Genomic DNA, 70,726 nt, shown 5'->3' on the forward strand with positions numbered 1-70,726 from the left:
GTCCGAGAGAAAATGCATAATGGTAGTTTGGGAGCTGGAGCATTTGGCAGCAACAACATCCACGGATCAAAACAGCTTTTAAGGGCCGACCTCAAGGGGATTGCATTTCTATAAAAGGAAAGAGATGTTTTTCCTTTATGCTGCAGAAAATGCAGAATCAGAGCCCATTGGAAACACAGCTAGCTCTGTCATTATTTGCAAAGGACAAGGAGAAAAATGATGGTTTAACTTTATTAGTGATGGGCAAAAATCTCTCCAAGTTTTCTGGAATTCATTTGGGCAAATCTCAGGAAGCAGGAGGAAAAAAAAGAAACTTTAAGGTAAAACCTTGTTGAAAATGAGTTTTGGGGGAGTTATCTCCATAATAATGGAATGTAATGAGAACCTTTACATTTGAGCCCCATTTCCCCTTCTTCCAATGCACCCAGGCCAGCAATGTGGAGTGGTGTTTGCCTGGAAAGGCATTTTGGAAGAAGAAACTGGGGTGTGAGTGGTCTCGAGCCACAGGGTACTACTGGGCAGCTCTCCACAGAACATCCCCAGGACTGCCGAGGTCAGCAAGTGCTCCAAGAGCCTCAGTTTTGAGTAAGAGGTCCCAAAGCCCACCCTGGGTCTTACCTTGGGCTAACCATAATCACTCAGTTAATCCTGTGATGGGGACTCAAAGGAAGGCTCAGAGAGGAAACCCATGAATACTATACAGTGCACTTTCCCTTTACATTAAAGTACTTACCTTCTCATCCACTGACTTACTTTAGAACCACTCTGATTTCTCAGCAATATTCAATGTTACACTTTTCTCCAATAATTTCTTCAGTTCTTAAATATTTTTTTTAAAGATTTTATTTATTTATTCATGATAGTTACACAGAGAGAGACAGAGAGGCAGATACACAGGCAGAGGGAGAAGCAGGCTCCATGCAGGGAGCCCGACGTGGGATTCGATCCCAGGCCTCCAGGATCGTGCCCCGAGCCAAAGGCAGGCGCCAAACCGCTGCGCCACCCAGGGATCCCAGTTCTTAAATATTTAAATGCTTGCCACGGGCAAGAGGAGGAAGCCGACCAAGAAACAGTGTGATTGGAGCTAAGCTCTCCTGGTCTTTCAGGGAAGGAAACTCGAGTACACCTAACACGGGAGTTAGCCCACCTTGACTCTTCTGCTTCCCAACGAATCCCAGTCAGAGAGTGGACAGGTGTTCCCAGCTTAGGAAATGATAGTTCCCTGGTGGGAAGGAATGTAAAGCCAGGTGCAGGGAGCAAAAGATACCCTCACACATGGCAAAGGGTGAGATACTGACTCTTAGTCCCCAGGATTATTGCCCAGGACCCCTGGAACTCACCTAGCTGACTTCTGAGGAGTAGTTTAGTTATTAGCATGAGTATTAAATGTTCACATTTTCTAACAAATCTTGAGCCTTATTGGTATCTTGGAATCATTTCAATAAAGGCTTTCAACAAATAAGAGTTCTTTTGTATGTTTGGAAATACTTGGAAGACCAGCATTATAAACATTGAATGTGTGGATATAAATAATTATGAGATGACTATATCATTCACTCTTTCCACCAAATCCTCTTCGTAATAAGGGACTGCACCTGACTGGAATAGCTTAAACCTTGTCCTTATCTCTCCTACAAGCAACTTCAGACTGTTGGCTTAATTAGAACAAAATCGATGCTTTGAACAGGTATTCCATCCTACATTAACTTACTGGATATAAGACCATTAACATATAATCCATTATAATAATTTATAATCATTATAAAAACATAACACATATATAACATATATATTTTTAATCCTCATATATTAGAGATATATATTTTATATTATAGTATATATTATGTCATAAATTACGGATATATATATATATATATATACACATATCTCTATAATAGTAGGGTTGAAAAAAATTATACCCCAAGTCACATCATTTGGATTTTAAAATCCATTGCAAGGATGAGAAAAATCCATTTATTATACTGAACTCTATCTATTGTACTGAAAGCAAATGCCTTTTTAGTAACCAAAGAATGTACACCTTTGGAGAAAGTAAATTGCAGCCCATTTCCTACTCAGGTAATTACCTTCTCTGCTGGTTTAAATCTCCTCCCAAGGTTCTGTGCCCCACGCAAGGCTCTCACTGCTCTGACTTTGAACCTCTGGACTCTGGAGTCCATTGGAGCATCATCCCCACTTTCTCTGAGCAGCCCCAGCCCCAGTCCTGAACAGAATTATTCTTCTGATGGGGTTTTCTATTTATTCATGTGTCTGCCACCCAGAGCTGAGAGCATCTTCCTGGGGAGGCTCTACTTAAGAGCGGTCACAGCTTATTACCTGTCCATCTGCGGTACAAGCCTGAATGGCTTTTAATTTTTTGATGCTTAATGTAGAGAAAATAGAATTGCTTTTGATTGATCCTTCCAAACTCCACGGTGCATGCACTTTTTTTTTTATTGTTCAGTGGGTCACAGGAAGCTAGCAGAACAGGACTCTATCGAGAGGGGCCAGTGCAGTGCAAGACTATGCAAGGGGCCACATTCCAATCTTTGGCAACTGGCCCTGTTACTGTGTAGTTAACCTTAACCAAGTTACCTAAGGTCTCTGAGTCTCAGTTTCCTCATTCTTCAGAACGTGCTGAACACATGGTCGTTGTAAAGAGCAAGAGAAACTACGCATGTCCCATCACCTAGGTACACAAGGCAAGCATTATGATTATTGACAAAATACAAAACCATTCTTATAAAGATGTGTAATATGTACACTGTGCATCACACTCACCACTGGAGCATCACTCTACTACCATTACGCAGAAGATGATATACTATAAAAGAGGAGTTTATGCTAGTTACCTTATAGAAAGTGTATTAATAGAACTATAGTGAAACCTTTAACAAACGTACAAAGTCTTAAGAAATTGCAAGACCACATTCACTTTTCCAAATTTTGGCCTATGTTAAATTGTCAGTGAAGGCTGAGCTGGTCTCCTACAGATGCCTGAGCCTGGAAGAAGCACAATTATATTTTCATTGACAAACAACTCCACTCCCTCTATAAATCAACATCATTTCCTCTCGATCTCTCCAAGATTCAGCAGCTGTCATAAGGTTGCCAGGTAAAGTAATGATTCAGGACCCACAGACCACACTGTCTTATTGAACTGTTCCAAAGCTCACTGGCTCTGGGACCAATAAATCATTGCTTTACAAGTCATCTGGAACGCAAGGTGCAGCCCAGAGTCAAGAGTCAAGTTTCCACAGTACTGTTAGGAAATATTTGTTAAAGGGTGGGGGGGAGGGTTGTTTTTTTTTTTTTTTTGTCACACAATAACCTTTCTCCTAATTCTTTGAGTGATTTCCTATCTGCATGTTTTTCATCCTCTGAATATTTTCCCACATCAGTGTTCAGATATCACTGTGGGTTTTTTCTCTTGATTTTGAAGCTCTTCCAGAGCCCCTGCCTTTTTTTTTTAAATATAGAACTCAGGATTCTTTCTGGAGTGGCTCCCATATCATTTTATCCCACTTCCCATGGAGATTACACACTCCGTAAAGAGTCGGCCTGTTTTCAGTGTCCTGAGCAGATGGAGACTAAGTTATTCTCCACTTTTGTTCCAAGAAACAAGGCAAAGTTATGTTGCCAAGTTTTTGCTTTTTTTGTATTGAGCGATTGGAATCATAATAATAATACCAATCGTTCCTCTTTGTCGGAGCTTTCCTATTTATAAAGCTCCTGGCCCTCCATTCTCTCACCACCCTGGTCTCTCTTGGGAGAATTGACTACGTAATAGGCTTCACAATGCCACAGAGAGCATGGGTGAGGGATAAGGACTTAGTGCATGGAGCAACATCTAAGATTCCAGAAGTTATGAGATTCACTGATGAAACTGAAAACACAACCTTCCCTGTGATGTGTTGATTTCCATCTAAGTATTTAATCACCCCACTTTGTTCATGGCACTCTTCTGATTTTTTTCACTCTCTTGTCTTAATTTTCATTAAAAAAAAAAGTCTGAGCTGAAAACTGAGACTTGACCTTATAAAATTAAGGGCTATGATTTGACTTCAAAGTTAGGGTAAGAAAAAGAGAAAAAGCAAAGCCCCCAAGCCCCTCATTCTCATGCCTCTAAGATGAATACTCTGCCGCAGGAACAATGCTTTCAGTTATTTTATGAGCAAGAATTTGCATTCTTTGTACAAAATTGAATCCATGGACACCATAATAATAATTGCTCTAGGGGAGACGAGATCCCTGATGAATGCTAAAATTAGTGGATGAAATTTTACGTAGAAACAGAATAGTAGCATAGACTCAAAATATCTCCTCTGAAACAAATTGTGGTGGTGGTTTTAACATGTGTCCACAAATTATTTGATTATTCTGCCTCCAGGAGATGGAACTTCATTCCCCTTCTCTTCAATGTGAGCTCACCTTAGTGACTTGCCTCCAGCAAATAGATATGGAAAGGGAAAAATCGTAACTCTCCACGGCAAAGTGTGGCAGACATCACCTTAGCTAAGTGATCAAGGTTAATATCATTGTAATAACATATATCAACATTTAGTATCCCCTAACACAATAGAATAAGAAGGGCACATTACTTCTGTAGTATACTTGCCCCAAAAGCATAACTCCAGAAATCATGAAGAAACATCAGATAAACCCGAATTGAGGGACATCCCACAAAACAGCCAACCACTGCTTATCAATAGTGTCAAGGCCATGAAAGGCAAAGAAAGAAAAAAGAGGAAAAAAGTCATGACTTGGAAGAGACCAAGAAGACCTAGTAATTAAAAGTAGCATGGACTGGATCCTGAACAGAAAGAAGACATTAAAGGAAAAGCTCATTAAATCTGAATAAAGTCCGTATTTTGCTGACGAGCATCAATGTTAATTTCTTAGTTTCAATACATGTCTTATGGTTCTGTAAAGTGTCAACACTACAGAAAATGGGGTGAAGGAGTTGCAATATCTCTCTACTCTCCTTGCAGTTCTTTTGTGAACCAAAACTTTTTTAAGATAAAAAAAATTTAAATAACTTGCACATTTATGGGCATGTTTAATGTAAGCTAGGGTAGATCTAATATTCATTCTTTCATTCAGTTCATTGTCTGCACATTTCTTGAGGGTTTGCTCTGTCCTAGGTGCTAGGGGAACCAGTGCTGGAGATGATTGGGGCTCCCACACTCAGGGCACTTAAGTCTAACAGGTATTACAATCATAATGAGTAATACAAGGAGCAGGAGGCTACATGCGCATGTCACACGGTACCTGGCCTGTTCTGAGGGTTAGAGAAGGCTTCCCGCAAGCAGAGGGTGTTTTAGCTTGAAACTAGAGATGTAGTGGTCATTGGGGATGAGGACGGTTTGGGCAGAGAGGGGACACTTCCAGGCAGAAGGAGCAGCATGACAAGGACCTAAAGCAAGGAAAGAGTCATGAGAAAGAAAGCCGATAAGTGGGGTTAAAGGGTGGAGTGAGGAATGTAAGCCAGGCAAGGCAGGGGCTAGATCCTTCAAAGTCTTTTAGGTCAGGGAAAAAGATTAGGATTTTGTTCTAAAGTAGTGAGAAAGCCTTAGAGAGTTTTTAGGTAAATTATATAATGTTTTAAAAAGATTTTGTTCATTTATTCATGAGAGACACAGAAAGGGGGGGCAGGGACACAGGCAGAGGGAGAAGCAGGCTCCATGCAGGGAGCCCAATGTGGGACTCAATCCCAGGTCTCCAGGATCACGCCCTGGGCTGAAGGCAGGTGCCAAACCGCTGAGCCACCCAGGGATCCCCATAAATTATATAATTATGTTGCAACTTCTTTCTCTTAATTTGACTAGTTCATAATTTCCTAAATCAGTATTGTTCGTGTTTAAGATTGGATTAAATTTCTTAATTCTCAGTGACTTTTCCTAAGAAACATACCATTTACATTTCATCCTGACCCCATCTCCACCTTCAGTTCTTATTTTGAGGGTGAGGACAGAAAGGACATTTAGCTAATTGCAGCAGGACCTGATAACCCAGGAAACAAAGCAACCAACACTGACTTGAGCCAAGGTCTCAAGTCAAGCCTTTGTTATTCAAAGGCTCTTTCCAGTAGGGAAAAAATGGCAAAAGGAGGTTTTCCATGGGCACTTTGGCTGGTACAGGGAAATGGCTGTTTGTCCCCCACGCTTTTGCCTTCAGGGAGTGAGCTGAGTTGAAATTTCCTTTTTTGACTGAGTCGATTGTGGGTGAGGAGTCTCTGAGCAAGTGAAGGTATTAGCTAATTGGCTCCCCAGCTCTCCAGCAGCCTTTCTTTCCATTTGCAAATCCTCTCCCGTCCTCAGAGCTTTGGTAGGAGGCAGAGCCCTACATCTCACTACAAATGCACCTGACTTAGGCTCTATCTGGGTGTCCTCACCCAGATCTTTGAGACACAAGGCTATCTAGAATTCTTCCTGGGTATGGAACAGTCGCCACCAGGTCTGGTGCTTTGGTGGCAGCAGTACATACAGAGGTGTCCAGAAACCAGGCAGGTCCTGTGGCATGATGTGTGCTGTGGTTTTCCGGCCTCCCTTGGCTCCTCCCCATTTGTTGATCTTAATTTTCTGTGGGAGATCCAGTATCTTCTCAATAATTTCTTTATTTATACATCTTTTTTTGACATTGGTGACAAAATACGTTGACAGGTAAAAATAATAATTCACATTTATGTAGTACTCAGGATCTGCCAAGCGCTATTCTAAGCACTTTGCTATACCTATTAATGCCTTTAATATTAATAAAATAGAGAAGTAGGGGATCCCTGGATAGTTCAGTGGTTTAGCGCCTACCTTTGGCCCAGGGCGTGATCTTGGAGTCCTGGGATCGAGTCCCACATCAGGCTCCCTGCATGGAGCCTGCTTCTCTCTCTGCCTGTGTCTCTGCCTCTCTCTCTCTCTGTCTCTCATAAATAAATAAATAAAATCTTTTAAAAAAAATAAATAAAATAAAGTAAAATAAAATGGAGAAATAGAGTTCTCTGTTGACAGAGGAAAGCCATGTGGCTGATAATTTACTTTAGTAAGAAATGACTATGGATGGAAGTCTATTTTCAGGTCCAGAGGTCAAAAAGACACTTTAATATCAAGAAATGGGAAGCTACCTGAGATGTCTGAGAATGGGGGGAAATAACAAGACAAATTATAGTATAATCACTCCAGGGACTAGTATGCAGCCCTTAAAACGATAGTTAGCAAAACTGAGATGTAAAACAAGAAAAGTTTATGATTGCAATGGTATAAAAATATGAAAGCAAATGGTCAAGGAGTAGGAAAAATTATGTAAACAATTAGAACTGTTTTTGCTAGGGTGGTGATGATAGGTGGGGCTTTCCCTCTGTTTCTAAACTCTCTCTAAGGTTATTACATTATGTCTATAATTTTTAAAGAATGTTATATCTATGGTTTTAAAAAGAAATGTTCTTCCCCTCACTGCATATTTATCCCAGTGTTCCAGGATGACTCTTCTCCACACGTTGGGAAATCCCTATAATCAACCCTGAAGCAACCATTTAAGATGATGAACTTCAGGGCCACTTTAACGTCTATGCTGGTAGAGCAAACACTGACCATGTGTTGAACTGAAATTTTCAGTATTCAAATGGACCCAATCATTCCTGCTGCGTGACAGTTTTCTACTTTACGCAGGAAACTAAAATGTCATCTTCAGTTCATGAAAATTTATAGAAATTTGAGACATCAGTCCTTTGATTCACACTTTTACCTTTTAGGCGGGCTCATACCCTGGGGCATTCTATACCCTTGATTTGTAATGCTCGTGTCCACTTTCCTGATTCTCACTCTTGTCTCTCCACTCTCCAGGATCAAAACCCACCTCCCCCAAGAAATCCTCCCCAGTTGCCTAAGGAGTTCTCCCTAAGATACCAAACAAACAAACAGAATGTTAGTTCAACCACTAGTGAAGCGAAAATGAAAATTGCAAGGGGAAAAATGGTCTAACATCTACAATTACACATGGTTCAGCCTAATTAATAGCGGGCAGCACCACCTGCAGTGTACAACATTGGCAGCCCTTGTAGGTCACACTTCAAAGCCACCAAGGTCACTTACTGTTGCCCATCAGAATCTGCAGTACTCTGTGAGTCTGCTTTTGACAGTTGGGCCCCATATCTCCAAGTGTGATACCTTGATCGTGCATCCCAGAGATTTACAGTTTGCACCTAGTTGAGACATTTTCAGAAGGAAATTCTGAGGTCCCTTCAGACAAATTAGACACTACTAATTTATTTAGCTAGATGATCTTATTAAATAAGAACTACTAAATAGTATTACTTAATCAAACAGCTTGATTATCTTTCAAAATTAAAAAAATGCATGAACCCTGTGAACTAGCAATTCCACTTCTTGGTAACTTGTCCAACAAATCTACCCATACTCGTGCAAGATGATGTGTATTTAAGAACACTTATTGTAACTTTAGTTTGTAATAGCAAAAGACTATAACTATTTAAATAAATTTAGCACTTCAATACGGAGGATTAGAATAATACATCTCCAAGATACAGAATTAAGTGAGAAAAGAGACAAAGAGACGGCGTAATGGGGAAGTGGTGAGGAACTGGGTGCAGAGAGGATGTGTGTGTACATGCACAGTGCATGAATAGACTATCTCAACAGTGATACGCAAGACAATAATAGTTGCCTCTTTGGAGAGGAATTGGGTGATACAGGAAAGGGGAAGAGAAGAATCTTTCTGAGTATGCTATTTGGCACATTGTAAATTTTTCTACCATGTGTGTGGATTACTTATTAAAAAATAAAAGTAACGATTTTTAAATATTTAAAAAGATTTTTGTTTATTTATTCATGAGAGACACACAGAGAGAGGCAGAGACACAGGCAGAGGGAGAAGCAGGCTCCATGGAGAGAACCTGATGTGTGACTCGATCCTGGTACTCCAGGATCAGGCCCTGAGCTGAAGGCAGATGTGCTTAACTGCTTAGCCACCCAGGCATCCCAAAAGGAACTTTTTTTTTTTTAGGAACCATTTTTTAAAACGAAGTTTACCCTTATATGAATAAGATTGAGAATTAAGAGCATAATCTTGCTTTGATATTGACAGAAGTAGGAGTCTCTATTGTTGACTTTAATATAATTATATTCATCTGGCTCATTCCAACCCTCCTGAGAAGAGGTTGAAGTAGTTATGCAAAATATCATACCTCTCCTTGACATGAAACTCCCAGACTACTCCCAAGTGTCCTTGGTTTGCTCCTTCAAGGCTGGAGAAGGCTTGGGAGGTGATCTCACAGGGGAAGGGGCCATATCAAGCAAGCTAAGCATAGCTATAGATACAAAATACACAGATCTAAATCTTCTTGTCAAGAGCTAAGAACACGGACCTATGATAAACGTCACCCCAAATGTATACGACATTTATTTGCTTCTAGAAAATTAAATTGTTAAGATTCTTGAAAGTAAAGCATTCTTTTGGGTAGGAAACATACTCCCCCTATAATTTTGAAAGCAATTTGAGTCCAAATGAATACAGATTTCCTATTCAACCACTACTATCTGTAAAGTACTATAAATCAAGCACACCAAAATCTAGGATAATGTTTTTCAAGGTTATTCTATTTTTGGTTTGGTTCCTTGCTTTTAACTTTTAATTGTCAAGTAAAGCTAAATCTAGGTCAATCTCTTATGTAATGGACCACACATTTGATCTTTGGGCAGATTTTAGACATGAAGACTTTTGAGGCGGGGTGGGGGGTGGGGGAGAAACCAAATGATAATAAAAGGTAATCCATCCAATTATGTTTCTGTCTCTGTGGCCGTGGTGCTATGACCACCTGAAGTCTCCCTCAAAACAACCTTCGTTGTAAGCAACCTGAGCAATTAACACAACTTTGGGAGAAACAAGGAAAACTAAATTTATGTTGTACTCAGATGTTTCCAACTGGTTTTTCTTTCCTCTGCCTTTGGGAAATGCTTAAACAAATAGTGTTAGAATATCTTCAAAACCTCCAGCAGAGTAACTGCCAAGCAGAACTTTCTGTATCCTCAGTCAAGGGTGCCTTCTGTCCCACTTTGCCACCCCCCCCAAACTGCTTTCCAACAGACCTCTCAGTATCATTAGGATACATGTATCAATTCCCTTTTAAAAATGAATTTTGGGGGTGCCTGGCTGGTTCAGTCAACAGAGCATGTGACTTGATCCTGGGGTTGTACGTTAGAGCCCTACTTAAAGAGGAGCGTTTTTTTTTTTTCCTTCATATTTCATTTATTTACTTGAGAGAGGGAGAGAGTAACTCAGAGAGAGAGCATGAGCAGAGAGCAGAGGGAGAGAAAGAAGCAGGCTCCCGGCTGAGTGTGGCCTGGATCCCGGGACCCTGAGATCATGACCCTAGATGAAGTCAGCAGCTTAACCGACTGAGTCACCCAGGCACCCCTAAATAAATAAACTCTTTTTCAAAAGTACAAATTCCCTCAATCCACTAGTTTTACTTTCTGGAATCTGTTATATGAAAATGCATAAAGATATATGCAAAGTTAGCTGGTCATTGCACTGTTTGATTTTTATTTTATTATTATTTTTTTACTATAAATGTGTCAACTTCACAAAACAAAAATGCTCTTCCTTAAAAAATAATGTAAGGGAATAAGTGAATCTCCTTTAAAAAGCATCTACTGTATGTATGAAAGGATTCATTTTCCTTGGGTCTTTTTACTACCCATTAAAATGAATTGCACATTATTTTTACAGCTTGAAGTCCTCTGAAAAAAATGTGTAGATGTTCTCCTCCAAAGACTCAGCCTGGAAAGATTAATCTTTGGTTCTGATTTAAGAAATGAAGTCCATTAAGTGGTCTTAAAAACAAAAGTGGGCATCGTTGTTCATGCAAATTATTGGTGCTTTAAAAGTCTTGGGCTTTGTGAGCACTGGCTTTCTCTTCCTTTGCACTGTATTTTAAATCAGGGGAAACAGCAATAGGAAGGGAGCCCTGTAATGGAAGCATCCACCTGTCCTACATATTTGGAATGAAGGCCAATAGACCTTCTAAAGTTTGAAGCCTGTATGAGCCTTTGAGATGACAGTGGAGCTTTGATTTTCTGATTACAATTAAAGATCAAGGTGAACACCCAGTGCCCGAAGACTTTCCTTGATGGAAATGAATAAACACTTGGTCCTAATACCTATACACAGCTAGAATACAAATAGAGCATATTATCTGCCATCAGAGCGTGTTGTCCCTGAGTCGCAGTGGACTGAGGAGCAGACTTTGAATCAAAATGGAGAGTGCCCCAGTGCCCCTCATCAACCATTCCTCAGCTGGGCTCCCCATGGAGCCAAGAGGGAGGGCCTCCCTTTAGGCAGCCAGATCAGCAGAATGAGCCCTGGGATTCAGCAAAGTGTCAGGTGAATTCATTGTACACAGATTCTCATTTGCCTCTTCTGCTGTCTGACAGATTGCTTCTTTGCAGACCTCCAGAAGGAAGCAAATTGCTGGGAAGGGTATGAGGAAAGAGGTACACTTAAGCACTACTTGTGGGAGTGCAGATTGGTACATGATTTGGGGAGAGGACAGTTTGGGAGTGTCTACCAAATTTTAAAGTACACACACAGTGTGGCATAGCAACTTCATTTCTAGGAGTCTAGATTCCAAAATTCTAGCACAAGCTTATATGTGCAGGGAAGCATACTGCAGCAATGCTTACAAGGGAATAAGTTCCAAACAACCTAAATGTCCATTACTATGGCACCATTAAATAAAGTATGTCATATCCATACAATGGAATACTGTGTGACCATTAAAAATGAAATGGGCCTTGACTTAGAAAGATTATCTCTGTTAAATGATTCCCCTTGAGGGAGGGGTATAAATCCTTTATTTCCTTAAAAGAGTATAGATACATATGTATGTAAATATTAAATTAGCACTGAAAAGAATTTGAAAGTTTTCTATATCTATAGTTAATAAGGATACTTCTAAAAAAGGATGTAGTTAGGCTTAAAGAAGGGAAAACTCATCTCCTACTTCAACTTCTGTAATTTTTTCTGTGTTTTTTTTTTAAATATATTTTTGAATATATTTTTTAAAGTAATCTCTACATCCAATTTTTTTAAAATTATTTATTTATTTACTTTTTTTTATTCATGAGAGACACAGAGGGAGAGAGGCAGAAACACAGGCAGAGGGAGAAGCAGACTCCATGCAGGGAGCCCGACATGGGACTCAATCCAGGGTCTCCAGGATCATACCCTGGGCTGAAGGCAGGCACCAAACCACTGAGCCACCAAGGCTGCCCCTCTACATCCAATTTGGGACTTGAATTCACAACCCCAAGATCAAGAGTTGGATGCTCTACTGACTGAGCCAGCCAGGCACCCCTCCCCAATTTCTGTATTGTTTAATTAACTTTTGTCCTTATTATGCTTACTGCTATTTCTTTTTTTAAAGATTTATTTTTAAATTTTTTTTTATTTGAGAAATAGTGGGGAGAGCAGCAGAGGGAGAGGGAGAGAGAATCTCAAGCAGACTCCCCACTGAGCACAGAACCTGATGTGGGGCTAATCCCACATCCCTGAGAATAGGACCTGAGCAAAAACCAAGAGTCAGATATTATCTGACTGTGCCACACAGGTGCTCCTGTTTACTGTTATTTCTTTTCTTTTCTTTTTTTTAAGATTTTATTTATTTATTCATGAGACACAGAGAGAGGGAGGCAGAGACACGGGCAGAGGGAGAAGCAGGCTCCATGCAGGGAGCCTGTCATGGGACTCGATCCCAATCCCGATCCCGATCCTGGGTCTCCAAGATCACACTCTAGGCTGAAGGCGGTGCTAAACCACTCAGCCACCCAGGCTGCCCCTACTGTTATTTCTTAAATGATCTTTTTTAAAGGAACCAAACCTGTGTCTGTGCATTTAGTAGCATGCCTAGGTTTTGTTCTAGGGAAACTCTGTGACCGCTTAGCTCCTCCTGATCCAGAGGACATGAGTGCTGAGGAGAAATGAAGGTTATGCCTCAGGGCTCTGATGGTCAAACTGAGTTTTGAGGCAGGGTATTCACCACGATGTGGCAAGGTAAATGGCTGCTAGCTCCTTACCCTACATATGAGGTCAGAGCAAGATCACAGCTGAGCTATGAACCCTGGATCTCAGTAGCATGCTTTCTCTGCCTCTGAGCCTAATTGGTCCCCAAGGCTGGGGTGGGGCTGAGCCCACGCTTGAGGGCCAAACGGACTGTGAGACAGGGATGGAGGTACCTGACTAGAAGGCAGGAAAGGCATTGCCTCAGGAACCTGGATCTTCATTCAAGCTCCAGCCCTCTTCAGAGCCTGGAGAAAATTTCTCAATACAATTGATTCTAACAATGTCTTCAGCTTAAAAGAGGCAGTCAGAGACAGGGGAAGGAAGGCTAAATGTGGTGCTAGAAGGTTCTGGAACCAGTTCTCTCATCTACCTTCTGGTGGCCTTGAGAAAAATCACTACAATCCTCTCAGTGCTGTCACTCTTGTTTTCCTCAGCTATAAAAACAACCCCCAAATGACATCCTATCTATTTGAACAATATATTTTATAAAGATGTCCTCAAAGTCCATTCTAAGTTTAATATTCAATTATTATGGTCTGTATAAACAAAGACTGATAAGCCCACAGCCAGAAACTCTCTCCAGGTAGGGAATTACGGGTGACCTTTGGCTGACAACTCAGTGAGTGACAGGCTATACCAAGGCACCTGGGGACATGTTTATGAAGTCAGGAGATAATTATGGGGGGAGTCACCCCCTGGTTGGATAGCATCGTACCCCTCCATTGACCTTTTCTGAAGCCTGTCCTCTTCCTATAATTTCTTGAAAAACACGAGTATACTTTCTGCTTCTTTGATATGCCTTGCTGGAGCTTCCTCCCGTGGCCTCCTCTACTAAGTGCTGAACGTTCTAGACCCAATTAGGCCATTGGTTTTATTTATAAGGCTCTCCTTAGAGAGTGTTGTTCTCCCCTCTTCCAGTTCTGTCAGTGTGACTAGAACAAGAGTGTCCAGGAACACAATGGCAAGAGAGGAGGCAGCAAAGCCACAGTTCATGCTCAGGGACGCCTCTCCCTATTTCTACCAAGTGCTAACAGCTGATGGAGTCACTTGTCATTTTTCCCCTTTGTCTCTTTCTGTTATTTCACACCCTAGTTTTGAAGTAAGAAATTAGAACAAAAGGGGGGAAGGAGAGAGGAAGAAAGGAAGGAAGAAAGGCAGGGAGTGAGAGCAAGGAGGCAGGAAGGAAATAGGAGAGTAAATGGAAAACCTGGAAGATGGATGAGAGATGGCAGGAAGGACAGAGAAGAACTTGAGGACAGAGAGCAGGGTCCCATAGAAGCAAGAGAGGAGGTACTCAGAGAGAACTCTTACCTACCATTTTATTGAGAAAATGAGAAAAGAACAAGCTCCATCACCGCTACATTCACCCAACTGTCTCTGAGCCCATCAACACTTTCCCCCATTATTGTTGACAGACCATTCCTGCTACCAACTAGATCCAGCCTCCATGTATGCACTGTATCCTCTTCCTTCTTGCCTTCTTATGGACTCTGATGAGACAGTTCTCCTCTCTGTCCTCTGCATCATCGATCTTTCCCAATGCAAGGTTTCCCATCAAACATGTCTTCACTTCTATTACCTCATTTTCCTGCTTCCCTTTGCAACAGAAATCACAGGAATAGTTATGTGCATTTGTACTGCCTCAAATTTCTCTCCTCTCATGTTTCAATCTCACTCCAACAAGATTTTGTTAGCTTCGCCCAATAGTGCATGACAAGGTCCCTAATGACCTCCACACTGACAACCCAGACAGCCAATTCTCAGATTTTACCCAACATGACCTATTTATAGCATTTGATGCTGTCCTTGGTTACCAGTTCTTTACTCTCGCTTCCCTAAAATGCTTTCTCCCCTTGGCCTCCTGTACCACTCTCTCTTGGGTCTCCTCCTGCTTAGCTGGCTGCTCCATGGGTCGCCTTTCCTGATTTTTCCTCAATTCTCAGACCCTTAAACATGAACGTGCCCCAGAGCTTAATCCTCAGACCAATTCTCACCTCACTGACTACCCCACTGATTTCATTCAGTCTCATAGTTTTAAAAATGATCTCTTTGTTAACGATTCCCAAATTCACCCAACTGGACAGCTCCCCTGAACTCCAGACTCATGGAGTTCAACTCTTATCTGACATTTCCACTTAGATTTCCAATAGGCATCTCAAACTCAGTACACCCAATACCAAATTCCTCATTTTTCTCCAAAATCCTCCCCACACAGTCTCCCTCATCTCTTTAAATGGCAAATCCAGTTTTCCAGTTTCTCCAGCCAAAATCTTGACTCCTTTTTTCTCTCACAACCCTACCTACCCCATTAGGGAAAAAAATCAATACATCCAGAATCTAACCATTTCTCACAACTTTCACTACTCTTGTCATTAGCTCTTTACCTGGAGTATTGTAACAGCCTGCCGACTGCATTATCCTTCATTGTGGATATGGCTGGTTGTCCATTATCTTTTGACACATTTCCCACTTCTACTTGCTGTTGGCTGCGAATGTGTGGCTAAATTCTGGACAAAGGAATGCAAGAAGGGATGTGTGCTACTTCCAAGGTAGACTTAAGGACTATGGGCATGCTTCCTGCATTCTCTTTTCACTCCCCAGGAGGGAGAATTTGAAGTCAACTGTGAGCCATGTAGACAAGACGATAGAGAAGTCTAGATGTCTGAATAATCATATAAAGCAGAGCTGTCTGCCACACTGAAACACACACCTCAGGCTGTTAGGTGGGAGAAAAATGAATCACCATCTCATTTAGTCCACTGAATTACAGAAGCTTAGGCTTATGCTATTTAACATGAGAAGCTCAGGTAGAGAACCTAAAACATACAAGCCATTTCAAGAAAGGGTTTGATGGGGAGCCTGGGTGGCTTATGCATCCAACTGTTGATTTCAATTCAGGTCATGATCTCAAGGTCCTGAGATTGTGTTCTGGATGGTGGGGCTCAGGCTCTACACTGGGCGTGGAACCTGCTTGAGATTCTCTCTTTCCCTCTCCCTCTGCCCCTCTACTGCTCATGTGCTCTCTCTCTCTCTTTCTCTCTCTCTCTCTCTCTCACACACACACACACACACACAAAGGGTTTGAGATGTTTCAAGCCTGCATCCTTTCCCCCTCAAAAATGAATAGTTCCAAAATATGAAAAACAAACTGTAGATTCAGCGTTAATAAACATTTACATAATGTCAACACACCAGCTGCAATCTAAATATGTTATATATAAATATAATAAAGTTTAAATCATAAAAACAAAGTGAACAATTCATTCCTAGCAAAATTCAAAACTCTTTCAAAAAAAGTTTACAGCACATAATTATACAGACCTGCAGGTACATTTTATTATTTGATATGATGTGGCACAGGGCCTCAAAGTAAAAGTGCCTAGGTCCTGGGGTAGCCTTAAAGGCTACCTGTATTTGCCATTTACTAGCTGAGTTACCTTGTTTGAGTCCTTTAAACTCTAAGACTTAGTTTCCACGTCCTATAAAATGAGAAAAGAACCAGAAAAACATATTTATTTCACAGAGTTGCAAAGAGAATCAACAAGTACACTGGTTTTGAAAATACTTTGAATACATTATGGGAATGTATGGAATGAATACTATTACATTACAGGTTTCCATAGAATCTTAAGTGATGGAAGGGAGTCTAGAAGTCAGTTTAGCCTATAGTGCTCAACCCTACAGAATTATCTGGAAAGTTTTTTTTAAAAAGGGATTTTATTTATTTATTAGAGAGAGAGAGAGAGAGCATGAGCAAGGGGAGGAGCAGAGGAAGAAGCAGGCTCCTCGCTGAGTGAGGAGCCCAATGCGGGGCTCCATCTCAAGACTCCAGGATCACAACCGGAGCTGAAGGCAGATGTTTAACCGACTGAGTCACGCAGGTGCCTCTGGAAAGCTTTTTAAAACACAGATGGCAAGACCCATCTCTTCAAAGAGGTACATTAAGTAGGCCTTAGATTCTGTGGTTTAAGTCCCCTATACACAAGAAACTGGTAATATTGGTTGCTCTAAGAACTGAGTGGGCTGATGACAGGGTAGGAAGGAGAATTTTCACAACTTCTTTTTTAATTTTTAAAATTAAGTCACGTGAGTAATTATATTCAAAACAATCAGATTAAAAGTCTTTAATACATTATCCAATAGATAAATACATGTTCTTGGAAAAATGGAAAGATCCTGATGAAGCTGGCCCTGAACAGGAGTTCGGGATATAGGTCAATTTTCTCAGCCACCCCTTCGTGCAGACTTAGCCAAATTCTACTTGAACATTTCCAAGGTCTCCACTCACACTTACCTTACAAAGCAGCCCATCCAGTTGTCAGACAGCTATAATTGTGAGAATATTGTTTTTGCAAGTCTGTGTCACAGTGAGGGATGCTATAAACATCACCATGGAGGTGGGGGCATGATCTGACCCACAGCATAACTGAATTCATCGATGACAGTGAGGTACTTGATGACAGGGTTTACTGGATAAGATTCTGGTGGGTCTCTGTCTGTCACCAAGACAGAAAACTGACATTGATTTTATCTTCAGATTTTTGCTTGACCTACTGATGTGATTGTGGCTCTGGTTATCAGGGAGCTCTCAAAGTGGAATATGAGTCTTTGTTTAATCAGCATTGTGTCTGTCTTGTCCCTGATTCTTATTATCTAATGCAAATGGGCTTCCTTATTACCTAACATAGTAGCTTCAAGCAGAGAAAGCCAGGCAAACTAAAGCTACAAAATTCAAGCAACTCAGCATTGTTTTGTCCTAGGGACAATGTAAGATTTCTTGGTAAATAAACGTGCCAGTGCTCCAATCCAAATGCTCTACAAGAGAGAAGAACTCACTCTGAAAGAAATGAGTGGGAATTTGTAAATTTTGTACTTGGTTCCACGATTTTGGAATACAAACCAATCTTTTCACTCCAAAGGAGTATACCAATTGTCCCTACTTTATCCCCACCTCCACTACCAAATTCCTATTATTTATTCTCCTTTGAATGGTCTGAAACTGTCAAGTAACAGGAAGGTTGTTATCAATACTGCATCAGCCCCAGATGGATTAAAGGGAAGATGATGTTTGTGGCTCTCCGTAATCCCTCCTTCGATACTGGGATTCTGAACTTCTCTAGGGAATGCAGCAAAGCCACAGGAAGTCCCCAAAGGCAAGATATTGCAGGCTGCTCTCTGGTTCAGCTGCCAAACACAGAAAAAGTAATGTAGGCAAGAAAATGAGAGGAAACTCTTCCTTGCCTGCAACTCAAAGGCAGATGAGAGTATGGGTTATTTTATTGCTCCTAAGCTCCACCATAGCTTGTCAGTCTGTAAGTAACACAAACTTCCATGTATGTCTTCTGTTTCCAAAATGAACCCCAAAGCCACCTGCTTTAAGTAGCCTCATACGGAGTCAGAGATGTGCACTGATGTTGCCTCCAGCCCAGTTCTGTTTCCAAATCCAAAAATAGATTTAAGGGAGACTTTGAACAAAATCTCTATATTCTCTGTGCTAGAGTTCCTTTAAATTGAATGAGACTTGCCAGTCACTTTCATATAGAAGTGAGGGGAAATAGCTGCAATAGGATTCATTAAAAAAATTTTTTTTGAAGTAAATTGTAAAGAGAGAACAATGAGCCATTTACTCTTTTAAGAGTAATTTCTATTTATTAAAATTCGTGGTGCACACATAAGCTGTGGGAAGACAGGGCATAAGTGAGTATTCTAATAGAAACATAGAATAAAATAACAGAATAATATTAGCTTAAACACTCATATTCCCTACACACACACACACACACACACACACACTCACACACTAGGATCATAACTAATATTATGTGCAGTTCTAAGAACATTTTCTTTGTTCTACCTTGAAACTTTTTTGTGAGCATAGTATGGGACTGTTTTAAATTTTCAGTATTATACTTTATTTCAGTAAAATGAATTTTCTACAAACAAAATAAAAATGATCAGCCTTACTTGTCACAAACATGGAGTATTTGATTTTAAAAAGGACTTAAGGATGCTCAAAATATTTTCTGTAAAAATATTAATTACACTACAGGAGAATGGGATAAAGAAATAAGCACATTATAGGCGGTTTTGCTAGAGTATCCAGGGTTTAAAGTGGCCACAACTGACATTAACAGTGAAAGTATTTTAAGATCAAGAATAACATTAGTGCTACCTTAATAACTACAAGACCAGAATTGAAATCAATGTTTTTATACCATGACTGTGTTTAGAAATATTTTCAGACTATGAAGTCACAGGTGTATCAATATTGGGGAATGTTTGCTATACATATATGTGTGTGTATGTATGTGTGTGTATATATATATGTATATATATATGTATTTTAATATATGTATATAAAATACACATTCAGTGCTGTGTTGTGCCTCCTGGCAAGTTTTGCTTCAGTTTGGAGAGAAAAAAAAAAAAAAAAGCACATTGCCTTATTTGCCTTATGTACAGAACCTAGAGAAACCTTAGCATCCTTTTCCTCCTTATTTTGGTTTTTCTGAACTTTGCATTCTGTTTCAACGTATCTGCTTTGTATTAAATACTAAAGCAGGAAAAGAAAATTCCTACTTCACATGCACAGAAGAGCTAAACAGGGTTTTAATTTGGAAAATTTTTGAATTTTTCAAAAAAGATTTCCCCTTTGGCAAAAAAATAAAAATAAAAATAAAATCTCTACCTCGGGTCCATGCCCCACAGGAGGAAAGACAGAAGAGCTAAGAGTGAAGCATGGTGAAATCTGATTTTGCCCCAAGCCCAGCAACACGCCTCTTAGATTGATTTTCCTTCCCCTCAAACAATTAGAAAGCAGCAGCAACAGAAAGAGTCCTTAAAACTTGGACAATCGCTAAGGAATACTTCATTATACAAACAGGGAGTTGAGGGGTCACCACTTAGTTCTATGGGTTCCCCCGGCAAGACAAACTCTAACATTCAAGTTTTAAAACGATGAACTACAGTATTGCACCGATGACTGTGCCTGGGGTTTAAAAGGCCCCTGCAGAGGTCTAGTCAAAATATTTACATTCCTCTCTGAAACTGTACCGCCAAGGAAAAAGAGAGACATAGTGAGAGGACGAATCAAAAGGAAAACTTTCCTTCCCCGGGAGCAAGAGAAGGTGTCAGGCCGCTGGGTCTTCTCCAACGACAGTCCTGCTGGCTTGGCTCACACCAGGCGTGGATGACACACCTTTCCGGAGAACGTTCCTCTATGGCAGGTGCATTAGCAGAATCGTGGGTCGAAATGAGGGTCGTATCGACTTTTGAGAGCCTGTGGGTAAAGGAGGCCGTGAGTGGGCGAGCGGAGCTGTCCAGCGCCTTCCCCGGGGGCGCTCGCTGCGCCCGCGCGGGCAGGACCGGGAGGAGCGTCGGGCACCGAGGTACGTGCCCTAGGGCGCAGCCTCGGGGCTCCGGGGCAGTCGGGGTGGGGGCTGGGGGGCGAGGACGGCGCTCAGCCAAGGAAACGACCCAACTCGCTCGCTTCTGTTTGCACAGCCTGCGTCACGCTTCTGTGCGCCCCGAGCCCGCGGACACCGGGGCACGGGTCCCGCGGGCGGTCGCCTTCCCGGCCCGGGGCCTCGCGCTCCGACCACACCTGCCGGGGTCCCCGCCCCCCCCCCCGGGAGGAGCCGCAGTGGGGCCTCGGCCTGCCTGGCGCGCCCCTCGACGTGCGAGCGGAGCCCAAGCCGCCCCCGAGCCGGGCCTGGACTCTCCACGGCGGCGGGGAGCGGAGGGGAGGGAGGGGACCCCGGGCGCGGGCCACCGCCGCGCAGCTCGCGCCGCCCGCATCCCCGGCAGAAAAGCACCTTCTGACCATTAGTAGTAAGACTCCATTATTCCTGTTGGAACAAGTTAATGTTAGGGTTGGGCTGCGAGGCCCCCGGGCGGGGTCACGTGCGCCCCCGTCACTCCGGCTCCCCTCGCCTCTCCGGTTCGAGTTATGCCATCAAGCTAATATATTGTGACTGCTCTTCTCTCCTGTGACAAAGGCTTGCAGCTGCCTCCAAATCAATAGACGTCAAAGAAATATGAAAACAATCATGACACAAAACTTAAATCCTGGCTGGAGCCTACATAATCAGAACTGGGCTTCTGTTCTCCAAGCCGCCGATTAATTTATCCCAAAGTTTAGTCGAATTTTTATTCCGGTACCTTTTTCCCAGCAGATCCCGCTACATCTGTCGGGTTTGTAATGTAATTTGTAATTACTGCCCTTCATGTGGTCCGGTGCCTTGAACCATCTTTAATTAAAAGCATAATTAAGGGAAGATCTAAAGAAAGACAATTACCAGATGGTCTTTTTTTTCTTTTTTCTTTCTTTTTTTTTTTTTTTAAGAGGCGGTAGTTTCCTGGAGAGGGGCGCAGGGTCTGTCCCCGGGACCCCCGCTCCTGGGTAAGGGGGCGGCGGGCCCGAGTGGCGCTTGCGCACTGCGTAAGTCTAGGCCCAATGCCCATCCCCCCGCCCCTCTCCGCCCCTCCCCCGGCTCAGAGCCCAGAGGCCGCGCCCCAAGGTGAGCACCAGCGTCCCAGTGGTGCCAAAATACCCTGGCTTCCTTCCCTCTTTCGCTGGGGTTTCGGGGTGTAGGGTGGCAGCAGGGGAGGCTGGGGCAAGTTCAAGGCCGGGGCCACTTCCAGATCCGGGAGGGTGCTCGGGAGTCGGCCCCACCCTCCACCCTGCCTTGAGCGCTCGCCTGGAAGGAAGCTCAGGAGCAGAAGGACGCGAGGGCTCCGAGGAAGGGAAAAAAGAAGAGAGAAGGGCGGCTGTCCCCGGGAGGGCGACCTGGCGAGGGTGCCCCAGCCCGGGCCGCCTAGGGTGGGAGCTGGGGGACGGTCCCCTGCGAGTCCGAGAGCCCCCGGGGACACGGAGACCGCAGCGCCCCGCAGCCCCGTCGGGCAAAGTGGCCCTTTGACAGCGATCGTCTCTGCTGTGGGCCCCGCCGCGTCCGCTGCTCCCTGGAATTTGCAGAACAAGTTTCGGAGGAGGAGGGAACAAGCCCGTTCCCCACCCCGATCCCACCCCCGCGGCCCCGAGATGAATCACGTAGTCGGGAGCCAAGATTTCTGCATCAGCGCCGCGTTGCCCCGGCGGCTGGCGCGAGGATCCCGAAGTCGGATAATGGAAATTAAACTGTTGTTGGATGGCGGGGATGTCATTATGTGACTGTTCATATTCAAAGTCAGGCAGCAATGAATTGTAATCATTTCAATTATCTTCAATACACTTTCTTTAGGACACAAGTTGTCAAAGATTAAAAAAAAAAAAAAAAAAAAAAAAGGACATTCTTGCGGCTCCGTGGGTCCATTTTCCAGACGGTTTGTTGCTCTTGCTGCCTGATTTGGTTTCGGCTTTTATTCCCCAGCCTCAGAGTCTCTTGCAGAGACTGCGAGCGCGCGAGCGAGCCCGGGCGGCCGTCGCCGCTGCTGGGGCGCTGCGCGCCTGCTGCCCGAGCTCGGGATGGGCCTCCGTGCGCCTGGCGCGCGTATTTTGGTTGCTTTCAGGTTTAATTAACTTTGAACAACAAATACGCCTGGAGATGTAGATCTGGTGTCGCCTTGGGGAAGGGGGCCGTCGTGTTCTTTTCTGCAGCCTCCCCAGCCTGGGAGGGTGGGCTGGCTGCAGCAACCTGCGTCCCCGGAGGCCGGCGCGCTGCGCCCGAAAGGCACGTGCTGGACGGTGCCCGCGCCCCCGAGATGCTGGGGCAGCCCCGGTGCGTCCTCTCCCAGCCCGGGAGGAGGCGGGGACGAGCTGGGGCCCGCGGAGCCTGCTCTCCTTTGTCGACACCAGCCCCGCACCCGTGCTCGCTCCCCGTTGTCCCTGAACGTGAGGCAGTGGCGAGTCGGCTGCGGCGTCCTCGCGGGATGGCAAAGCGCCCTCCGCCCCCAGCCCAGGCGGAGAGAGTAGGGGTCGCCTTTGAAGCGCACGTCCACCGCGCCTATTAGGGCTAATCCCGATCTTTACAACTAATATCGCCTCTCGGGTTTTTATTATACTCATTTGGGAGGAAATGAGCTCTTGCCAGGCAAATAGCACCCCGCACCCCACTTTTCATAGCTGTGCAGGGCCGAGGCCTGAACAACCCCGCGGGCAATCCCCGAGCTGCCGATATTATATTTGTGAAATGTCCTTTTGTTGAAGCTTTTAACACCTTCTTATAACGAATCATTTGTTCTTTTCTCTTTAATTTTGATAGACAATTAGCCATCAGAGATACACCAGTTGACTGTAACCGAGCATTAAACTCGCCTTTATGTAACGCTAATTTAGCATAGCTGCTTTGTTTAACTTTGCTATATAAGAACCAGGTTTTGTAGCAAAAAAAAAAAAAAAAAATAGGTGTAATTTTATGTGGGGCTTCATTTCTTTTGGCCCTGTACGCAGCAAGCCCTCTCCTCTTTGTGAGGCGTTCTGCTGGGGCCTGACGCCGTCTCCCGTGCCCAGCACCTGCAGGCTGGGGGGGCGAGGGGGTGGGGGGGAATTAGCATTGATATAGATTTAGTTGAAATGTAATCTCTTAAATCTGTCCAAGATTCGGGGAGATAATTACACTTTCACTGAATTGCCAGGGGTCAGCGTCTCAGAGGACCTGAGGAGTCGATTTACTAACAATAGTGTTACATAAAAAATGGCGTTTGAGATTATAATGTTAATGGCTGCGGTCACTGGGGAATGCGGCTGCTTCCAGCTAATTCCATGTAACTTGTGTTTTGCCTCCCTCCCCTTCTTCTCCAGCTCCGTCTTAGGGAAGATCCGGAGCTTCGCGGGGTTGGAGTCGGTGGCCGGCCCGGAAGGTTAGGACGCTGGAGCCTGGGGTGGACGCGCCTTTCCGCGCAGAGCATTTGCGGTGACCGGTTGTGGCCTCGACCTGCAGGCCGGGCTCCTCCTCCCAGGGCCCAGGACAGGGGCGCACGGAGACCCGGGCGGGCGCGGAGCCGGCAGCGAAGGCGACCAGGCTGGGGGCAACGGCGCTGCGCCTTCCCGGCCCGCCTGAACCTGGCCCTGGCCCCGGCCCGCTTCCCGCGGCCTCGAGTCCTTGCACTGGACGAGGCCGAGGCCCCGTTCTGACCCCATCGCCCCCCCAGGCCTCACTTCCAGCCCAGCAGCCCCCCACCTGGGGACGCTCCACTTTCCCAAGTTCCAAGTGGAGTTTGGTGGGAGGCCTGGCCGTCGGTGCGCAGAGGGACCCGGAGCGCCCAGACACACCGCCAGGTCCGGCTGCTAGCTCGCGGGTGGGGGCAAGCTTTGAAACTAAGAGGTCAGCCTCCTTTGGGGTGGAGACCTTTATAAGGGGTTCACACTCGCTTGTCCAAGCGCTCATCAAACTTGACCCACATTGGTCCCCACCCGCCCGAGCCTGGACTCGCTCAGAACTCCCACGACCACCCCTAACTTGAAGCCCCCGGGCCTTGGCCCGCAGGATACTGCTGGTGGGCTCGTCCGCACCCATGGGCCAACCGGGAACCCCTGACACCGGCGCACAAACGTCAAGGGATGAAGAGGGGGAAAGCAGCGCCTCTTCCTGGGTCCCACCGAAAAGAGCTGGATTCGTGACCTCGTCCAGGGCCGCTCTGGGCCCGGCAGTCAGAGGCGGCGTCCAGGGCCTGGGAGCGTCCTCAGGCCCTACCGGGGGTCATCGGCCTGGGCCTGGACCCAGGACGCGCCCATTGCTGGTATCCCGAGTCCAGGAGCTCAGGCTTTCTCCCGAGGCCGAGGCTTTGGAGTGTGAAAGGGGGACGCCTCTGCCCTGTACCCCTTACTCCTTGCGGGCGACTTGGGCAGGCGGGGAGCCCGAGGCTGTCCTGCCAGACTTGGGCGCAGGCCTGGCCCGGCTCTCCCTTGGGCTGGGAATTCTGCTTCCGTGAAGAAAGGGGTGTTGGAGTCGCGACTTGCGTGTCCCAGAAAAGAAAGAACCGCCTCCCTCGGCCTCAAACGCCCTCAGTCACCTTACCTAGTCCCCCGGCGCCCGCGGGCTGGCCCGGCACCCATGGCCCGCAGGGGTGCTCCGGCTGTCACCCGAGAATGCAGACGGAGAGGCCTGGGCGCCCAAGCCCTTGGCCCTGGGGGAGTGGGGGTGGGTGGGGGATGTCTCCCTCCGCACCACGCATGTTTACGTGTGCGCCCCCTTATCTTATATGTAACAGCAATATATATGTTAATTGAAAACTTCTGAATTTAAAAAGGTTGTGACAAGTTATAATTTGTCCTGTCAATGCCTGGAATCCTTATTTATCTCTTTAGCTTGCCTCCCGCTCGCGCCTGTCAGCTAACAGCTTGCCTAACTCGTTGACTTCCTCACTCATGGCACGGAAATGACAAATGTGCTGTTTTATCCGTACAATTTATTTCATTATTGTTGCCAGCACGACGCATCACAATCAATCATAAGGAAGTCCAGTTGGCAGGTGTCAATCTTGGTGTGTTTTTGTACGTTTCAGTCTATATTTAATCCAATTATAAGGGTCACGGAGTAAGTGCCAATCCTCTTGTTACAACTCACATCTTATTTAAGATTTAAAGTAAAAAAAAAGTCAACTCCATCACATGGACCTTTTGGGGGAAAGGAGGGGATGCCTTTGAAACCACCCCCCCCCCCATCTCTCTCTGCTTCTGCCTTCTCACCTTCAGTTTAAATTACGCAGTCATCCCTTTTTATTAAAGAGTTGCAGGGAATCCGAGTTTTATGAGCATTTGTGTGCAAATGAAGGCTCTCGTTATTTTGCTAAAGTAGAAGCAGACTTAATGATGAGAGATCTTTCCGCTCATTGCCCATTCAAATACAATTGTAGATCGAAGGCGGCCTTGTCACGTTGAGAAAAAGTGAATTTCTAACATCCAGGACGTGCCTGTCTACTTTCAGCGAATTGCATCCAATCACCCCCAGGGAATTCAGCTAATGTCTCAGTCTCCACCCCGACAAGGGAGAGAAAGAAATCAAACATGGTGCCATAGACTAACTTAACATGAAAACATTTAGAAGGAGAGGAAAAGCAGAGTTTTCTTGAATTGATTGCACTAGAGGTCTCCTTAGTGGAAGAGCAAACTGCAGGATTTGGAGATTTTCCCAGATGTCCAAGAAAACTTTATGGTGGGGGTAGAATGGACAGAAAATAGATGAAACTAAGTATTTCTTTCAATGAGAGCAGGAAAATGATTGAATAGCAGAGAAGCCACACTCTCACATAAATCATACCATTATGCAGGTCTTTAGACCTGAGTGAAGAGATAGCAAATATTAGCTTTGCTTCATATTTCCTTTTTTGACACTCAGATTAACAAAACATTTCTCCAGTTTTTATTTAATATCAAAATCTTGTTTTAAAAGCTTGCCACTTACAGGGGAGGAAGTGGAGGAGAGGGGAGAAAGAGCAAGAGCCACATGCACTGCCCAGTAAATTTAATTCCTGAGATAAGATATGGATTTCTGGCTTGTATAGTTATTTGAAATGACACACAGTATACACATGTATTTTTTTTTTCTCAGTTAGGCAGGGACTCCTGCCCCTTCCTGCATTAATCTTCCTATGGAAGAGTTTTATTAAACCCCTTTATAAACTGGCACACCCCCCCAGGAAAAATTTTAAACCGCATCACATTATTTTAAAATAATACTTTTAAAAGTAGAAGTTAACAGAATGTATTCTCCTCCAACTTAGAAAAATGAAATCAAAATACTAAAGGGGAAAAAATCCATTTCCACTTTTCCATTGTTGCATGACTCCATGCCCATTCTCAGTGAAAGGAAAAATACTACATCAATTCCTACCCACCCTGTAGCACAGACCCAACGTGGGGGCTCCTCCAATCTGGAGGCTGCTTTATTTGCATAAAGCAGTTAAGGAGAGGGAGAGAGAGAGAGAGAGAGAGAGAGAGAGAGAGAGAGAGAGAAACATACCTTGGACAAGAACAACAGATCCCAGCTACAGTTCAAGCCAGAACCCACCTCTATCTATCCTCCCCTCTTCCTCTCCTTCCAACCAAGCCTTGCTCCCCAATCTGTCCTTGCTCGCTTCCTCCATCCCTACCTCCTACCTCAGGCCCCTCACCCCATCACCACTGCTCACTTCGCTCCTTTGGGCTGGAGGGGAAGCTCTGGGCTTCAGGGCAGTGGTAGGCAGTGGTAGGCCGGGGCTGGCCTGGGAGCCCCGCACACGGGCGACTGAGGAGCTCGCACACTGCGGTGCAGAATCGAAGCTTGGGACAGCTCAGGTGTCGCAGAATCTCAGGCTGGGCTAGTCTGAGCTGATGGGAAGCCCGGAAGAAAAGGGGTTTCTTTCCCTGTTTCTGACCCTTCGCACCCGACCTGCAGCCTGCCTGGGGTCTCACTCTGCATCCCGGGGCGCCGGGCCTCGACGACGCCCCGGGCCTCCGGGGGTGCCCCCAGCCCGCGGGCCTAGAGCGCTGCCTCTGCCCAGGGCGGCACGGCTGGGCCTCGCAGGCTGAGCACCACGAGGGGCCGGGCCAGGCCGAGCCGTCCACCAGCCGGGGAGGGGGGGCAGGCTGGAAGGGGAGCCCCCCCCCCGGGGTTCTGGGAGGATCTCGAGTTCGCCCGGGGCCGAACGCCACAGGGTACCGAGCTTCGGCAGCGGCTGGCCCCATCCCTGGTGGCGACCCCAGCTCGGGCTTCCCTTGCCTCCTCCCGCCCTGCCTGCTGTGCCCGGGGCACATGGAGAGCGGCTTCGGCGTTGGCCCGGAGCTCGGAAGAGGGGCCTGCTCCAGCCTCGCCTCCAGCGCCCCGCGCTCCCGCGCCGCCCCAGCGCGCCCTTTATTGACAGGCAGATAAGCAAGCGGGGGCCGTGGCGTTTCCAGCGTCGCTGTCGAGCACCCTGCTGGGTTGCAGGGATCCGCTTGCGCTTAATGGCCTGGACTCCAAACAAGCCGGGAGCAGCCTTCCCGCCGGCCTCCGGTCGGGACAGAAGGGGCGGGTGGGGAGCGAGTGGCGGGCAGAAGCTGGAGAGGAGGTCGGGAGGCCTGCTCCAGCTCAGGGCCTACCTCCAGTCCAGACTCTAAGGCACCCCAGGGAGAGGGGGAGACCTCGGGACAGCTGGGACCCGGGGCTGGACCAGGTCCTGGAGGAGAACTAGAAGAGTACCCAGAAACTAGGTCACTCCTTCTTCTCACTAGAAGGCCGGTGGCAGCAGAGAAGCCCGGGCAAGCCCCTCCCTGAGCGCCAGTCCCCAGCGGAGAGGGGCTCGGGGACACTGGACAGCCGTGGGGTCCCGGCCTAGGTTAGAGAGTGGCCGGTGGGGGAGTGGACGCCCCTTGTCTCTGACACTGGAAGACCAGAGTGTTGGGATGAGAAGTGCGCCTAACTTTTTAAAAGAAGACCACCACCCTTAGACCTCTCTACCAGCGGGCTCCCATTCTCCCCACCTCTCCTCTACCCTCGGGGCCTCGACGGGCTGAGCAAAAGAGAAAAATAAAATTAAAAAGCCCGGCGGGGAGCTGGCCTGGCCAGGAGGAGCCAGCAGTGGGGCTACCTGGAGCCGCCTTCCTGTCTGTTGCGAAGCCCTACACCTGTCCAGGTGTGCTGTGGCTGGGAGCAGGAACCGCTCCACCTCTCGGCCTCGGCGCCATCTGTGCTGCGCTCTCCCTCCTCCACCCCCACCTGAGCAAAGTGCGCAGGAACCGGCCCTGGCACCCTCCTCCGGCCTGGGTCTCCCTCTCCCAGCCGCCACACACAGGTGCCCCCAGGTCTACCGGGACTAGGCTTCCCGGGAGCTGCCTGCAGGCAATTCCACACCCCACCACTTCCCTTCTCACCACCTTGTCAAGCGCCCCCTACCCTCCCAGGCTGGATCTCCGTCACTTCCAAGTTCCAGACCCGGATGGAGGCAGAGAAGGAAGGGATTGGACATTGAGAAGCCCCCTCCCCTGTTTGGTGGGGGAAAGCAGGACGGACAGGAGGATGAAGGCGCGGGTCTAAGTACCCACGGAATGGTAGCCAGGCTCCGCTCTAGGAATCTGCCTCCCAGTCCGCAGAGGGTGCGAGGGAAAAGCCATGAGACCACCAGGTCCGTATCCATATGCCGACCTAGCCCCAATTTCTGTTGTTTTCTCCAGCCCTGGAAGGAGAATCTTGACTTCAGATCTGAGGCTTTCCTATTTTTCTCCTCTAGGCCACGAAGTCAGCAGTTAACCACCGAAGATTAATAAAATCAACTGTTTGCCATGTGGCTGGAGCCGGTCAGCCCAAGGGGGCGAGGGAACCTGGAGCAGGATGGTTTGGGGATCCCTCCCAAGAACCTGGTTGGCCTGGCCAGGACTTTGGTGCAGCCCGGGGTAAGAGCTCGCTTGGTCTCTCCCCGGAGCCCTAGTCTGTGCCCAGCTGGTGACTTGCAAGCGGGAAAGCCACATTGGGGTACCCATGCGTCCTCGAGCTCTTTCTGAAAATGATTCTTGCCAGAGGCCCCTCTCAACCCCGGGCGCAGCCTCCACGTCCCTCTGACCAAGTGGCTCCCTCTGTGATCGGAGGAGGGGACCGGATGGGCACCTGGGAAGGTAGCTGGCCACCCCAGGGGCTGGGTCCTGCGTGCCCAGGAGAGGAAGGGAGCGCGCAGGAGGACTGGTTTCCTTGGGGTGGATTCCACGCCCCAAAGGAGGGCCGGGCGGACTGGGGCTCTGAGGCCGAGGGGGGCGTCGGGAAGGCCGCAGCGGGGCACCGAGCGGGCCGGACTCGGGGTGGGGAGGGAGAGGCTCCCGCCCGGCCCCGGCGCAGGTCTGCGCGGAGCTGAGCCCAACTCTAGCCGCCATGACGTCACGCGGGCCGGGCAGCCAATGAGGACGGCGCTGGCATGGATATTAAGGAAAGTTAGCGCCTGCCTGAGCACCCTCTTTTCTTATCATTGACATTTAAACTCTGGGGCAGGTCCTCGCGTTGAACGCGGCTGTCAGATCTGCCACTTCCCCTGCCGAGCGGCGGTGAGACGTGTGGGAACCCGCGCCGCCAGGCTCACCTGCCTCCCCGCCCTCCGCTCCCAGGTAACCGCCCAGGCTCCGGCCCGGGTCCGGCTCGGGGCCCGCGCCGCCTCTCCGCTGCCAGCGACTGCTCCCCAAATCCAAGCCAGCCTCCAAGTAGCCCAGGGGCTTGACTTCTGCTTTTAAAAGGAGGCATTGCAAAGGTGGATTTCGTGAGCGCGGGCTAGTAGTGGGGGGTTGGAGGGGGGGGGAATCTTGTCTTTGCGGAACATGCTTTCCTGCAAAAGTAGCCAAATGTTTCAGTTCCCAGACCGGACTTCTACTTGGGTGTTGAGCTGGGGGGGGAGGGGCGGGGCGCGGAGAGGGAGCCGGGGATCTGCTGCTGCGATCTGCAGAAGCCGTTTGCAACCCTGAGAAATGCAGGAGGGGGATGCAGTTTGCGCCCAGGACTCCCCGGAATCGCAGTTCCTGACGTGCCCTCGTCAAGTCCCCACCAGAGCCCGGAGCTCGTGGAAATGCCCCACCGCGGGTCGCGCGGAGCGCAACAAAAGTTTCCAGCGGTTGCAAAGTGTAGATGGTTGGACCGACACAAAGTCTTTAGAGACGGGAGTTCGTTTCTCAGAAGGGAGCGGAGGACGAAAGAATGCTGCCCGCAGAGCTGGGCAGCGCGTAAAGCCCCAGCGTGTGATTTGAGCTTCACTTCGGAAGACCTAATAATTAGCGATTCTCACTGAGCTAGAACGCGGGCTCGGGTTACTGCGGGCGCTGCGCTCGCAGGCTCGGTGGGAAGCTTGCGGGCGCCAGGGGGGCCTGGCCGCTGAGCCCGGGGCGAGCAGCCCGGGCCACTCTCCCGCCCCAGGACGCCCCAAGCCAGGGGGGCCAGAAGTTTCTCCGAGGTGGGTCAGGGAAGCGACTGCCCCAAACGCAGGCTAACGGGTGGTTCCGCGGAGCGAAAAGTTCCGAAAGTCCAGCCCCAAACGGCCGCAGACCCCCAAGCGGGCGCAGGCAGGGCACAGGGGCGCCGGCTGGGGAGGCCTCCGCCGCAGGTCCCGGCTCGCCCCTCGCTCCCACTCGTGCCCTGGCTCCCCCTCTTTAGACTTTGGGGGGGGGCACCTTCGGAGGACGCCTGTACCGCAGGCACCTGTGACAGGTGCTTGGCATCACTGCCCAAGCGGGAGCGGCGGCCGCCCCTGCCCACCTCGCCCGGGAAGCCGGAGAGTGAGAGCAGTGGCCCACCGGCCTTGCGCCTTACCTGGGCCCGGTCCTCTGCTCCGCGGTTTCCTTCCTCCGGAGCTGGGCGGCGAGCAGGGTGCCCGCTTCGCAGTGGGAAGTGGACTTTCTCCTCCAGTCATAAATCAAACCCAGTCATCCTCGGGCCTCCTCCCTCATTAGAGATGTTTATTGGAGATCGTGTTTATTCGGCTGTCACGGCGAGAAAACGCAGTGACATAATTACCTCTGACCAGAGTCCTCTCCCCGCGCCCAGGGCGAGCTGGGGACCTCCTCTGTCGCCTTCTCACTCCCGTGCCCTCCTTGATCCGAGGGCGTCTGTGGTTGGATTGTCCTTTTTTCTCTTTTTTTTCCCTCTCTCTCTGTCTCAGACCCTCTCATATAATTTGGATTATTGAATGAGTTGCTATTCGGATTTCCCCAGGGCCTGGGCGTGTATTTATTTTAGAATCTGAAAGGAAAACCGAAGGAACCTAACACCCCTCCAGGGCAGAAGGGGGCAGCGCGGGAGAGACGGAAGGAGAGTCCCTCTCGCTGCGCTGCGCAAACTTTGCGGCCCGCCCGGCTGCGGCGCGCTCGGGGCCCAGAGCCACCGGGCGCCAGGGCGGCCTGAGCCGCGGGGAGCTGAGGGAGGGATGGATGCCGACATTAGTGCTGATTGCGTTGTTTTATTTTTCTTTCTCTCCTCCTCGGAGTGGTCTCAGACTTCAGGGCCCGAGGTCGAGGGTTCTTAACCTCTCCCCGGCCGGCCGAACTCCGCGAAGCCAACCGGCAGCTTCTCCCCCGCCGCTCGCCACTAGGCTACCCCCTACCCCCATCCCTATCCCTCCACGCCACCCCTCCCCCACTAGCCAGGTTTGTAAGTCACCATCTAGGAGTCAGAGTTAGAGAGTGATGAAAAGCGCCGAATTGTTCTCTAATTGAAAATACTTTTTTTTTTTTGGTGACCGCACCGACAAATATCTGGGATCCCGGCTTTTGATCCCTCGCTGCCGCCTCTGTCTCCGATCGCTAATAAAACTCGCATTGAGGCCCTTAGTGCCTTGATTAACAGGCAGATTAACTCTTACTGGGGTGGGGAACAGCTTGTCCCAATCAATGTCATTTTAAAAGCGCGATACGCTTAGCTCCGGTTCCCTGGCTGCTCCAACGAGCCAGCCATGACATTTGCTCCCTCCCCCTTCCCCAACCTCAAATCCCCCAGCAGAGCCCCCAGTTCCCAGCCCGCTTGTTCCCTGCTTCGCTCCAGGACAAATTGCAGGGCTCAGTCCCTGGCCTTTAGAATAAGCAGCTGTTTTAAGAGGGAACCTCTAGGGAGAAAGGACTGAGGTGGCCTTGGCTTGCTTTTCGTTTGAAGCTGAACTCTTGCCTTCTGGAGGGAGGAGGTTACAGGCAAAGGAGAGGCAGGGAACCGTCCAGGGTGATGAACTGGAAAGCAAACTTTCCCAAGAACCCTATTCGCAAAAAACCGGAGTGAACCAGTGCGTTTCAAGTCTTCTACACACCAGGAGTTTTAGACCCTGTCCCTGCCTGGACAACAGCATGTAGGGTCCGGGAAGCAAAGGCTTGGGAGTCCCATCTGCGGCCCGGCTGTAGGGATCTCCTCGCTGGGAGACCCAGTTGGACAATGCCTTTTAAAAAGTATTTTTTCGGGGGAGGAGGAGAGAAAGAGACACTCTTGCAGTGGAAGAAAGAAGACACCCCAGAGAGCGCCCTGACACCCTTGTCATTTGGCAGGAGGTGAGGAAGGGCGAAAGCAGGAAAGCGGGGCGGTTTCCCCGGCCGAGCGCGGCCACAGCCTGGAGGCGCCACCCTGCAGGCTCCCGGGCTCTCCCCTGCTTTCCAGCGCCCTGGGCTCCGCCAGGCAGCTGGGTGAGCCGGAAACCTGCAGGTGGCTGGAGAAAGGAAAGGGAGAAAGACCCCGAGTGGAGGAGGCACCCCGAAGTGGGCGGAAGGGGTGGGTGGGCGTCTCTGCCTCCCGAGTGCGGGTTGGCCCGGTTCACCGGCTCTGCTCTCCGGGGAGCCCACCTTCCCAGGGCCTGCAAGGGAGAGGGGGCCGTCAGAGGCTCTGCAAACTGAGCAGGTGTCTGCGGACACTTGGACACTTGCCTCCGTCAAGGAGAAGCTCCTCTCCACCCTTCCCTGCGCGCCTGCACCGCTCAGCTCGGCGCTGGGAAGCGGCAGGTCGGAGGGGCAGCAGCGCCGGGGAGGAGGGGGGCGTGGAGGCCCTGGGTTCCGAAGGCGGGCACGACTTGGCCTCGCCAGGGGCCGGCTGCGGACCGAAAGCCGGGGGAGTGGGCACAGACGAGGGCCGGGGACCGCCGGGGGTGCGGCGCTGCCCCACCGCGCACCTAGGCGCCCGCAGCGGCCGGAGGCGCAGGGCGCCCTCGGGCGAGCTCGGGTCCCCCAGCCTGACTCCCTCTGCACCGACAGCCTCCCCTACCGGGTGGGATGACCCCGGCGGCCCCGGCGGGAACAGGCCCCGAACACGTCCCTCCCGGGCGCCCCAGGGCGGGGCAGCCGGGCTACCTGGCGAGAGGCGGGAAAAGGCGCCGCCGAAGCGGCAGGCGCGACTCCCCCGCCCCGGAGGGCAGCAAGTGGGCCGCGGCCCTGCTGGAAGCCGCGATGAAAATGGCGACCTGAGGGTTGCCTCGGCTTTGCACACACCTCTGGCCCCGGCGGGCGGCACCCCGGTCCCGGCCCCTCAGCCGGCCGCGCCGCCCCCGGAGCGGGGACCTGGCCGAGGGCGAGACGCGCCCCGCCTAGGAGAACCGCACCCCCACCCCCCGCGCGGTTGCAGGGACCCTCTCCCTCCGGGGAGCACAGGACATCTCGCTCTCCACCCTCCTCTCCTTAAACTTTGGAAACTCTGCCTCCCTCCGGGCTGGGCTCCCCCCAAAATATTGACACATTGGAAGCAGCCAAGTCCTTTTTGTTTCTTGTTTGTGCAGAGGGGTTTCCAAGAGTCCTTCCCTAGCCCCCACCCCCACCCCCACCCCCACCCCCACCCCCACCCCCACCCAATGACGTCAGTGGCATTCACTCCCGGCTCCTTGCCTGTTATGATTTTTTTTGTTGTTGTTAAAACTTTTCTCCGAGGTGAGGTGGGGGTTGAGGGGTGGGAGAAGGAGCTGATTCAAAGAGCCAGTGCCCTGGGGGGAAATAGCAACAAGATTATGGCTGCTTCTTTCCGAGGCAAAGCTTAAGAAGGTGCTAATCCACTCGATCGCTAATTGAAAGGTTGTAAAAATGATATTCGCCTCCAGTTGGGACGGTCTCTGGGCCTCTTCTCCCTCCCTTGCTCCCCCCCCCCCCCCCCCCTTGCTTGTGCCCGATGGACTGGAGTTCAAGCTGCTTTAACACCGGTTTGGGAAGTAAAAAGGGAGAGGAAAAGAAGGCGGATTCCTGCTGGTCTGGGACCTGAGCCCGCTGCCCCACTTCCCGGGATCCTCTGAAAGTCGCGGTCCTACGAAATCCCGAAATCCCGCCCGGGAGGCCGCTGACCCCAGCGCCGGGCACCAGCTCCTTCGCTTCTGGCCTGGGTCGTCTCCCCAGTGCTTCTGGGCCGCGCGGGAAGGACCGGCCGCAGGCGCAGCTGCTCAGCGAGCTGTGCACCCCCCAGCCCGGTCCCGGCGGAGGAGGCCTCCGTTTCTTCGGAGCTCTGCCTCGGCTCCTCGCTGGCGGCGTTAGTGGGTCCGGGTTGGGGACGACAGGGTGAGGCCCACGCTAGGCCGGCGGCCCCCAAGCAGCCCGCAACGTCCTCATGGTCCCAGCTCCCGGGGGCCGGCCACCCCATCGCCCGTCGGCGGCGAGTTCAGGGTGCACAGACTTGGTTGCTGAGCTCTGACTTTCGGCACTTTTCCTAAGTCAAGAGGAGTCAAGTGTGCCCGGCGTGGCTTCGTTTCAGCCTCCCCGCCAGAGCTTCGCCATCCCCATTCTCCAGTGCTGGGTCCTGGGGTGTGTCCCCCCATCCCGGACCTCCTACAGCCCCCGCCACTCGGCCAGCAAGCTCCGAGGCAACTCCAGACTTCGCAGGACCAGACAGCCGCTCCCTCCCCTGTCACCTTAACTGCGCGCGCCAAGGGGCGCCTTTGGAGTGTACTGAGGTGTGTCCTAATCGTCCGGCATTCAACAAATGGACTTCTGGTGTGTGGTCAGAAGAGAAAAGCCATTTGCTTACTTTCCTCCCCGCTTTCTGGCAACAGCTGAAGGGGAGCTGCCTCCTGGGACGGAGCAGACCCAGGAGAAGGAGTTGCGGTGCGGAGACACACGCACCGCGCACAGACAGCCCGTGGGACACCCCGGCACACGCCGACCCCCGCTGGCGCTGGCGAGGACCCGCGCCCGACGCTGCCCCAGCCGCGGGCGGCTTCCTCCACCCCAGGCCTCCGCCACCCCTCCTCCCCTCTCCGCTCCCCCTCGCGTCCCCTCCTCTCCGGCTCCTGGAAAAGCAGCCGCACTTAGTCAACAAATGGCACGTGGGAGAAGTTGGTGAGTGTTTGGGAAGGACTCTTCAGGGCTTTTCACAAGAACCCTCTGTACACAAAGTAAGTGGCGTGTTTGCTCTCGGGCCTCTCCAGCCGCGGCTGGGCCTCCGCTCCGCTGCGCACCGCGGCCTCCGAAAGGAGACAGGACCGAAGCCAGGGCCGGGGGCAGCGAGAGCGGGGCAGTGGGCAGGCCCGGGCGGCCCGGGCTGGGGAGGCCGCCGGGCCTCGCCGAGCCCCCAGCCAGGCGGCCTCCTCTCGGCCTAGGCTTCGCCTCGGCCTCCGCCGGAGTAGTTGCTGCCGGGCCCCCAGCGCACTGCACGCCCCTTGGCTGCTCTTCTTCCCCGCGGCCAGGTGGGCCGAGGCGCGGCCGCGGCGGAGCTCCGCGCCCCAGCGCCCGGGCGGGTCGAGCCGGGGCGGGAGGGGAGGGCGCGCGGGGGCGGGGCGGCAGGCCACGCCGCGCCGGAGTTGGCAAGAAAGGGCTGCGAGAAGCTGCAGAAACTTGCTCGCTCCACGAGCTGGGGAGTCCCGCGCCCGGCGCCGGGGGGGGGGGGGGGTGGGGTAGGGTAGGGTAGGAGGGGTGGGGGGTGGGGGCGCGACCCGCCGCCCAGCGGCCTCCGCTCGACCCCTCAAGTTCGCGGCCACAGTGCGTGCAGCGCCGGCTCCCGGAGCGCTCGGAGCCCGGAGATGTCGGCGAGCGCCAGCTCCAGAGCCCGGGCTCGGGGGCCCAGCGCCGGGGAGAGAAGCCGGGACCCACCATCCGAGCCGAAAACAAGTGTATTCATATTCAAACAAACGGACCAATTGCACCCGGCGGGGAGAGGGAGCATCCAATCGGCTGGCGCGAGGCCCCGGCGCTGCTTTGCATAAAGCAATATTTTGTGTGGGAGCGAGCGGTGCATTTGCATGTTGCGGAGTGATTAGTGGGTTTGAAAAGCGAACCGTGGCTCGGCCTCATTTCCCGCTCTGGTTCAGGCGCAGGAGGAAGTGTTTTGCTGGAGGATGATGACAGAGGTCAGGCTTCGCTAATGGGCCAGTGAGGAGCGGTGGAGGCGAGGCCGGGCGCCGGCACACACACATTAGCACACTTGAGCCATCACCAATCAGCATAGGTGTGCTGGCTGCAGCCACTTCCCTCACCCACACTCTTTATCTCTCACTCTCCAGCCGCTGACAGCCCATTTTATTGTCAATCTCTGTCTCCTTCCCAGGGATCTGAGAATTGCTCTCACACACCAAACCAGCAGCGCCCGTGGAGAAAACTCTCACCAGCAACTCCTTTAAAACACCGTCACTGCAAACCATTGTGGTCTTTAAGCAACAACACCAGCAAAAGAAAAAAAAAAAAAAAAAAAACCAAACCCCAACCAACCAACCAACCAACCAACCAAAACTTGGCAGGAGCTTGGACCAGAGAGGATGCCTCATAAAGGTGAGTCCGCTTCTTGCTTCTTGCTGCTGCTGCTGCTTCTTCTTCTTCTTTTTTTTTAATTGCAATATAAAAGGCAGGTCTCCCCCCTTTCCTCCCTCCTTCCTCTCCGTCCTCCCTCTGGCCGGTCCCCTCCCCCACTGCTACGCCGGGAGAGTTGGGCCGGAGAAGTTTGCACGCAGGAGCCCAAACTTTCTACTTCCAGCGAAAGCCCGCGTCGGAGGGCGACAGCCGGCGAGCGGGAGCGGCGCGGGGCTCGGGGCAGGCGGCCCGCTCGGTGCCAGCGCCCGCACGAGCCGGGCTCGCGGGGAGAAGCGAGGCTCCGGGCGCAGCAGCAGCCGCGGCTCCCGACCCCACCGTCGCCCAATGCCCCCCGGCCGGCGGCGCAGGACGAGGAGGCCCCGCCGCGCGCCCGGGCCCGGGATCGGCTGCGGAGCCCCGGCCCCGCCGGCTGCTTTGTCCGGCCGAGGGCCCAGCGAGCGCGCACAGAGCGGGCGTGCGGAGGGAGCGCCGAGGAGCCAGCCCGCCGCGCCGCCGCCGCCCGCCGCCCGCCCCCCGGCTTTGTGCGGCGCTCGGCCCGGGCCCCGAGGAGCCCGCGGCCGCCCGAGCGCCGGGGGCACCGCGCCCGCCCGCGGCCGGAGCTCGGTGGGTCCGCGAGGCAGCCGCGCGCCGCAGGCAGAGGAGGAGCGCGGGGGCGCGAGCCGGGAAGGCAGCAGCCACCAGGCCGAGGCGGGGGACGCGCTCTCCCGGGGCGCGGGAGCTTGCAGCGAGCCCCCGGCCTCTTGCCCCCAACTCGAGCGCAGAGCTCGGGACTTGAAAACTCCCTGCTCCCCAGGCTTCGTCCCCCAGCCCTCGCCCTCGCCCTGCAAACCCCGGGCTCTCCCCTATTCTCCAGCTCCCAGCGCTTCGGTGGGTATTTTTCCTTGTCTTCCTCTGACAAAGCTGCAGCCGGTGTGGCCGTTTCAACAAGTTTCGAGGTGGAAAGGTGGATTGCTTTTTTTTTTTTTTTTAATCCAGATCTCCTGATTTTTTTTTTTCTTTGTGAGGCCTCAAAAAAAAAAAAAAATCAATAGGAAAGCATTGGCTTTCCCCTTCGTCTGATCACATCCTCTCCCAGCTAATTAGTCTGAGTAATTCGAGAGCTTTTCGATTCTAAGACCCCAGGAGGAAAAGTGTCTTTTCAAAGTTCATAAAGTTGTTGCCTCTTTTCCTTGTGCAGATTTTCTCAGTCTCCCTGGATCATAATAGCCCTGAATTTTAGCAAGTGTAATTGGGGGGAAATGGAGTTGAATTTCAAGTGGAAATGCTTTCTTTTTCGAGTGCTTAAACCCGGCCCTCCAGTCATGAGTGATTTCTAGAAAGTTTAAAAACAAAGTGAACGTGGTTTCTTTTTTACCCCCCCCTCCCCATACTCTCTAAAGCTTCCTAAGCCATTTTGGACGTTTAACTCGAACTTGGGAAGGTTTGAGGAGGGGGCAGGAGCAGAAAATGAAATGAAAAGCAAAGAGCTTGAAAGCCTGGTGAGTTTACCAAGGAGAAATAATAGTTATCGCCGTTGACATTACATTTTTTATAGTCGGCAACCTTTGCAGACGTCTGAAGGCTATGTGATTCGTTGTTATCTTATTTGGCCCTAGAGAGTGAAACTTTGTCATCTTAATTGCTAATTACTCTTTGGCTGGGGGCCGGTAGGGCCGAAAGTGAGCTCTCCCCTTCACCCCAGCTAAGGAGTTTGGGGATGGATTTTGAGAATTAAGTGATTAAAACCACTGCATTTGAAAGCTGAGGCTCCAGTCGGGGGGTGGGGGTGGTCGTGGCCCTGTGGCCTAGAGAACCAAGGCCCCGTTGGACTAAGATGTGTCTGGAGAGTCTTTCCCCAGTGAGTCTCTTACTGGAGTAGGGCTGTAGAAAGCCCTGAGCTGAGCTGGGGGGGCTCTGGCTGCAACTGGGGGTTCTAGCCTCTCCACCCACGACTGCTTCCGGGTGTCCGTGTGGCCAGCTTCCCGGGTTGCTTCTGCACTAAGTGTTAAACGATTCCTTAAGTAATTAAATAGCTTCTTAGCTGAGATGGAGGTGGAAATGGAGCTGAACTGGAACTTGAAATGCATCTACCTTCCTTCCCAGTTGCTTCAAAAATTAATCAACTAGGCCTGTCTGGAATCAGCTAGTGACTCCCCCCCACCCCCCAATGGCTTCAAGAATGTATGGGCCAGGATGGGGGCGTTCGGTTGTGGTTGAGTACAGTGCGGGTTGCAGAGTGGAGTTTCGGAAGTTTTACCCCTTCTAGGAGAATTCCGTGTCCCCTCTCCCTGGCTGCTATACTACTTTGTGGTTTCAGAGTCCCACTTTGAGCTGGGGGAGGCACATTCTTCAAGAAAGTTGGGGTTTCTGGCTATCCTGGATCTGACTGTGGTTGTGGGGGCCGAGAGACAGGAGGAAGGCCCTGGGAGCCAACCCAGCTAGAGGTAGCTAGGTAGCCCTCTGGTGTCTCCACTATTTACCAGGCCACATTCGGAAGCTGGGAAAATTCTTCCTCTTAAGTTTATTTTTATGGATTTAAGCTGCCTCCCAGCTAGTTAATAAATTAGACCATGAATGGCCTCGAAGGGAAAAAAAAAATGTGCTTCTTGGAATTCTTTGCTTGTAGGCAGGCAAGATTAATAATCACAATAAGCAAAACAGAAAAAAAAAGAATGAATATTTTAGGTTTTTTTTAACGGAGAAATAATGCTGTGACTATTTAATTATTTTACCTCCTTTTTTTTTTTTTTTTTGCAAACCTCTTGAATAGGTTCTTTATTGTAACTCTCTCTTCCCAATTGAGCTCCCCACGGTGCCGTTGTATCTTTTTACAGCCCCTAACAACTCACACCAGTAACACAATTACCTCCAGATATTTATAACAAGAAATTACTTTTCTATTTTCTCCCCCCCCCACCTTCTTTTTAGGGCAAGGCAGGGAGGGGGCGGTGGAGGGCGAACCTTGGGGGACCCGCAGTGGGTCAGGATTTACAAAGCTAGAAGTGTCCCTCTGTTTCCCTTTGTGAGTTGGTGGGTTGTTGGTACATTTGGTTGGAAGCTGTGTTGCTGGTTAGGGAGACTCAGTTTTGCTCTTTGGGTTTGGGGAGAGCTGGAGAATAGAAGCCATTGTTCGCTGTCTGTAGGCTTTGTCGACCACGCTCACCCCCTCCTGTTCGTACTTTTTAAAGCAGTGAGGCGAGGTAGACAGCGTGTGTCACAGTACAGTAAAAGGGGGGAAGATCTAAACACCAAAAGAGAAGTTAATCACAATAAGTGAGGTTTGGGGGGGAAAAGTTGGGCTCGCTACTTTCAATGTCCCAGGAAGGCTGGGAGGTGGGTGGAGTGGGGGCCTGACTGGGAAGCTTTGAGGGAGAGAGTGGAAGATGAAGGGGGTAACCAGAGAGTTGGGTGCTGGGGCCCTTGGGGAGAACTGGGCTGGTGAAATTCCTTAAGGAAGGAGTATGGGCTCTGCAGCCCCTCTGATCTGCCCCAGCCTGCACCCTGAAGTTTAGAGATACCCCTCCCTTCCCCTCTAAACTTCAGGCATTAGTCTTTGGCCTTCTGTTCCTAACGCCACTGTGTCTCTTGTTCTTCCCTTTCCCTTTAACTGGTTCTGGATATTTTTGCAAAATGGTTCCCTGACTTGTCAGAGTCTCCAGTTCTCCCAAGCCAGGCCAGAGCAGCCACTTTTAAAAGGTGGGGACTTCTGCAAGAGAGGAGGCTGGAAATGTGCTTGTAACTGTGGGATTTAGGGTTTTATGGTAGTTTGAGCCCTAGATGCATGTTTTGTTTTGTTTTGTTTTGTTTTGTTTTGTTTCTGAGAGTGTGGCTCTGAGAGTCCATGGGCCTGTGCTTTTGAACCACAGTTTGACATACCTTTCTCTCCTTTTGTTTTGTCTTAGGGGGAAGACTTTAACTAGGGGTGCGCAGATGTGTGAGACCTTTTATTGTAAGAGTGGACAGACATCCCAGATTTCAGGCAAGTTCTGCAGTCGCTGCTTTGGGCTCCCAAACCTGAAAGAGTCAGAATACTTCTTCATTGTTCACATGGGAAAAGAAAAAAAAAATCAAAATTGGATCATTTCTCCTGATTCAAGAGTTAACTACTAAGGGGTTTGGGGAAAACAGCTTGGGAATACTGGAGTATTTTATTTGTAGCCCAAAGGGTGGATTTTGCATGCTCTGGAGGGCAGAGGTGGTTGCCCCTCAGATGGCCCCAAGCGACTGAGTGGATCCCTTCCTCAAGGAAAGGCCTTCTCCTGCCCCGGCTGCAGGTCATCCTCTGCTGAGAGGTAGGCCTACCTGGCGTGGGCCCAGGATTAACGCCTATGTTCTTTGCTAACAGAGCCCCATATTCGAATCCCGTGGGATCCCGCGGCCCCCAGCCAGCGCCAGCATGCAGAACAGTAAGTGCCTCTGGTCTTTCTCAGACTTCGGGCTGGGGACACGCGGACTGGTGGGTCAGGGGAGGGCGCAGAGGTTCGGGGTGTCCACGCTGGCCCGGCAGTCCGGCTGGAGGGAAGAGGCCCGGAGACCTGAGGCAGCTGCGCACCGCCCCCCCCTTCGTGCTCAGCAACCCGAGAGGGGAGGACGTTTGCTCTGCTGTTCTCGCTCCTGGAAGAACAGGGGCTGAGCCCTTCGGAACAGCCCGCTAGACTTTGCGAAGCCGAGGTAGAGAAACCCCATCCCCCCCAAATCCTGTAACTCACACCCCCTCCCCGCCCCTGCCCGGGCTCTGACCCCAGAGAGAGGCTGGGCTGAACAGGGCGGGGCGGAGGCTTCTCCTAGTTGTGCGGGGAGAAGGAGGCCCCTTTGGGTTTAGCCAAGACTGAATGTCTCCGCCATCCGGGCGGGGTGGGGGGCTCCCCTCCCTCAGTCACTCTCAGGACAGCTCCTCCCCTCCCCACCCCAGCTTTGGGCCTAGAAGGCAGAGGGAACGGGCACCTTGGCCTGCGGGGTGTGTGTGTGTGTGGGGGGGGGGTAGAGGTGGTAAACTGGACCCCTGGGGCTGTTACTGACCAGAGCAGGTTTACTGAGTCTGGGAAGAGAGTGGGTGTCGCGCCCTGGAGCTGGAGAAGCCCTGCCCTGGTGGCTGCAACTGTGTGGGTTCTGCTCGTTCCAAGCCCACAGAGCCTTTGGTTCCCGGGCTCTAGTGCCTTCCGTCCTCTCTCTGCCCAGGCCCCTCGGGCCCCAGCCCACCCAGCTGCTCAGTCTGTGGGTGCTGCTATGCGGCAGGGCTGGTCTGGAGCCCCGGCCTGGGGCCTGGAGACGCAGCGAAACTAGGCCCGGGTTGTGAGGTGCAGAGTCTGGGCGCAGTTTCAGGGGTCAGCTGTGGTAGGAGTGCGGGAAAGCCTGTCTTCTAGCAACCTTCCCTTGCCGCCCTGCAGACTTCGGGGTCCTCCAGGGTCCGATCCATGTGCCCTGGGAACGCCAGCCGCCCCAGGTGCTCCCGCGGTTGGGGGGCGCCAGGTGCTGAGAGCACTCAAAGGTGGCGAGCGTTGGCTTCGTTGTGCAGACCCGGCCAGGCCCGGGAGGGACCCTCCGTGGGGAGGCAAAGGCTTCGGCCCACCTCTCCTGGCTGCTGGGCTGTCCCCGTGCAGCGCGGCTCCGGCGTGGGCTCCGGCAGCTCCGGCCCGGCCGCGCAGCGCTCAGCGTTGGCCGCCGCGGCCTGGCGGGCAGGCCCCGAGGGGCGCGGGGTCGCGGGCCGGCCTGCGGGGCTTTGTGCCGCTCGCTCCCGGGTGTGCGCGAGGCGCAGAGCATCCAAATTGACACCATATGTTTTCCTATTAGATGCTTCGCGGTCGAATTCTAGGCGCGTAATCATCGCCACTGGGCGAGAGCGCCAGGCGTCCCTAGGGAAGGGACACAATGATTGAGGCTTAACCTCTGAAGGGGACTTAGAGCTGCGCTTCCTCGCTGCCTTTTCGATGCTGGCAGAGGCAACCTGGCCCTGGCGTCTCCTGGGCGAGCACCCGCCCCCGGTGGCTCGGAGGTGGCCGGCTCGTTCTTTTTGGCAACGGGGGGAGAAGGAGGGAAGCCTAGGATGGAGGCGGCCTCACACACCTTGGCATCCGTAGACTGGGAATTGCCCAGGCGGTGGGAGAAGCCTGGAAGGCCTTTCGGTCCGTCTCTGGGGACAGCCTCTCTCCGGGAAGGCTCCCTTTGCCCAAAGGGAAGACGCCAGCAGCTGGAGCCGTAGATCGGTCTTGGGAGGCAAAGGGAAGCAATAAAGGGAACTTAGGAGAAACCGGAAGCGGGGACTAGGCCTCGCTCTGTAGGAGAAGCAGTGTCCCCGCGATGTCCCCGCTCTCTCTGGGCCGGTCGGAGCCCAGATCCCCCAAACGCCTGTCACTTCTCATCGAGTTGAGGCTCTGCACCCCCCACCCCCCCTCCGGTGAGGGCCCCCCCGCTCTGCCCCAAGCCTTCGGCTACCCTGAAAACGCGGCTCCCCTCGAAGGGGAAACGAGTGCAGTTCAATCTCGTCTGAGTGATCTACAAATAGGGACGGAAAGGGTCGTTTTATCACGGTCCCGTTTGTCGTGACGATGCAATTTCCCCGAGCGGAGCACTGTCACAAAGTGACAAGGCTGCCACAAGCGCCCCGACTGATCTTTTCAATTAGCCTTCCATGCATGATCCGGAGCGACTTCCGCCTATTTCCAGAAATTAAGCTCAAACTTGACGTGCAGCTAGTTTTATTTTAAAGACAAATGTCAGAGAGGCTCATCATATTTTCCCCCCTCTTCTATATTTGGAGCTTATTTATTGCTAAGAAGCTCAGGCTCCTGGAGTCAATTTATCAGAGGCTCCGAGGAGAAGAGAGAAGAGGAGAGGAGAGAGAGAAGGGAGCTGAGCAGGAAGCCACGTCTTCTCCTGGAAGGGCTGCTCTCTAGAGTCGGGGCTGCAGGTTGGAGATTTTTAAGGAAGTGGAAATTGGCAATTGGCTTTATTTGTGTGCCTGTGGTTTCTGGGGAGGGGGCTGCAGAGGGGTGCTAAGTCCCTTTCTCTATTCTCTAAGATTAGACAATGGGGGTGAGGTGGTGAGAATAACAAGATAAAGGAGGGATAGAAGACTCTGTGGTGTGCTCCTTTCTTTTTCTTTTCGCTTTTTGCTAATATCTGTGGTTGGCTGGGTGGAAGGCCGAGTTTAGCAGCGGAAGTAAAGCGAGCTCTGGCCGGTGCAATGGACTCCAGGCTCTTGGCCCCACTGCTGCAAGCTGGACTACTTTGTGTTTGGAGCCGATCTGGGGCTCCGACCCTCACGCCTGTACTGGATGCGCAGGTTGGGGTTCACCTGCCACAGATGTGCTGCCCTGGTTCTTCTCTACTCCCTTCCCATCTCTTTATATATATCATATTATATGTGTATATATATATATAATATATCATAATATATATATTTATTTTTTTAAAACTCTGCTGCTTGTGCCTTCGCCAAAGTTTGGAGGGTGACAGCAAACGTTTCTGGACTCTGGAGTCCAAGGGAACGCTGAAGAGCTGTAGGGTTTGCTATCACGGTTCCCACAATCCAGAGACCTTAGAGATTGGGTGTGGGTTCTGTGGAACCCACATTTTTGCCGTGACATTCGGAGAGGATCTTTGGGAGGATATTTTCTGAGAGACGGTTTGCACTTTATGGGTTCAGAGGCTGGCTGGGGTGTCTGTGAAGAGGGGCACCTGGGCCGGGGCACAGCAGGAGTGATAGCGGTAGTGAGGTGCGTGCCTTCTTGCTCTTAGGCATGTGTCTGTTTGGCGCTTCTGCAGTCCAGTGGGCAGGAGCGCGGCTGTGTGGGGCTGGGCTGCCCGATGCCCCGCATGGTCGTGTGGTCCCGTTGTCGTTTTTGATCGATAGCAGGGACCCAATTGCTGAGGTTGGCATGGGCTGGCAGGGAGCTGAGGATGCATTGTGGTTGTCTTCTCTTCCTCTTCTGCTCCTTCCTCTTCCTCCTCTTTCTCTGTACTCCTCTTCCTCTCCTCTCCCCCTTGCTCTGCTCTCCTCTCCTCTCCTCTCCCTTTTCCTCAGGTCACAGCGGAGTGAATCAGCTCGGTGGTGTCTTTGTCAACGGGCGGCCACTGCCGGACTCCACCCGGCAGAAGATCGTAGAGCTAGCTCACAGCGGGGCCCGGCCGTGCGACATTTCCCGAATTCTGCAGGTGATCCTCCCGGCGCCGCCCCACTCGCCGCCCCCGCGGCCCTCCACTCTCAACGCCCTCTCTTCATTTCTTACTGTAAACGCTGCTAATTACGGACCCCCTCACCCACCCCACCCCATCCCTACCCCACTCCCCCGCCATCCCCGCTTTCCCCTTTCCTTCCAACATCCTTCCCTATCTCTTTCAACCTGGGTCAGTCACATAAGATAACTCCTCTGCTTAAGAAAAAAAAAATGTGCGTGTGAATTAAAAAAAAAATCAAACACCTTTCTCGTTTCATTTGGTAAAAACATGAATTGTGGTAACAGCGTATGAACTATAATAAGCTGAGTTGTATAAACCAGCATAATTTCATTCCCCTCTCCCTCATCCCATGCTCACCTCAGATTCTGAGATATTTGTTTGCATTCTTCATAATCATGAAGAATATATATTGATTTTAAAAGGCAAGTGCTATTTACCTCCCCACCTAACTCACATTTGCTCAACTGGGCATATTTTTAAAGGAAAATAAGTAACATTTTAGTTTATTTTCCTCCTTTGCTCATTAAAATAGAACACTACTTTCAGCAAGGTCAGCACAAAGAAATGAGTCTGACTTCGTTTTGATGCATCTTCAGGCAATGTTTAAGAAAACAGTTTTTTAAAAAAAATTTAGTTTTTTTTTTAGTTCAAACTGTTTGAAAGTATCATCATATTTGTAGTTTTTAGGGCTACAAATGTAATTTTAAGAAAAAAAAGCTCTCTACAGTAAGTTCTCATACCATTGAAGGTATATTTTTGTGTTATAGACCCATGCAGATGCAAAAGTCCAAGTGCTGGACAATCAAAACGTAAGCTTGTCATTGTTTAATGCATACTTAAACAATTTTATTTTTGTCTTGAAATTATTAATAATGTGGTTTTCTGTCCACTTCCCCTATGCAGGTGTCCAACGGATGTGTGAGTAAAATTCTGGGCAGGTATTACGAGACTGGCTCCATCAGACCCAGGGCAATCGGTGGTAGTAAACCGAGAGTAGCGACTCCAGAAGTTGTAAGCAAAATAGCCCAGTATAAGCGGGAGTGCCCGTCCATCTTTGCTTGGGAAATCCGAGACAGATTACTGTCCGAGGGGGTCTGTACCAACGATAACATACCAAGTGTAAGTTCACCGAGAACATTCCCCCTCCCTGCCCTAAGCCCCATGCTCTTTCCTCTCTCCTTACACCTGCCTCCCCTCCTCCTCCCTACCAGTGTCATTCTGTCTCTGTCTCCTCCCTGCTCCACTTAGGTCACCTCTGTAGCTGGGGGTGTTGAGAGGAAAACACTGACCTTTTTTTTTTTTTTTTTTGACCTTCTGGAAAATGGGAGTCAAGTGTGGGGAGCTGTTCACCTTATTTGCATGCTGCAAAGTAGAGGGTGGAGGCGCTCAGGGAAAGGCACTTGAATCAAGAAGGAAAAGGAAAACGAAAACCAAATTCTAACCTCCTCCAACTCAGACTGCCTGAACCTTCCTTCAGGTGTCAAACATCCACTTTTGCCCTAATTTAAAACAAAGTGAAAGAAGGCTCTAAAGCAAGTCTAAGTCTTTTTTGAGGAAATCTTTGAACAAAGATTAGGTCAGCACAGACAGCCAGCAGCCGTGAAGGAAATGCCCTCTCCATCGCGCATTCTCTGCCCAACTCCGTTTCCACGCCCCAAGTGATGGCTGTCATTCTGTCCAAAATGTCTCTGCAAATCCACCCACTGTCCCAGGATGGCTGGGAGCTTGTTTGTTTGTTTGTTTTTGACGTGTTCAAGGTTGTTCTTTAAGAGAGTGGGTGTGCTGAGATGGGGACGGAAGATAGGGGACTGCCTTCGGGAGACGCTACCATTTGGTTTGATTTTGGTTTGATTTGCAGGTGTCATCAATAAACAGAGTTCTTCGCAACCTGGCTAGCGAAAAGCAACAGATGGGCGCAGACGGCATGTATGATAAACTAAGGATGTTGAACGGGCAGACTGGAAGCTGGGGCACCCGCCCCGGTTGGTATCCGGGGACTTCTGTGCCAGGGCAACCTACGCAAGGTAAAAACCTGAGCACCCACTCTTGAAACTCTCCATATAGGCAGCCACTGGCCCATCTTCTCCCCCAACTTTTCCCCCTCTTCCTCACTTCTGTGCTTGAAGAGTGTAGCGGAGGGACTGTCTAGAGGCTCGGGACACGTGGACTTACCCCGTGTGAGGGTAGTATTTGTCGAACTATCTCGTTGGCCTTCGAATTTGAGGGTTGCGTGGGTCAGGAGTAGTAAGAATGTTGCTGGTGCGTGTGCCCACGTATATCATGGGCAGGAATATGCGTGTGTAAGAAGTCAGCTGAGTGGTGCCCTATTCAAATTTGCCATTAAAATGCAGGCAGAGCCCCCTTGCTGTAGAAGTGTGTGACAAGTTAACACACTGACAGCCTGCGAGGTAAACATAATTGTATCGTTTTGCTTTTTGCCGTAATTGACAAATTATGTGACTATGAGTAGGGTGCATAAGAAAGGGCGGGCAGCGAGATGCGGGGCGGGGTACAGGATAGGGCAATTGGAAGTGGTGGTCTCCCAACTCAAACAGCCTCTGGTCACCTCTGGTCATTGCCTCCGCTCCTCTGGGCCCTCCCGGTTCTCACCCTGTGTGGGTGGTGACTGCACAGAAGGGTGGAGTGAGGATGCTGTGAGCCGGCCTGCGGGGTGTCCGGAGCTGCTCCCTGGGGGTGCAGGGCGGGGGGGGGGGGGGTGGTGGCAGCTGGGAGGAGAGAAGGAATCTGGAGGGTCGCAGGATCCGTGAGAAGGAATGGAGGAAGAGGAGCAGATGGGGGGTGGGGTGGGGCCAGTTGGCTTGCCCCTCCCCTGCACACCCCGAGGTAGCTTGGTCAAGAATAGGAAACAGTTTACTCCGAAGATTAATCGGTATTTGTTGTCCTTGTGACAAGGAGATAATATGCGGGATAATGGGACGTGGCGCCTCAGTCCCCGGAGCAGGACGCAGCCCGGGGGCTCCGGGCCGGGGGCGGCGGCGCGGGGCGCGGGGCGCGGGGCGCGGTCGGGGCTGCCCGGGGTCCCTGCGCTCCCGGCCCCGCTCCGCGTGCCCCGCGCCTCCGCGGAGCCCGGCCCGAGAAGGGAAAATCGGTAACAGTATGCGAAATATCTGGTACAAAGGATGCTTCTGTCACTCGCAAGAATTTGTTATGGGAACAATCCTGTCGCTCTGTAATTGCTCATTAGAGAACGTTTTGTTTCTCATTAAGGCGACATGAATAAGCGTCTAGTTGAAGGAGACAGCTGTAGAAATGTTCCACAAGAGACCTCTGGACACGATTCGGCACCAATTGCCAATTAGACATGTCAGTTTTAAGAGCAGGAAACAATATAGGACGGACACTGGGAAGATAGGGAGCGAGGCGCTGGCTCCGCGGCTGCCCGCGCGGCCGCAGGCCCGGCCGAGGCCTCCCTCCCGATGCGCGGGCCCCCGGCTCCCCCGGGCGACCCCGCCGGCCCGACCCCGCGGCCTCCGGGGTGCAGCGGGCACACCCGGGGATGCGCGGCCTCGCCGGGCCGCGGGGTCGCGGACGGGACCCGGCGTGACGGAGCGCGGGGCCGCACGCCCTCCCTGACCTCGGAAGCCGTGGGATTCCCGCGTGCGCACGCCGGGCCCCCCCACGCGCACCCCCACCCCGAAGTTGGCAGCGCGCGCCTCGAGCCCCTGCAGCCCGGGGTCCCGGGGCGCCCTCCCCCGCGGGGGCTGAGCCCCGGGGCCTCCGCGGCCTGGCCCCCTGGGCGCCGGGGCTCAGGGTGGCGGGGGGCCTGGAGGAGGCGCGCGCCCCGGCGTCCCCGAGCCCGCACGCCAGCCCGGGGCTGCAGACCGGCCGCCCCCCCGCTCGCCCCGCGCCCCAGGTCTCCAGCGGAGGCGGCGCCCGACGCGGGCGGCTGGAGGGCGGGAAGCGAGGGCCGCGCAGCAGCGCCCCTGTGCTGCTGGTGGCGGCGGGAGGTGGCGCTCATCCAGGAGCTTGGAACTTCTAGGCGCCGACGGGCCGGAGAACGCGGACGCGCCCGCAGGAACCGGGGTGCGGGGTGCGGGCGCGGGGCGCGCGGGGGCGCGGGGGGCGCGCAGGGGCAGGTGCAGGTGCAGGTGCAGCCCGGGAGCCCGCAGGCCCCTGGGCGCCCCGACCCCCCCTCCCCCTCCTCCTGTCCACCGCCCCCTCCCCCCCGGCCCGCCCGGGGAGCCGTCTGGGGGCTTTAAAGAGTCCATTACTCCGAAAGCATAAGGCGAGGTTAGGTCTCAGAGGGAGACAAATACGGTTTCCATCTGATCAACGCCATGCGGCGGCGAATGAAGTCGTGACGGCGCGGCCTGACAACAAGAGACAACTCTATCCAGCCCCAATTCTCCGGCGGTTTGCTGGTTTTAGGGATCACGGAGACACTTTTTCTTATCTCCTCCCCCACCCCCACCCCCACCCCCACCCCCATAATACCCAGGCCCTCTATAGGATTTAGTCAGGCTCTTTTCAACAGATGCTACAATGTTTTGATCCGCGCTCCCGAGCTGAGAAGGTGCCGCAACCGGGTTGCTATCTTTTCTTGCTTGTTTTCCGCCTCACTGATTAAGACACTAAGAAACTAAGGAATGATTTTATTTCCCAGCGTCTTTTTTTTTTTTTTCCTTCTTCTCTCCCTCTCTCTGCCTCTCTCTCTCTCTCCCTCCTCTCCTTCTTCCAGGAAACAAATCCTATCCCCAGCGTCAGATGGTCCTGGGGCTGTGATAATGGGAGGCGCTTTCACTCGCCTTCTCACGGATTAGGCTGGAAGGTGGACGGCGCCCCTTGAAGGCCCCTTCTCTGCGCGCTCCGAGGGGGTTGCCTTTTAAAGAAGATATCTTAATTGTCTGCCACTTAGGTTCATCATACGGAGAATTCGAGAATTGTCCAACTTTTAGTGTGATTTTCTTAAAAGCCTTAAGAGTGGAAGGTAAATCCACTAAAGGGGGAAAAAAAAGAAAAAGAAAAGGGCACCCAGTCCTAGAGAGTGACCTCTCCTTCAGTGCCTGGCTGCCAACAGTTGCTACTTGGAAAGTAGCAGACAAACTTGGAGCGGGGGCTCGCCCGCCCTGTGGGGTTTGGAGGGATCCTGCGGGCTCAGGTTTCCCCTGATGGGCCTCTAATTCCCCCCGCTCCAAAGGGCTCTCTATCCCATTGACCCCCTAAATGTCAGGTGTCCAGTGAGAGCCACGTCTGAGCCTTGGTTGGTGTATAAGAGACAGTGAGACACAGAGAGAGATTGGGGGGTGAGGGCTGGGAGCCAGGGGCAGGAGAGCGTGCAAATCTCCCAAGTTTTAAAATTGGGAAAATGTCAGAAAGGAGAGCAGAGAATGTTATTTGCAGGGGTCTTCTAGGGAGGTGGTGACCTGGGTAGCTTTGTTTAACTGGTGAGATCAGATATGCCAGAGAAGGCACTGGGGTGGGCATGAGTGACCTGGCAGGCACGAGTACCCCCCAACCCAAGAGAGGGCTGTGTTCCCCTGAGCACCCCTGTCTCTGAACATAAGATGGTCTGAGATTTTTGTGTTTTCCAAAAGCAATAACCCACAGGCCTCACTTCTAGTTAACTGGCCCCCAAGGGCTATTTCTAAAGTCCTTCTCGTCCACCAAATCTCAAAATAAAGTGGGGGAAGGGGGCTCTTCTTTCTTTCCACTTTGGAAAGTCACCTGGAAACTTGGGGCAGGAAATTAGTGCAGACACTTGTGCCCACACACTGAGTGTCTCCCTCAGCCAAGTAGCCCTCTCCTAACTCACCAGGTCTCTGAAGTAGCGCTGGAGGACCTAGAGTAGAGCCTGCCTGTTTAGGGACTCTCTCTCCCTTGTCTTCCTTTTCTCCTTTCTCTCCCTGTCTCCTTAGACCCTTTGGCGTCTTTTTCCTCTCAGCACTTTTTTCCTGTCCTTCTTCTACCTTTCTGGTCTCTATCTCTTTGAAGCCCTCTTTCTTCCTCCATCTTTTTTCCGCCCCCTCCCTCCTCCTCTCCAACCCGCCCCGTCAGGGTCCCCGCATCCTCCCTCCCTGCTTCCCTCTTCACCCCAGACCTGGTCTCCATCCTCTCGGCCTTCCCCGTCCGCCCCTCCCACACCAGCCCGCCCCGGTCCCCATCCACTTTCCCTGCCTCCCCCCACCCCCTGCCCTGGCCCCCCATCCACCCTCTATCCCCCCAGCCAAGCGCCCTAAATAGCATTGAGGCGCCTGCTCTTCGGACAGTGATTAATGATAGCAGAGCAGAGGGGTTAACACACTTCACTGAAAAGTCTGTTGACTGGGCTTCTTGTAACACAATGTGGCCCGCTGCACGCCTCAAGAGAATCCTTTTGTTGTCCGCGCTCATTGTGGCCTCAAAATTCTGCCCACGAAAGTTTGCCAACGCTCCTGCCCCAGGAGTTTAATAGTTTCCCTTACTCGCCGGGCATTGTGCGGCGCTGAAAAGCAGCCCCTCGCTATTCAAGTGTTGGTGGTCATCTCAATAGATCTCCAAGGGCCCATATGGTGGCCAGTGCCGATGAATCCGCCTGTTTAAATGGGGGAGAAAGTTGGGGTTTTAAAACATTTCAAAGTTCCTGAAAAGATCCCACTAGATCCTGTCACAATTCCCTGAACTCTTTGAAGGCGCTGCCTATTGTCTCCTGGTTATAAATGATATTCCTGGCCAAGTCGATTCCCACCAAGGCGCCCCTAGAGGCCCCTCCCCGCCCCCAAATGGCCAAATTTCTAGGATGGGGGGTGGGCAGCCCCTGTTGGTATCCCTTGGGGGCCTCAGGACCCAAGACTTCGGACCCAGCTTGCAGTGGCCCTGGAGGCCTAGAGAGGGCTGAGTCCTCCAGGCTGTGGCCTCAGGAGCAGGAGGCAAGGCGAGATACAGCTAGCCCAAGTGTGCATCTTGCCCTCCAAGCAGCAAGGGAAAACAATAAAACTTTCCCCTGTTTAATGATAGAAATTACATTAAAAGTGGTGGAAATGCCCTAATTAAAAATGTACCACTTAAATGATATGCCAAGGATTCAGCTGCAGCATAGCATATTTAGCTAGTTAGTGAACTCTCTACTATTTCTTTTTTAAAATTACACGTTAAAAATTTAAAAGAAATCTTACTTTTCTCTGGTGCAACACATTACAAAGAATGGACAGTCCTTTTATCTAAATATAAAATTCCATTTTCAGCAATTATAGCCTGTTCTTGGTGATGATATAATTACAGCTGTGCTCGTAATAGGTGTCAAGGCAAAGCGCACTCATACAATAGTTGAATAAAACTGCAGAACAATGCGAGCATTTCTAAATTCACAACCTTTAAAATGAAATTGACTGTGCAGAATTCAAATAAAAACTAGATAAATATTTTTTTAAAAAGATTACAAGCTTGGTTTGGTTTCTTAATAGCATTTTCTACAAACCTATCAACATCTAATTGATTAGATAGGAATTACTGATTATGGATCAGCTGAAATCTTGAACATCATTCTTCTATTTTCCCAACAGAGCTATAGGTAAATAAATTCTGTGGGGAATGGGGACTGAGCGGGGCATTCGGGACTCAAGGTTAGTTATCAAAGGCCATTTTAATTGGAAACTTCAGCGCTTGTTATTCAAAGATCTGCCACTCTGTAACGTCTATGTTGTAAGTCTCTTCCTGACAAAAACATAAAAACGTAAAAACTTGATAAAAAAAAAAAAAGAGAGAGAGAGAGAGAGAGGTAACGGATGTCACTAATGCCTTTTATTAGGAGAAGGCTGACGCCGAGTGACCCAGAGGATGTCTTGGTGAGACTGTCAGGATGCACTGTGCTCTTGGACTGTAGGGCTATTCCCAGGCCTCTTTGGGAGGCTCCAAGTTATTCCAGATTTCTCTTACTGTCCTATTCTTTTTGTTCCAGATGGCTGCCAGCAACAGGAAGGAGGGGGAGAGAATACCAACTCCATCAGTTCCAACGGAGAAGATTCAGATGAGGCCCAAATGCGACTTCAGCTGAAGCGGAAGCTGCAGAGAAATAGAACATCCTTTACCCAAGAGCAAATTGAAGCCCTGGAGAAAGGTGATGGAGTTTTTCAAAGTAGAGAAGCAGTAAATCAAACTAAATGCCACATCTTCAGTACAAAGAGCTATATTTAGCCAGGGCCCTTTGCATAGAGAACTGAAAAGGTTTTTCTTTTTTCTTTCTTTCTTTCTTTTTTTTCCTGGGCATCTTTTCAGTGTGTGTGTGTGTTTTCTTTCTTCTTTTCATGTACCAGTAATTCAAAGAGTGAGAGTCTGACTTCTCATAAAGAAAAAAAATGATGATTTGGCTCATTCAGGCCACTGCAGGGTCCTCGAATGAATGTCATTCCAAAGAAAATTTAACTTGGTTCGAGTGGGATAGCTCTTTCAAGCATCAGTCAATGCCTGGACTAGTAGCATTTGTAAGGGGATTGGTTGGAGGTGACAGAAATGGGGAGGTGGGAACCAGCTTGATCTAGGGCTTGGTTGACACATTTTGTGTCGTTCTGGCGCAACACGGAAAACTCAACTTACTCTTTCAGAGTTTGAGAGAACCCATTATCCAGATGTGTTTGCCCGAGAAAGACTAGCGGCCAAAATCGATCTACCTGAAGCAAGAATACAGGTACCCAGGGACCACGTGGTGTCATGCTTTGTGACTCCTACCATTTGCCCTTTCTGGAGACAAAGGTGCTTCCGAGGAGCACCATTCATTTATATAAACAGTAGAAGATTCAGTCTGCTAAATGATTTGCTGCCCCTGGGGGACTGGTCCTGGGGGTGGGGAGGGGTGGAGGTGCCAGGGGGGAGGTTAAGCTGGGAGTAGGCAAAGGCCTAACCCCTTCCATCTGATTTCCAGGTATGGTTTTCTAATCGGAGGGCCAAATGGAGAAGAGAAGAAAAACTGAGGAACCAGAGAAGACAGGCTAGCAACACACCCAGTCACATCCCCATCAGCAGTAGTTTCAGCACCAGTGTCTACCAACCTATCCCACAACCCACCACGCCTGGTAATTTGCATATTCATTCTCCTCCTACTAAATGTGTCTAACCTATTTGTCCTGGCTCGGACTTTCAGCATGATTGTCTGTACTGTCCTTCTCCTGCAGTTTCCTCCTTCACCTCTGGCTCCATGTTGGGCCGGACAGACACAGCCCTCACAAACACGTACAGCGCTCTGCCGCCCATGCCCAGCTTCACCATGGCGAATAACCTGCCTATGCAAGTAAGTGAGGCCCCTGGCTGGCTGTGGAACGGCCCCGGAGAAGCGAGGAGTGGGTCAGGGCCTGCAGACCTCACTGGCCATGCATACGCCCTCGGGAGCCTTTCTCACTGCGGTGATTGGCCTCACCAGTCAAGTTTTAACACTCAGTCCAGTCTTTGAGCTGGATTGATGGATTGACTGATGCATGCTCTGAAAAAACCCATAAAAACCAAGTTAATCCGCCTCTTGCTCAGAGAGAATGGTAGCTTCATAATGTTGGGTGGGGATGGGGAGTGTTTTGGGTACCGGTGAAATTTGTACCAGAAAGCAGAAACAATGCTGGCACATTATTGGATAGTAAGGGGTTGATATACGTAAATCTGGGTTTTATTAATATGTTCATATTAATGAATACATAACTGGTGTATGCATTTTGGATATTATTTAGAGTATATGTGATAAACTAGGGAGGAAGGAGAAAAGGATCAGAAATAAGATTTATATTTGCATCGTAGGATATACTTTAATAGGGAAGAACAATGAGTTTTCTCTCTGTATCTTACAATAAGAAAAGGGATAGAGGTATTTGCTAAAAGTTTAGCGTGTCTTTGTGACGTCATTACATAAATGATGTAATGCGTCTGTGGCACTCCTGGCTGCCTGGCTGTGTTGATGTTCTTCACTTGGTCTAACAAACTGCCTCTATTCTCAGCTCTGTGGAGAATGCTTGTCAGCTCCTCTGCATGCAAGGCCCTGTCCTGGGCTACTAGCCCTTTCTGATGGAAGTTGCATGAGGCAGGTGGGGTTGACTACAACTTTGGAGGGGGATGGATTCTTGATGGAAAAAAACAAACAACTGATCTTTTGGTGGGCCTTCTATAAAGCAGGGCCTTCCATGGTGACTTTCCCAGGGCTCCTGTTTGTGCAGTACCTGGAAGGTGCCGGATGGTGAGAGACTGGCCAGCCTGAGCCCCTGCTGGAAACAGTGCTGGGGTTCCACAGACTGTTTACTCACCACTGAATGTCTTTTGACGAATTTAAACTCCAGATAACAAAGAAACAAAAAATAGATGTTTCACAGTCTTCAGACTAAAATAGGAGCAGCTAGGGAAGCAACTTCAGAGGAATTATTCACATGTTGATTTTTATTGCATCTGGATATTAACGGCCATAGATCAACTAATATATGTTAAGGAATTAAAGGCCCATTGGTTGGTGTTCCTGCAACTGCTTTGGAATTTTCCAGAAGCCAGGTTGCTTCCAGGAAATGATTTTGGGAATTAGCAACAAATGCAAGCTGAAATACTGGCAGGGCCCCAAAGGCCTGCTTGCCTCTTTGAACCTGATGTTCACAGTCGTCCTCTGACTAGAATAAGGCAACTGAATGTCTTGTTTGGTCTTGCAAATTATGGCAGCATCTTGGTTTCTGCCAAGACAACAAAATTTGTATGTGAGAAAACACTTAGAAGCAGTTACATAGGTGCTGCCGCTCTACTAAGGTCGTTTCCACCTATAGACTGGTGTGGGGTCCACCTATTTCAGATGCTAACTTTTGAAAGTTACACAACTTATCTAAAAATAAAACGTAAGAAAATGAAAAAGTTATTAGTAATTCCACCTTTCAGAGAAAATGTACTTTCTGAATTTTGGATTTGGGGGGCGGTGCTGGTCTGTCTGTCCATCAGTTCATCCTGTTAACCAAAATCTTCGACCATTTTGCAAAGGGTAGGTGTCTTCCTCTGAACCTTCTCTAGTGTGTCCCCCTTTCTGAGATGGTGAATCTTGAAAAGTTCAACATTTCTGCAGTTTGCAGAACAGAGTAGTGCTATCATCTCCCTTCTTCCTGGCATTAGGTTTCTATTAATTCCTCCAATCTTGCTGGCCTGGCATAGCTCCGTGTGAGCTCCTGAGGGATTTTTGTCTCAGCTCTGTGTATCTCTTATTCACCTAGGAGAAAGTGAATTAGAAACCTCTTTAATGTCCCCAGTCCAGACACTTAGAGGGTAGTTTACGGATAAAACCGAAACTGGGGGGATCCCTGGGTGGCGCAGCGGTTTGGCGCCTGCCTTTGGCCCAGGGCGCGATCCTGGAGACCCGGGATCGAATCCCATGTCGGGCTCCCGGTGCATGGAGCCTGCTTCTCCCTCTGCCTGTGTCTCCGCCTCTCTCTCTCTCTCTTTCTCTCTCTCTCTCTGTGACTATCATAAAAAACAAACAAACAAACAAACCCAAAAAAACCGAAACTGGGCTTTTAGATCTATAAGGAAGTCACAGCTAATTTTTAGGAGAGGGCTAGATGTTTACTGACACTTCTGACCATTTTAATCTGAGATCATTACTGATCTGCCTCTTTAAAGAATCTTTAATCCCATAAGTCCAACCATGAAAGGCTCCCAGGGACTCTGAGCCTACTTTATAGAGAACTCTTCCCACAGTTCTCTGCCCAAAGCTTGAGATACAGGATTTGGGGGTCAGTAGATTCCCAAATAGATTGGATTTGCAGGAGAGGAGGTGTGTTTTAATGCAAGTCCTCATGCTCTAGCTTCTCTGGAGATGCCAGCAGAGGTCCAAGATGAAAGTGGACAAAAACCGTATTAATTTTATGGGTAGTGCCAACCATCTGGCTAGACAGTTGTCTGAACGTATAGTCCTTTTAGGCAACTTCACCCTAGCAGTGGGCAGTGTGGAAGGACTGGTTGGGGGCCCGATCATCAGGCTATCATACTGAATATACGAGGGCGTCTTCAATGATCAGACTGGTTGGCACAGCTCCAGGGGTGGGGGTGGGGGGCTGGGGATGTGGCTGTGTGACGTGCTGCTCAGTAACTATTGGTTTGCCTTTCTCTCTCAGCCCCCAGTCCCCAGCCAGACCTCCTCGTACTCCTGCATGCTGCCCACCAGCCCTTCGGTGAACGGGCGGAGTTACGATACCTACACGCCCCCCCATATGCAGACCCACATGAACAGTCAGCCAATGGGCACCTCGGGCGCCACTTCCACAGGTGAGCCGCCCTTCTCTGCGGGCCGCACGGGGAGGCGCGGAGGTGGCCTTTACAGCTTCTTTTGCCAGGGGGGGACCTCCCTCCACTGAAAGTTAACCTTAAGAGAAACCTCCTGGCTTCGTGTGATGGCGTGTTTTAACTCTTTGCTGCTAGTTCTCTGGGGGAAAACTGATCAAGAGGGGGAAATTCAGTCAAGCTAGTTAGTAACTTGATGCCAGGTAGACAACAAGCAAAGTTGTTTTTCCTGAATTTCGTCATAGAAGTTGTATGTGAAGGCAGGGCCTGAGAATGTAAGTTTTCTGGAGAGGGGTTATTAGCCAAAGCTCAGCGGCGAGGGCCCCAGAGTGAGCGGATGGTGGGCCTTGTCAGAAGACTGCTCTCCCTCCCTGCTCCTCCGTGCCTTTCCTTGCAACCGAAGAAGTACTGTATTGGCTTTCCAGAAAGAGTTCTATTGCTGAAGTTCCTAACATCCAAACAGATGGAGGTTTTTTGGTTTTGTTTTTTCTCTCTTTTGTATGGGAGGACTTGGGATCGAATAGATATGTGTAAACATGTTACCTGGTTTCGGAAGGGGCTACTCCGTTGGTGTATTTTTGGAGATACCTTCAGAATGTTAGAAAGTATTAGAGATTTTTTTTTTTAATCTATAAGTTCATAGTCCATGCTTGTCTCTCAAAGGGAATTTCTACATGGCTATTTCTTTCATCCACTTCTAGGACTCATTTCCCCTGGTGTGTCAGTTCCAGTTCAAGTTCCTGGAAGTGAACCTGATATGTCTCAGTATTGGCCAAGATTACAGTAAAAAAAAAAAAAAAAAAAAAAAAAAAAGGAAAAAAAAAAGAAAAAAAAAAGTAAAAAAGGCTATATTGTGTTAATTCAGTCAGTGACTGTGTGGACACCACAGTTGGGCGTTCAGGACGGAAAGAAAAATGGCTGTTAGAAGCACTTCAGTTCTGCAGTTGTGTCCTGTGTTGTACCACTGGGGAATGGACTTGAAACAAGGACCTTTGTATCCAGAAGGCACGATATCACTTGGAACAAATCTTCATTTTGGTATCCAAACTTTTATTCATTTTGGTGTATTATTTGTAAATGGGCATTTGTATGTTATGGAAAAAAGAACAACCTAGACTGGATGGATGCTTGATCTGTGTTGGTCATGAAGTTGTTAAGAAAAAAAAAAAAAAAAAAAAAAAAAGGAAACCATGATCAACAAGCTTTGCCACGAATTGAAGAGTTTTATCAAGATATATCAAATACTTCTACCCGTCTGTTCATAGTTTATGGACTGATGTTCCAAGTTTGTATCATTCCTTTGCATATAATTAAACCTGGAACAACATGCACTAGATTTATGTAAGAATTATCTGTTGGTTTTCCAAAGGTTGTTAACAGATGAAGTTTATGTGCAAAAAAGGGTAAGATATAAATTCAAGGAAGAAAAAAGTTGATAGCTAAAAGGTAGAGTGTGTCTTCGATAAAATCCAATTTGTTTTATGTCAAAATGTAAGTATTTGTCTTCCCTAGAAATCCTCAGAATGATTTCTATAATAAAGTTAATTTCATTTATATTTGACAAGAATACTCTATAGATGTTTTATACACATTTTCATGCAATCATACCTTTCTTTTTTGGCCAGCAAAAATTAATTGTTCTTAGATATAGTTGTATTACTGTTCACAGTCCAATCATTTTGTGCATCTAGAATTCATTCCTAATCAATTAAAAGTGCTTGCAAGAGTTTTAAACTTAAGTGTTTTGAAGTTGTTCACAACTACATATCAAAATTAACCATTGTTGATTGTAAAAACCATGCCAAAGCCTTTGTATTTCCTTTATTATACTATTTTCTTTTTAACCTTATAGTGTGGTGTTACAAATTTTGTTTTCATGTTAGAGTATCATTCTAAACCAACGGTTACTTTCATACCTACTCTAGTTCTTAAAGAAATAATTCTTATCATTTCATTAATTAGAAATGTGTTAGGAAGAAAGCTCCACTCAAAGCTGTGTGTATAGATCAGTGCCCATCTGTACCCACAACATACATATAAATGGTCACATTCCCCAGCTAGCCATTTAGTTCAAAAACTCAGTCTAGAAATAATTTAAAAATGCAACAAGCTATTAACTAGGAATTGTCTTTGGAATTAGGGCTGGCATTTTCAATCTGGGCAGATTTCCATTGTCGGCCTATTTCAACAGCGATTTCACTGAAGTATATTCAAAAGTAGATTTCTTATACAAGACTCTCTGAAAGCTGTCGCTTTTCTCAAATAGGTCCTCTCCCTTTTCTCTCTCCCTCCCCTTTGCACAAGAGGCATCATTTCCCATTGAACCACTACAGCTGTTCCCATTTGAATCTCGCTTTCTGTGCGGTTGTGGATGGTTGGAGGGTGGAGGGGGGATGTTGCATGTCAAGGAATAATGAGCACAGACACATCAACAGACAACAACAAAGCGGACTGTGACTGGCCGATGGGAGCTAAAGGCCTTCAGTCATTGGCAGCTTAAGCCAAACATTCCCAAATCTATGAAGCAGGGCCTATTGTCGGTCAGTTGTTATTTGCAATGAAGCACAGATCTGATCATGTTTAAAGTGGCGGCACGCAGGGCAGGGGTGCTTGAGCCCAAGCAAAGGATGGAAAAAAAATAAGCCTTTGTGGGGTGGAAAAGGCCCGCCTGAGACCTTTATTTCTGTCTGTTTGGTGCAACATATAAGTCAATATAGATAAGTTCTCCTCTGTGAAGTTTAGGCAGAAGCTGGGGGTCCTGGCAGCCTGGCTGAAATGCTTGCAGAGGCAGAAACCTCGAGGGACAAAGACACACGTCCACTGAATTGTACTCTGCTCTTTTGTTTTGTTTTGTTTTGAATCCCCAAAGGCAAGTGGTCAGAAATATAGAAATTAATTGGGAGGCTTCAAAAGAAGAGCCTTCGGGTTCAACATCTACTGTTTCCTGGGGGAAGGGACTGCTCACGAACACAGAACTGTGACTCAGCCGCGTGGCATGCTGCGTATCAGTCACTTTATCCCACCAGAGCTGCTGCACGTTCAGAAACGCCTTCCTGGGCGGACTGCAGTGTTTACGTGTGTGCATCTAGGTGTGTTCCGTGTCAGCCTCCACCGCGCTCGCACACGCGCGCCGTTGGTGCCGTGGCGCGTGCAGATGCTTCTCCTCCTGACGTTTTGCAGCCTCTAGTCCCTGAGGGACACGTGCCCAGGGAGCCGTGTGGTGCGGGCTGCAGCTGCTGGCTGGCTCGCTTCTTCCCCGCGAGAAGGGACCCCTTCCAACTGGCTGCGATCTAGGCCAGGGTCAGGCAGCCAGGGCTGGCCCACGGCTCTGTTGTGTCCACGGCGCCGACTCTGGACAACTGGGTGCGGTGCTTCGGGTGCAGAAGCCGGGAAGGGGAGAAGGGGAGTGTTGCGGGAGCGGAGAGGGGGGGAGGGTCCCCGAGGGTGGGCATGCCAGCGCGGGGTGCAGCCTCGTTGCCCCCAGAGAAGTGGCTGCTCAGCTGCAGAAGCTCGCTGGTCCAGCAGGACAGAGGCGGCCCTGCCTTCTGCCTTCACCCTAGGGGGGCGGGTGGTCCTCCCGAGTGGAGCTCCAGGCACCCTCCGGGCCAGCATGGCAGGCGCTGCTTGCAAGCCGTGCCGGGGACGTGGCCTTTCACTCGCTGTTGAAATCATTTATTTTTATTGATTTACCGATCTAGGTATATTTATGTATTTATCCACGGGAGTGCTGCCGGGATGCTGTGATGCCATCTTCCAGGATGGTGACCACCTACCTACGTGTGTTGTCCTCAGGAGGATCGCAACACTGACAGCCTGTGATTTTTCTACAAACTTGACTTAGGAAGACCAGGTGAACAGAAGTAGAACTGAGCGTTTGAATAAGAAACATTCAAATTACTGAGTAAAAAAACCCCTGCTTTTTACTACAATGAATTTCCAGAATATCACCCCCCCCAACCCCCGCCCCGGCCCGCAAAGCTGGGCCTCCTAACTCTTAACTGGTAAACAACTGGCTTCCTGATGCGGCCCACAGAAGCATTTCTGCCTACCTTTTCCCCACCCCAATCAGAACCAGGCTTCCTAAAATTCACTTGTACGGTATTAAGATTTAGCCTTGTTTTGTGAGTTTTTGCCATCTTTGGATGATGTCTGTATTCTGCTTATTTCTTTTTGCGCTGGGCCTCAATGGGAACACAATTACAAAAAAAAAAAAAAATGCTTTTCTTCTCTCTATAATGTATGGCTCACCGAGGCCAAACACAAATTCTTCCCTTTTCTGTTTCTGGAGAATAAACCTCATCTGTGGCATTTTTTTGTTTCTGTTTTTGTTTGGCCCAGTCCTGAAAGATTTCACTGTTCATTTTTGAAGTTCAAAGTGCAAGTTCTTAGAGTTAGTATTTAAGTTTGCTGGTGTTGATGGTGAGACTATCTTTGGAAAGCACTAACGGGATGTTTTAGAAATGACATTCATAATGGGCTCTAAACAAATGAATAGGGGTCCCCCCCTTCCCTTTTGTGTATGTGTGTGTCTGATTCTTTAAAATTAAAAGACAAGGAATTGATTGCATGCAGAGAGTGTTGCTTCCTTTTGAAGTGTTTTTTTTTTTTTTTTTTTTTTTGGTCTAGTGTTAGTATTTGCCTGGAGGGAGAGATAAAATATAAATGGAAGAGGAGGAAGACAAATGTGGAAATTGTCTGGTGGTGGCTAAACAGAAATTCAGAAGGTCTTAAAACCTCAGCACCTGAGAGCAGGGTGCGGTAGTCAAAATATTGACTCCTGTTAAAGGAAGGCACATCCAATGCAGGAGATGAATACTATATAGGGTTATGAAGATTTAGAAACATTTAAAAGATGAGGACATTTCAAATACTATGTTTGGCACTGTTACTTAAATATTTATATCTCTGAGACAAGCTGATGATTGAAAAAAAAAATCTGTTCAGGGAGTTCATAATGTATCACAATGATCTGCATACCTACTGTAGCATTACTGAAGACCAGTATTTTTGGGTAGTAAATGATTAGCATATGGATAATTGATCATGTTTCCAGAGGAAAGGACAACACATTTTAGAGTGGGTTTTTATCAGAGGAGAACAAAAGTATACATCCCTCTGTAGCTTATTTTCACAAAGCCTACCTACCTAGTGAATCAGAACAACGAAGCACATGGATCTGAGTTTTGGAAAGTCCAGCTATTATTATTGTTCAACATGCACTTTTACTGAGTTCGAAAAGTTTGTTATATTTAAAGTAAGGGTTCAAATATACACATTCAATTTTTATAGTATTTATCTATTTGCGAAGCATATATTAACTAGTAATTGGGTGTTAATTTTATAGACATGGCAGCCAGAGTAGTAAATCAATGACCTATTAAGTATTTTTGACAAGTAATTTACATATCTGATGACCTCACATTTCCTTTTCAGAGTCAAATGCTATATAATTGTTTCGCTGTGTGTTTGTATAAAATGCATCACAACATGGTAAGAAAAAGGTTAGAGTTATTAAAATAATAACCCAACTAAAATATTCATTTGAATTTATTCAGATTGTTCATAATGCTTTCAAAGGACATAGCAAAGCTTTTGTGGAGTATCTGCACATTATTTATTATCTATGGACTAAATTGATTTTTGGAAGTTGCTTTAAATTTTAAAAGCACCTTTGCTTAATATAAAAGCCCTTTAATTTTAACTGACAGATCAATTCTGAAACTTTATTTTGAAAAGAAAATGGGGAAGAATTTGTGTCTTTCGAATTAAAAGAAGTGAAAAAAATAAACCAGACATTCTAAAAAAAATAGAAGAAACCTGATTTTTAGTACTAATAAAATAGCGGGTGACAAAATAGTTGTCTTTTTGATTTTGATCACAAAAAATAAACTGGTAGTGACAGGATATGATGGAGAGATTTGACATCCTGGCGAATCACTGTCATTGATTCAATTATTCTAATTCTGAATAAAACCTGTATACAGTGTGTGTTTATGCTACAGTGGGTTTTTTTTTAAGTGACTGACATTCATCATATTGGTTAGACAGTTTTAAAAACCTAGTCTTTGTTTTCTACAATGTTGTCAAGAACAAATAAAGTATAATTTGTGGTGTATTACAAGCAAACTGCTTAAAAATGCTAGTTATAACTGCTTCAAAATTTATTCTAACATATCTGAAGATGCATTTTAGAAATTCAGTTTCTCCTAATGGATTGTTAAGCAGCTCTTTAAAACACTGAGATACTTTCACTGCAATGCAAGTTACTTTTTAACCTTCACTATTTGTCTATTTGTCAAAAGCTTTGAGAATATGGAAACAGGATTCAAAAACCCAGTGTTTTATAAGGAAACTGGTTCGATGTGCTATATGCCCCCCAATACGTGTCTGCATGGTTCTAAATGTGCATACCCAACCAGTGTTCCCAATTCACCAAGGGCTTCCCTGATGCAATGGAAATCTGACTTAGTTTCAGTTTGCTACTTTGCCTCAGACCTATGTTCTGCAGAAACATCTCACCAAGCTTCAAAACATGCTTTTCCCCCAGCATTAATGTAGCTGTCAGTTTGAATTTCAATTCTGAATTATGCCTGTTGACGTAATTTCATAGTGCTGACTTCAGTTGTTTAGGATTACTAAACAGGAGACCATCAACTTCTCTTTCTATGCTTTTTGTCACTCAAGCTCTTTATATTTATTAACTACTATGGCAGACTACTGATCTTCAATGGCATCTTAATCCTGAAATATTTTGTATTCATCAATTTAATAACAGGATGCATAAATGCAAATTCATTTTATTAGAACCTTCATACATTAGCAAGTGAGTTTTCCACTTAAAAAAAAAAACAACCTGGGCATTTTCTGGTGGCAAGTGACTTTTCCAGAAATAGACAGACACTCTTGTTCGTATGCGGTTACGAATTTCATCCTGGTTTATACTACCTGCTGCAATAGGCACTGACCGCGAACGAAGTGCCTTAATGCGCGGACACCCGTGACCACTGCAAGGCACTTGGAGCTTCTGATGCTTTATTCAAAAATGAAATTACCTGTTTTCTCTAAAGAGGGCCGAAAACAACTCTTAAACTGAAAAGTACTTTTGCTGTAGTCTTTCCGGCTAAGGAGTCGGTTTAAGGAAAATGAAGCACGGTGGCCTCGTTCCGCAATCCGGACTGTTTTCCGAGGACTGGAGGGTCAAATCGTTAAGGAAAATATTTACCTAAGCTATTAGCGATCGTAATGAGAGTGTCCTAGAATCCCGCGTGCAACGGCTAAGGAGGGATCGCTAGAAGTCCAGGTGCTTCCTGCCTCCGGCCATCACGCCACACTCCTGGCCCAGCAGCCTGGAGGATGCTGCGGGAATCTGTTTGCTCGAGCGGCTCACTGTGTCTGACAAGTCTGGAGGCAAATGCAGCCGCTGCAGCAGAAGATTTCAGGAGGAAAGGAAGAAGAGGAAGAAGAAGAAAAAAATTAATTTTGCTTTAGCTAGTGCACTTCAGAATACAATATTATGCTCTGTTGATCAGCATTTAGTCTTGCATGTGAAATTCCTGCTAAAACAGTTCCTTCAGACCGAAACCCGCTGTAATCACATCTTATTCCTCCCAGGTTTTTATAGACTATAGTCATGGCACACACTGGGGCAGGAAGCTTCAGCTGAACGTCTCCAGAGTCCAGACCTAAATGTGCTCAGATTCCCCTCATTTGGGTCAAGATGAGAACATGTAAATGCACAAATAAAGGCGCAACTTGAGAAATGACACTTTTGTCGTAATGGTGGGGTTGTTGGTGGGCTTTATTTGCCAGGGCTCCAAAATGCTATTTTTAAAGTGACTATAGCTTTTCAGTAATTATGGATTCCTGCAAATGCTTTTCTCCCTTTGTCTATTAAGTTGACTTGATGATTCTATTTCAAGGCTATATACTTTCTTTAGGGACTTACAATTTTTGTAGAAATACTGACATAATGAAAAAAAAAGATACCAATTGAAGGATCAGTATTTTTTATATACCCAGGTAAGTCAGCTCTGACATTTGTTTATGGTCTTGGTAAGTTTGTTTTGATGTATGACACTGGTCATGTCTTCAAAAGTACAGTGTGGCTTTGAACATCTCCCCATCTTACTGTTTTTCTGCAGATAGAGGCTGATTCAAGCAGATGCACTGACTGACCATAATTATACAAACAGTTATTGTAATTAGGGAGAAATATTCATATTTCAAAAGAACTTTTTTTGGTTTTCAAAAGGATCTCTATCAAATTCCTTTAACTATCAGTGTTCCCAGCCTATATAATTTTCACAAAAATCCAGATTGAAAGGAACATGTCTGCTGTGTGAGGCACAGAGTGGGTGTGGGAGGCTAAAGGTAAGTGAGGTAGGATGGAGTGTCCGCTGATGACTAACCAAAGCGTTACAGGAGTGAAATGACCTGGAGACAACCTATCTGAAACTCTTCATTTGGAAAACTCCCTATAATATGGAAGAAAAAAAAAAAAGATGAAAAAAGCAGAACTATTATTATTATTATTATTATTATTATTATTTTGGTCAAAATACTATGACCTATAAGCATATGTTCTGGATAATTTCTTTCCTGGGAAAAGGCTTGTTTAGTGTCATGTAAACACAAACTGTGTGCAGAAGATCAAAATATTTTAAAACAATTAAAATTTTTTTTTGAAAATACTCTTCTTTGGTTTCAGTTTGCCTGTACTTAGTTTTTAACACAAATATATACAGAATGGAAGACACTATTATAGATACATGATCAACAAAGATGTTAGAAGGTCAAGAAAAAGCTGTCATATCCATAAAGTAATATTCGTAGGGTAATACTCATTTGTATCCATATATTAAATAGCTAAATGTCTATTTCTTGAATGATTTTTAAAAAGCTCAAATAAAGACATACTTGTTCCTTTGTTTTAAACAAATTTTTCATTTCTTCATAACCTGTTTTTTGTTTTTGTTTTTCCTCAGAAAGGATTTCAGGCAGAAATGAAAGCATGAAAGGCTCAGGAATCTAAAAGACATGCATCACTCTAAAGTCTGAGGTTATGAATGTCTTTGCAGTGTCAACTCTATCAGTGCTCATGTGAAGAAACTGGAGAGAAAGAGACATTTAATTATTTATTTAACCTTCACTTTTTTTTTAAAGATTTTATTTATTTATTCATGAGAGACACAGAGAGGAGAAAGAGACATTTAATATGTTTGAACTTTCATGTTTCTTTAAGATCCTGTAGTTACTGTTAATGAGCAAAAGAAAAATGCCTGGGATACAGGCATGATCTGAAGGTTATCTGGAACTTCAAGAAAATACACCATAAAAAGTGTGTGTGTGTGTGTGTGTTTGTGTGTATACTTTTGGTGGGACCTCATAAGGATTATGTCAGATGGTGATTAGGCTATTTAGGAAATCAACTGGACTCAACAAATATTTAGAGTTTACTCGAAGTAAGGTGAGTAGAGCCCCTTCCCCATTATCCAGGAACATGAGTAAAGACAAGCACACTGGCAACCATCACAGCGAGCACTCCAAGTTATGTCTACAAGAAGGGAGAGACAAAGCAGAAACCAGGTGGGGGAAGGGGAGAAGAAAGCCTCATGGAGATGGCCTAGGTATTAAATTATGAATGGATTCTGACATGTAGAAATGGTGATTTGCTTAACAGTGGAGCTGATACATCTTCACGACGCTTTCGGGTGAAGGGTCATACGTTCCTGATAATCGAAATGAGGAAACTAGTGTAGTTGTTCAGAACCAGCAGAATACAATTTATTTTAGGAGCTTACCTATTTGCTAAAAATTTCTCTTCCTCTGCTTCTCTAGGCAATGAACGTGAGCCAGTTGGCCGAAAGCCCTTCATAGCAAAAGTAGCTAAATGTGACGTGTGACATGCTTGGAAATCTTTCAGGTTGAATGGGTTTGAAGAAAAGTCAAATATCATTTGTGTGTAACTTGTGAGCACAAAAATTTTGGTTGATATGGTTAAATGCTTCTAACCAAATGCTACATTGTAAACGCCAGTTGTACACTTCTGTCCTTTGAAGGAGCCCAAGGATGGCTCTTGGAAACATGTCAGTGATTTTGCCAGCTCGGTTGATTGTTATTTGAATGAGCTTATGACGCGCTCTAAATTCTCAAGCAGTGGGTTGTGTTTTCTTCCTTTATGAGCCTCCCTCTGTGCGCCATGTCAGTGCGATGTGAAGCAGTGAGGAAGAAGGAGAGATCAGGTTCCAGGCTTGCCAGGTGTGTCAGGGACTTTTCCTTAGAGGCTTCCAAAGCATTTACACACTTGACATGTAAATGTTCAGATGCTGCTGTACCCCAGATCTGTCTTCTGAAAAAATATGCTGTAAGATGCTCTGCATAGCATGTGACCTCCTTTAGACTAAAGCTGCGAGGCTGCGGGGACGAACAAACTTCCAGACCTTGAGGTTTCACTGAGTAACGGTTTAAATAAAAACCAGACTATTAAAAAAATACCATACCATTTTCAACCCTGGAACCCAAGTTAAGATATTCATCCTTCTCATTTTATACCCGGGGTTCTGAGGCAAGGGCCCAAAACACAGCTCACGTCTTGAGTGGATATTTTCCCCACCTGGTTTTCTCTTCCCAGATTCCGGGAGGAAGGGATTGTGCTCGAAACATAGGACATGCATATCTGGCTGTCTGCCTATTTTTCCCATTAATGCCCTAAGATGATGATTTCCATGCAGGCGAAGGGATTTGAGAAAGATGTGACAAGTCCCAACGTCTCACAGAGGCCTAGGTGATTTGCAGTGATCCCACTGGATTAATGGGGCCTTCTTCTCTGGTGCTACAAGGTGGGAAACAGCGGGGAAACTACCCTGGCAGATGAGGGGAGCTGCTGTCAACAGGCACCCTTAGGCCCATAGGAAGCCCTGGGCCAGAATAAAGTAACAGCAGCAGGGGTGCTGTGCTCTGCAGCTCTGGGGGGTACCAAGCTGAGCCAGACTTTGAGATTTTTTTCCCCTCTGCCTACATCTCTGTCTCTTTGTTGGGCTTAGCCACTGCCTGTATGTTGTTCCTTCTTGAGTCAGCAAGTAAATGGGTTCTTTAGACACACAGGACTGGATTTCCTCGCTCCACAGTTTCCCTTCCTAATTCCTTTCTCTCAGCCTGCCAGACCCATGCTCAGCACTCACAGTTCCCAGACAGAAGGGGCAAGACAATGAATGTAGATTACACCTGGATTTGAGACAAATTGCAGGTAAATGGCTATTAAAATAAGTTTAATCAATTTATATTTTCCATATTTTGCCGAGCCCAAACCACCAGGCACTGTTTGTTTTCTATTTGATGTAGTACATTTTAACCCTTCACAGATGAATAGGGTTGTTTTAATCCTTTTTATATTGACATTTCCTGAACAGTCACACTTTGCATTACTCAGATTCACAGAAATCAGTGTTAATATCTCAAAATACTTTAAAAAATTTTATTTATTCATTCATGAAAGACACAGAGAGAGAGAGGCAGAGACACAGGCAGAGGGAGAAGCAGGCTCCATGCAGGGACCTAGATGTGGGACTCGATCCCAGGACTCCAGGATCACGCCCTGGGCCGAAGGCAGAAGCTCAACCACTGAGCCACCCAGGTGTCCCTCAAAATACTTTCTAAAAGATTTTTCTTTTGTTCTTCAAAACACAGCCAATTTTTAATTTTTTTTGTTTATGATTTTTACTTTTAAGTAATCTCTACACTTGACGTGGGGCTTGAACTTACAACCCCGAGATCCAGGGTCTCATGCTTTACCTACTGAGCCAGCTAGGCGCTCCCATAGCCAAACTCCATGAAAACTTGTAAACACCTTAGAACTTACAGGTTCTGCACTGGTCACTTAACAGAGGCAGCCAGTGAAAGTCTGATACGTCCTTCCGTCTGTCTCTCACTCTCAGTGTGACCCTGGACAAGTCAGTTCTTATGTGTAAGTCTCAGTGTCCTCATCTATGCCAGGGGGATAATTCTCCTTTCAAGAGACTGTGGTCAGGCTGCTCAAATGAGATGCAGAAGTAGTCCCCACAGTATCAAGGAGTAATTTATGTCTCCTCTTGCTCCAAAAAAGAGGTTGAGATGGCTTATCAAAATATATATGGTTCGACGAGATAAAAAATAAGTGAGTTTATTAAGGCAAGGAAACCTGCAAATGTAAGGAACCGCACATACTTAAAAACACCAACAACAGAAAATCAGACTTGGCCAGCAGGTCTCACTCACTACACTGAGGCTCCTGTATTGCGTTTGCATTGCCCTCTGCTGTGGCCCAGGAAAGAAATCAAAGAGGAAACTGGGATCACAGTCCTGGTTTCTGGAAAGATTTAAGAAGTCTAAGCTGTTTCCCTCGTACTTAGTAACGCAGTAGTGAAAATGGGGCAGGTCAGGTGCCTAGCTTCTGGGCCAGCGAAAATACGCAGGGCTGTGTTGCAGGGGCCATCTGGGGTCCACCTTATTTTAAAAAGCGGTCCTTTGTACATGTCTTTGCTGCTGACAAAAGAACTAATGTCAGAAGCTGAAGCTTCTCTACTCGAGTTTTAAAAGCATCTCCCCCTCTTTACGCGATGAAGAGAAAAAACAGATTAATAAAAGACACGCCGTCTTCTTCCATTCTAGATTCTTTCAAGAGCCGCGGGGTGCCCTCACCTGGAGGGGGGACTGGCCGATTATTTCTGAAGCCACACTGGTTATGAGGCACTGCTGCGAGTGGAAAGAACCAGAGTATGGGCCGAGCGCTGGAACAGAGCCACGCTCCCACCTCCTCCGCCACGAGGCTTAAAGAAGGTAGAGGTTTATTCCTCTCCCACTTTATCTCCAGAAGTAGGCAATTCTGAGCTGCGAGGACAGGTCTGCCATCCTCAACAGGCTCTTCTTCCACTCCTGGCGCCAAGGCTGAGGCTTTTCCTTTCTCTCTGCTGGTGGGAAGAAGGGGCCAAGAAGGCAGGATCTGGAAGCTGGACACTTCACTTGCGCTCGTGTCCGGAACTTGGCCAGGGCCACCCCTGGCTGGCTGCAGGGGAGGCTGGGAGATGTTGGGAGATGTGCAAAAATGTTCAGCAGATCTATTCCTACGGAGGATGGAGCAAATGGGGATGGGACCCTCCCCCCCCCGCCAGCAGACAGCTACAGTTTCAAGAAGGGCCAGAG

At 48.9% G+C, this 70,726-nt stretch overlaps 2 protein-coding genes and 1 long non-coding RNA gene across 4 annotated transcripts in view; 1 reads left to right on the forward strand and 2 right to left on the reverse strand.

Moving 5' to 3' along the window:
• Positions 1-18,959: 18,959 nt before the first annotated feature.
• Positions 18,960-31,700, reverse strand: LOC119864218. The gene is made up of 2 exons (XR_005373412.1): positions 31,245-31,700; positions 18,960-20,350 (listed from the first exon to the last, which is right to left on the reverse strand). It is a non-coding gene; the product is annotated as an uncharacterized LOC119864218 (long non-coding RNA).
• Positions 31,701-37,084: 5,384 nt separating this feature from the next.
• Positions 37,085-58,357, forward strand: PAX6 (paired box 6). Its single transcript, NM_001097544.1, is given in 13 exon segments — positions 37,085-37,138; positions 41,059-41,135; positions 41,502-41,562; positions 45,180-45,310; positions 46,102-46,143; positions 46,238-46,453; positions 47,193-47,358; positions 53,229-53,387; positions 53,872-53,954; positions 54,189-54,339; positions 54,439-54,554; positions 57,385-57,535; positions 58,252-58,357. Coding segments are annotated over 11 exon segments (1,311 nt in total). The 5' UTR covers positions 37,085-37,138; positions 41,059-41,135; positions 41,502-41,552; the 3' UTR covers positions 58,338-58,357.
• Positions 58,358-64,327: 5,970 nt separating this feature from the next.
• Positions 64,328-70,726, reverse strand: part of ELP4 (elongator acetyltransferase complex subunit 4) — a 241,919-nt gene continuing 235,520 nt past the window's right edge. For both annotated transcript variants that reach the window (XM_038563121.1, XM_038563120.1), the window contains exon 10: positions 64,328-64,970. In XM_038563121.1, coding sequence (XP_038419049.1) covers positions 64,839-64,970 — 132 coding nt within the window. In that variant the 3' untranslated portion in view covers positions 64,328-64,838. The remainder of the gene's footprint in view (positions 64,971-70,726) is intronic.

The sequence above is a fragment of the Canis lupus genome, chromosome 18 (genome assembly GCF_011100685.1).
Source record: "Canis lupus familiaris isolate Mischka breed German Shepherd chromosome 18, alternate assembly UU_Cfam_GSD_1.0, whole genome shotgun sequence".
Lineage (NCBI taxonomy): Eukaryota > Metazoa > Chordata > Mammalia > Carnivora > Canidae > Canis > Canis lupus.